Source organism: Salmo trutta, chromosome 19, assembly GCF_901001165.1.
Source record: "Salmo trutta chromosome 19, fSalTru1.1, whole genome shotgun sequence".
NCBI lineage: Eukaryota > Metazoa > Chordata > Actinopteri > Salmoniformes > Salmonidae > Salmo > Salmo trutta.
Genome location: NC_042975.1, coordinates 43922741 through 43983688, shown reverse-complemented (window position 1 = coordinate 43983688; position 60948 = coordinate 43922741). Strand labels below are relative to the sequence as shown.

General features: G+C 43.7%; 4 protein-coding genes across 10 annotated transcripts in view; 1 reads left to right on the top strand and 3 right to left on the bottom strand.

Moving 5' to 3' along the window:
• Positions 1 to 2345: 2345 nt before the first annotated feature.
• LOC115154675 (guanine nucleotide-binding protein G(I)/G(S)/G(O) subunit gamma-3-like) lies at positions 2346 to 11077 on the top strand. Of its 2 annotated transcripts, none has more exons than XM_029701148.1 (3): positions 2346 to 2369; positions 9567 to 9666; positions 9792 to 11077. In XM_029701148.1, the coding sequence occupies exons 2-3, from the start codon at positions 9568 to 9570 to the stop codon at positions 9918 to 9920; spliced, it is 228 nt and encodes a 75-aa protein (XP_029557008.1). In that variant the 5' UTR covers positions 2346 to 2369; position 9567; the 3' UTR covers positions 9921 to 11077. The 2 variants fall into 2 exon arrangements, with proteins under 2 accessions (XP_029557008.1, XP_029557006.1); XM_029701146.1 differs by lacking the exon at positions 2346 to 2369 and adding an exon at positions 5028 to 5261.
• Position 11078: 1 nt separating this feature from the next.
• On the bottom strand, positions 11079 to 13613 carry banf1 (barrier to autointegration nuclear assembly factor 1). Its single transcript, XM_029701145.1, has 3 exons — positions 13469 to 13613; positions 12545 to 12702; positions 11079 to 12219 (listed from the first exon to the last, which is right to left on the bottom strand). The coding sequence occupies exons 2-3, from the start codon at positions 12668 to 12670 to the stop codon at positions 12073 to 12075; spliced, it is 273 nt and encodes a 90-aa protein (XP_029557005.1). The 5' UTR covers positions 12671 to 12702; positions 13469 to 13613; the 3' UTR covers positions 11079 to 12072.
• An 886-nt stretch (positions 13614 to 14499) lies between these two features.
• On the bottom strand, positions 14500 to 32483 carry LOC115154673 (U4/U6.U5 tri-snRNP-associated protein 1). Its single transcript, XM_029701144.1, has 20 exons — positions 31924 to 32483; positions 31700 to 31754; positions 31566 to 31621; positions 30546 to 30672; positions 30308 to 30410; positions 30104 to 30181; positions 29788 to 29887; positions 29361 to 29503; positions 29051 to 29257; positions 28743 to 28849; positions 28525 to 28658; positions 28255 to 28412; positions 27900 to 28067; positions 27590 to 27700; positions 16532 to 16619; positions 16306 to 16396; positions 15939 to 16074; positions 15715 to 15804; positions 14968 to 15089; positions 14500 to 14740 (listed from the first exon to the last, which is right to left on the bottom strand). The coding sequence occupies exons 1-20, from the start codon at positions 32189 to 32191 to the stop codon at positions 14722 to 14724; spliced, it is 2361 nt and encodes a 786-aa protein (XP_029557004.1). The 5' UTR covers positions 32192 to 32483; the 3' UTR covers positions 14500 to 14721.
• A 15308-nt stretch (positions 32484 to 47791) lies between these two features.
• si:dkey-175m17.7 (uncharacterized) overlaps positions 47792 to 60948 on the bottom strand; it is a 14628-nt gene continuing 1471 nt past the window's right edge. For 2 of the 6 annotated variants that reach the window (XM_029701143.1, XM_029701141.1), the window contains 3 exons: positions 55054 to 57230; positions 53758 to 54063; positions 47792 to 49925 (listed from right to left, as the gene is read on the bottom strand). In XM_029701143.1, the coding sequence (XP_029557003.1) occupies positions 49660 to 49925; positions 53758 to 54063; positions 55054 to 57214 (2733 nt within the window). In that variant the 5' untranslated portion in view covers positions 57215 to 57230 and the 3' untranslated portion in view covers positions 47792 to 49659. The other 4 variants (XR_003867920.1, XM_029701142.1, XM_029701139.1 and 1 more) reach the window with 4 other exon arrangements.

Below are 60948 nucleotides of genomic sequence, written 5' to 3'. Positions count from 1 at the left end.
AACTAAGGGCCCTAGCCCGAACCATGAAAAACAGCCCCAGACCATTCTTCCTCCTCCACCAAACTTTACAATTGGCACTATACATTGGGGCAGGTGGCGTCCTCCTGGCATCTGCCAAACCCAGATTAGTCCGTCGGACTGGCAGATGGTGAAGTGTGATTCATAGTTCCAGAGAACGTGTTTCCACTGCATCCAGAGTCCAATGGCGGCAAGCTTTACACCCCTCTAGCCAATGCTTGGCATTGCGCATGGTGATCTTAGGCTTGTGTGCGGCTGCTCGGCCATGGAAACCCCTTTCATGAAGCACCTGACGAACAGTTATTGTGCTGACGCTGCTTCCAGAGGTAGTTTGGAAACAGGTAGTGAGTGTTGCAACCGAGATCATTTTTGCGCGGTACGTGCTTCAGCACTCAGCGTTCACGTTCTGTGAGCTTGTGTGGCCTACCACTTTGCTGCTGAGCCGTTGTTGCTCCTAGACGTTTCCACTTCACAATAACAGCACTTACAGTTGACCAGGGCAGTTCTAGCAGGGTAGAAATTTGATGAACTGACTTGTTGGAAAGGTGGAATCCGATGACGGTACCACGTTGAAAGTCACTTGACAGTGTTTGTCTATGGAGATTGCATGGCGGTGTGCCCGATTTTTATACACCAAATCCACTAATTTGAAGGGGTGTCCACTTACTTTCGTATGTACAGTGCATTCGGAAAGTATTGAGACCTCTTGACTTTTTCCACATTTTGTTACGTTACAGCCTAATTCTAAAATAGTTGAAATTGTATTCTTTTCCCTCATCAATCTTTAAAAAAAATGTATTTCATTTAACCTTTATTTAACTAGGCAAGTCAGTTGAGAACAAATTCTTGTTTACAATGATGGCCTACCCCGGCCAAACCTGGACGACGCTGGGCCAATTGTTTGCCGCCCTATGGGACTCCCAATCACGGCCAGATGTGATTCAGCCTGGATTCGAACCAGGGACTGTAGTGACGCCTCTTGCACTGAGATGCAGTTCGCCACTCGGGAGCCCTAATCTACACACAATAGCCCATAATGACCAAGATTTTTATTTTTATTTTTTTATGTTTAAAATGTATTAAAAAAAACAGAAATGCCTTATTTACAAAAGTATTCAGACACTTTGCAATGAGACTCAAAATTGAGCTCAGGTGCATCTTTTTTGACCATCCTCAAGATAATTCTACAACTTGATTGGATTCCATATGTGGTAAATTCAATTGATTGGACATGATTTGGAAAGGCACACCTGTCTATATAAGGTCCCACAGTTGACAGTGCATGTCAGAGCAAAAACCAAGCCATGAGGTCGAAGGAATTGTCCGTAGACCTAAGAGACAGGATTGTGTCGAGGTACAGACCTGGGGAAGGGTACAAAAAATATTCTGGGGCATTGAAGGTCCCCAAGAAAGCAGTGGACTCTTCCTAGAGCTGGCCGCCCAGCCAAACTGAGTAATCGGGGCAGAATGGCCTTGGTTATGGAGGTGACCAAGAACCCGATGGTCACTCTGACAGCTCCAGAGTTCCTCTGTGGAGATGGAAGAACCTTCTAGAAAGACAATCATCTCTGCAGTCCTTCACCAATCAAGTCTTTATGGTAGAGTGGCCAGACGGAAGCTACTCCTCAGTAAAAGGCACATGACAGCCCGCTTGGAGTTTGCCAAAAGGCACCTAAAGGACTCTCAGATTCTCTGGTCTGATGAAACTAAGATTGAACTCTTTGGCCTGAATCCCAATCGTCACTTCTGGAGGAAACCTGGCACCATCCGTACGGTGAAGCATGGTGGTGGCAGCATCATAATGTGGGGATGTTTTTCAGTGGCAGGGACTGGGAGATTAGTCAGGATTGAGTGAAAGATGATATAGATGTACTATTGTAAAGTGGTTATTCCACTGGATATCATAAAGTGAATGCACCAATTTGTAAGTCGCTCTGGATAAGAGCGTCTGCTAAATGACTTAAATGTTAAATGTTAAAATGTTAAATGAGGATGTTAAGCTTGAATGGGCTAGTGACTGTGACAGCATGGAATTCAAATGAGGAGATAGACAGATGGGTCAGGGGAGAAAGAGAGAATGTCCACTTGGGAGAGATGAGGATTCCAGTGCCACCACCCCGCTGACCAGATGCTCTCGGGGTATGCGAGAACACGTGGTCAGACGAGGAGAGAGCAGTAGGAGTAGCAGTGTTTTCTGTGGTAATCCATGTTTCCGTCAGCGCCAAGAAGTCGAGGGACTAGAGGGTAGCATAGGCTGAGATGAACTCTGCCTTGTTGGCCGCAGACCGACAGTTCCAGAGGCTGCCGGAGACCTGGAACTCCACGTGGGTCGTGCGTGCTGGGACCACCAGGTTAGAGTGGCAGCGGCCACGCGGTGTGAAGCGTTTGTGTGGCCTGTGCAGAGAGGAGAGAACAGGGATAGGCAGACACATGGTTGACAGGCTACAGGAGACGCTACGCTAATGCAAAGGAGATTGGAATGAACACTCAATGACACTCAATGACACTCAAATATAACTTTCCAACTTCCACTTTAGAAATTATAATTGATGTAAACTACAGTGGTTCAATGTTACCAGGAATAGGCTCAAATTTAGTTTATTCAGCTAGATAACTTGGTACAGTATTCTTCCAGCTTCTTCCAGTGCACTGTATCCTATGACGCCATAGCTAACTAGCATAATAGCATCCAATAACACACGGTTAGCACCAATACTTGGTTACAACAAACTACCAATGGATCATTCGTGTCCGTGTCTAGTACCTTTCATAACGCAGAAGTGATTAAACATAAATATATGGGTAGCTACCACTGTCATTCATGATCATTTTGAAATGTTGTTATATTTACAATAATGTTGAAGCTAGCTAGCCAGCAGCAGATGACTCTTCTATTATAGGGGCTCTGGCCAGCAGCAGCATAGTTACACTATGCACAGCTATTTTTAAGTCTCTCCAGAGATATTCGATCCGTTTCAAGTCCGGGCTCTAGCTGTGCCACTCAAGGACATTCAGAGACTTGCCCTGAAGCCACTTCTGCGTTGTCTTGGCTGTGTGCTTAGGGTCGTTTTCCTGTTGGAAGGTGAACCTTCACCCCAGTCTGAGGTCCTGAGTGCTCTGGAGCAGGTTTTCATCAAGAATCTCTCTGTCGTTCTCAGCTAACATCAAGGCGGTGACCCGATCCTGTAGGTTCATCCTCTACAACATTCGCAGAGTACGACCCTGCCTTACACAGGAAGCGGCGCAGGTCCTAATCCAGGCACTTGTCATCTCCCGTCTGGATTACCGCAACTCGCTGTTGGCAGGGCTCCCTGCCTGTTCCATTAAACCCTTACAACTCATCCAGAACGGCGCAGCCCGTCTGGTGTTCAACCTTCCCAAGTTCTCACACGTCACCCCGCTCCTCCGCACAGTCCACTGGCTTCTAGTTGAAGCTCGCATCTGCTACAAAACCATGGTGCTTGCCTATGGAGCTGTGAGGGGAATGGTACCTCCGTACCTTCAGGCTCTGATCAGTCCCTACACCCAAAGAAGGGCACTGCATTCATCCACCTCTGGCCTGCTGGCCCCCCTACCTCTGCGGAAGCACAGTTCCCGCTCAGCCCAGTCAAAACTGTTCACTGCTCTGCCACCCCAATGGTGGAACAAGCTCCCTCACGACGCCAGGACAGCGGAGTCAATCACCACCTTCCGGAGACACCTGAAACCCCACCTCTTTAAGGAATACCTGGGATAGGATAAAGTAATCCTTCTAACCCCCCCTCCCCCCAAAAAAGATATAGATGTACTATTGTAAAGTGGTTATTCCACTGGATATCATAAGGTGAATGCACCAATTTGTAAGTCGCTCTGGATAAGAGCGTCTGCTAAATGACGTAAATGTAAATGTAAAATTTAGACAGAATGTCATTTATTTTATATGATCTAGAATTCAGTTGACATATTAAAACCTTTATAGCAATACACCTATAAAGGTAGCAAGCTAACGTTATAGCCAGCTACATGCAAAAAAATGGCTAACTCGCGCAAGACAAGTGCAAGTGATCGGCAAGAATGCATCGAAATGTGCAACATCCTTAAAGTCACCTTTTCATCTATAGTACCTAAAGCACTATAGATAAATAATGTACATGCACATAATTGTCATTATTCAAAGTTAAACATTGTATAATATTTATGATACACACTTCTATTTATTGTAGCTAGCTAGCTACTTTCTAAAAATGCAAAAACTACAGCCAAACTGCAAATAAGATACGGAAGAGAGGACAAACTTCAAGAGCAAACCGACTCGTTCATGTGCAAAGGGTGCACAGAGGTTGAAGTTGATATCATTTCACACCATCAGTATCTAACCCATGAAAATTGTTATGTATGAGAATGGATGTAGACATTTCAAATGAGAAAGATAAGATAGATTCGATTAGGGAAGATAACGTGGTCAAAACCATAGCCTATGCTTAACAGCTCATAGAAATTCTTATTAATATGTTCATCATTAATAAAAAAATATTCAACTGAATTCAACATAAGAAATATTATCCATGCCATTGTCCTTGTTCACATCTTCTATTCTCTCCAATTGAATAGATTGAGATAGAGACTGTAACATGAGAGGCGTGATGGGAAAGGGAGGAAGGGTGGAGAAAAGAAGGGGCAAGTGATGGGCAGCGTTGGTAGGGGGGACTACAAATATCGCTTGCCAAGGTGGGAGAGACCATTGAGGGCAGTATGATGATAGAATGTAAAAGTCAAAGAGCCCAGAGACTGCAGCAGTTCCCATGGCAACAGAAGTGAGAGGTAGAGAGTAACTAATAAATAATATAAATTCTAACAGTGCATATCAATGATTGTGAATATTGCATTTGGCCTGGACACAACACCATGTTCATCTTTTGTTATGTCAACGATTTTGTCTGTGAGACTCCATATCCGCCTCATTCTCCTTTCTTTTCATGTAGAGATGGTATGATCCAGCTCGCAGAAGAAAATCGATTCCAATGGAGCCCTCCTCCCTTTGCCCGGAAGGTTCCACTCACTGCAGAGGGGGTTCTTATGCATGTACTTGGAATCTGATGTTCATTATAACAGAATTTCAGAGCACAGGACTGTTTACCAGAACGGTGTAGCATACATGAGGGGTGGGGTTCAGCTACACTAAAATCCCTAACACGGGCAGATAGAGGGAGAGAGAGAGGGAGAAGTGGAGGGAGAGAAAGCACCTAAAGAGGAATACAACAAGGGTAAGGGAGAGGATGACAAGGAGGTGATGAAGGAAAGGCATAATCAGAGGAGCGGGAGAGGCCCAGAATGGACTGGTGTTTTTGACTCTCTCTTTCTCCAGTTATCGATTTCTCCTCACACTTCTTGTCCATTCATTATTTGTTTCCTGTTGAACTTTCTCTGCGTATTGTCACTTCAACTTGATTTGTATTAACCAGGCAGTGGTGTGCTGTCACTTCAACTTGATTTGTATTAACCAGGCAGTGGTGTGCTGTCACTTCAACTTGATTTGTATTAACCAGGCAGTGGTGTGCTGTCACTTCAACTTGATTTGTATTAACCAGGCAGTGGTGTACTGTCACTTCAACTTGATTTGTATTAACCAGGCAGTGGTGTGCTGTCACTTCAACTTGATTTGTATTAACCAGGCAGTGGTGTGCTGTCACTTCAACTTGATTTGTATTAACCAGGCAGTGGTGTGCTGTCACTTCAACTTGATTTGTATTAACCAGGCAGTGGTGTACTGTCACTTCAACTTGATTTGTATTAACCAGGCAGTGGTGTGCTGTCACTTCAACTTGATTTGTATTAACCAGGCAGTGGTGTACTGTCACTTCAACTTGATTTGTATTAACCAGGCAGTGGTGTGCTGTCACTTCAACTTGATTTGTATTAACCAGGCAGTGGTGTACTGTCACTTCAACTTGATTTGTATTAACCAGGCAGTGGTGTGCTGTCACTTCAACTTGATTTGTATTAACCAGGCAGTGGTGTGCTGTCACTTCAACTTGATTTGTATTAACCAGGCAGTGGTGTGCTGTCACTTCAACTTGATTTGTATTAACCAGGCAGTGGTGTGCTGTCACTTCAACTTGATTTGTATTAACCAGGCAGTGGTGTACTGTCACTTCAACTTGATTTGTATTAACCAGGCAGTGGTGTGCTGTCACTTCAACTTGATTTGTATTAACCAGGCAGTGGTGTACTGTCACTTCAACTTGATTTGTATTAACCAGGCAGTGGTGTGCTGTCACTTCAACTTGATTTGTATTAACCAGGCAGTGGTGTGCTGTCACTTCAACTTGATTTGTATTAACCAGGCAGTGGTGTACTGTCACTTCAACTTGATATGTATTAACCAGGCAGTGGTGTGCTGTCACTTCAACTTGATTTGTATTAACCAGGCAGTGGTGTGCTGTCACTTCAACTTGATTTGTATTAACCAGGCAGTGGTGTGCTGTCACTTCAACTTGATTTGTATTAACCAGGCAGTGGTGTGCTGTCACTTCAACTTGATTTGTATTAACCAGGCAGTGGTGTGCTGTCACTTCAACTTGATTTGTATTAACCAGGCAGTGGTGTGCTGTCACTTCAACTTGATTTGTATTAACCAGGCAGTGGTGTGCTGTCACTTCAACTTGATTTGTATTAACCAGGCAGTGGTGTGCTGTCACTTCAACTTGATTTGTATTAACCAGGCAGTGGTGTACTGTCACTTCAACTTGATATGTATTAACCAGGCAGTGGTGTGCTGTCACTTCAACTTGATTTGTATTAACCAGGCAGTGGTGTACTGCCACTTCAACTTGATTTGTATTAACCAGGCAGTGGTGTGCTTATATCCTTCGCATATGTGATGTTGATGTGATTTGATCATATTCACATACATCTAGATCTTTGTGTTGAGGCATTTGTGCATTTGGCCCAGTTTTTTGGCTGCTTGAGACATTCAATTGGTGTGTTCCCGTCAAACGAGGTCGCATAAATAACTGTCCATATCAAATATATCTACAAAATCCCATTATCCTGACCTAAAACTATTTGTTTTCAACAAGAATAAGGGGCTGTTTCTATACTTTCTATAAGCTCTAGAGATTGTTCTGCCATTGGGATCATAGTGCTGTCTGCTTGAACCCATAATGACAGACAAGCTTATGATAGAATTAATAGAATATAACCTATTTTACATTATTCATAGATTACAGCTAGAGTGGTAATGGTAGAGAAAATCATACATGGTCTCTGAACATACGTGTATTGTACTCTTGGTGGTCCACATATTCTATAAAAAGCACGTATCTTTCAGCCAGTACATATACACATTTTAAAGATGCCCTCCGGGATCCAAATGTATAACATATTGCACGAATTGGATTCGTAACATATCCCACGAAATGCTAAATTCGTATGATATCATACAAATTGCAAAAATTGTAACATATCATACGAAATGGATGACATAGTACACAATTGGATGAAGTAGTACACAAAAAACGGGGACCACGTTTGGCTCGTGAACGCCACTTTCAAAACTACTGGCTGAAATTTTACAAAAGTTTGAGATAGTCATCTTAAGTCGGTTAAAGATGCAATCTGTATAGCAAATAAATTGTACACTGACAATTAAACCAATCATCCATGTACACATTATGAATTGTCCTACAGCTTGTGAAGATGCATGCAACAATTTAAACGATTTTACTGAGTTCAAATCAAATGAAATTTTATTTGTCACATGCGCCGAATACAACAGTATTTCCGTGAAATGCTTACTTACAAGCCCTTAACCAACAATGCAGTTCAAGAAATAGAGTTACGAAAATATTTACTAAATAAAATAAAGTAAAATGTAACACAATAAAATAACAATAAGGAGGTTATATACAGGGGGTACAGGTTAGTCCAGGTAATTTGTACATGTAGGTAGGGGTAACGTGACTAACGTGGTCAATGTAAATAGTCTGGGTGGCCATTTGATTAATTGTTCAGCAGTCTTATGGCTTGGGGGTAGAAGCTGTTAAGGAGCCTTTTGAACCTAGACTTGGCACTCTGGTACCGCTGGCCGTGTGGTAGCAAAGAGAACAGTCTATGACTTGGCTGACTGGAGACTTTGCAATTTTTTGGGCCTTCCTCTGACACCGCCTAGTATAAAGGTCCTGGATGTTACAGTTCATATAAGGAAATCAGTCAATTGAAATAAATTCATTAAGCCCTAATCTATGGATTTCACATGACTGGGCAGGGGCGCAGACATGGGTGGGCCTGGGAGGACATAGGCCCATCCACTGGATAGCCATGCCCAGGCAATCAGAATTAGTTTTTCCACAAAAAAGGGCTTTATTACAGACAGAAATACTCCTCAGTTTCATCAGCTGTCCGGGTGGCTGGTCTCAGACGATCCCGCAAGTGAAGAAGCCGGATGTGGAGGTCCTGGGATGGCGTGGTTACACGTGGTCTGCGGTTGTGAGGCCGGTTGGACGTACTGCCAAATTCTCTAAAATGACTTTGGAGGCGGCTTATGGTAGAGAAATTAACATTCAATTCTCTGGCAACAACTCTGGTGGACATTCCTGCAGTCAGCATGCCAACTGCACACTCCCTCAAAACTTGAGACATCTGTGGCATTGTGTTGTGTGACAAAACTGCACATTTTAGAGTAGCCTTTCATTGTCCCCAGCACAAGGTGCTGTTTAATCAGTTTCTTGATATGCCACAACTGTCAGGTGGATCAATTATCTTAGTAAAGGAGAAATGCTCACAAACTGAGATGCAAACAAATTTGTGCACAAAATCTGAGAGAAATAATATTTTTGTGCATATGGAAAATTTCTGGGATCTTTCATTTCAGCTCGGGAAACATGGGACCAACATGTTGCATTTATATTTTTGTTCAGTATAAAAACACCCCTGTATTATAGAGATTTTTATTATATCTAGATGAGATATTGTTTTTCTTGGGCAGAGAGCTTATTTTTATTTTTGAATTTAACCTTTATCTAGGCAAGTCAGTTAAGAACAAATTCTTATTTTACAATGACGGCCTACCTCGGCCAAACCTTCCCCTAACCCGACGCTGGGCAAATTGTGCGCTGCCCTATGGGACTCCCGATCACGTCCGGCTGTGATACAGCCTGGAATCGAACCAGGTTCTGTAGTGACACCTCTAGCAGTGAAATGCAGTGCCTTAGACTGCTGCACCACTCGGGAGCCCTGAGTGGCAAGGAAGTAGTAAATTACACCATTGGTCCCTGGAGATAGACAGAGAGGAGGAAGGAGAACAGAGGAAGATTGAAGTAAATGAGCTAAAAATGTGTGTCAAATTTAGCAGGGAGTGGAATTGGATGCAGTCAGTGATTCATATATGTTCACTGATAAGAATCCATAGAAATGTAAGCTACCTAGAATGAATACAGTGCCATGTTTTAATGTGACGCACCATGATGTACATCTGCCTTTCCAGCTGTCAGTGGTCTTTTTTCTGAAACAAATAATTGAATGCGTTTGTGTCAATCATATGCCATATTTATTCTTGGCTCTCTTGACAGGATGAAAGGAGACACCCCAGTTAACAGCACCATGAGTGTCGGCCAAGCCAGGAAGCTGGTGGAGCAATTGAAGATTGAAGCCAGTTTTTGCAGGATCAAGGTAAGCGTAGGCAGAGGCATCATGCCCATTGAAACTGAGGGGGCACATTGCACATGCCTTAATGCCTTTGGTGAATGCCCACACCTTTATTTCCAGTCTTGATTACCACTACTTGCCACCCTCAGGTATCAAAGGCGGCTGCAGACCTGATGGCATACTGTGATACCCACGCCATTGAGGACCCCCTCATCACACCTGTGCCCACCTCGGAGAACCCATTCAGGGAGAAGAAGCTCTTCTGTGCACTCCTTTGAGACAATCCACAGGATGGTTGAGAAAAACACTGTCCAGACAAAAATGTACATTTACATAAACGCAAACAATACGTAACCATTAACATATAAGGAGTCATGATGATAGCCTTTCAAAACAAACACACATCTAAAATACACCAACAAAGCTAACAGAATCTTGAACCGAAGAAAAACATACAAGTGGATATACTGTAAATACATTATGCAACATTAAATAGCTCATAGCCATAGCTCATTTCTCAAATCAACTCAATAGGCAAGATGGATGATGGAGAGGGGTGACTACACAAATTGGAACTATTTGGAACTTTTAATACACACTTCATGGTAAATATCCATTGCCTGCCCTAATCAGCCTTTGTTAAATAGTTTGTGTGCGATAGACAGTCCTGGATGTCACTTTTTTAGCTTTGTTGCAGTAATGTAGGTGACATTGGATTGGTAATTAAATCTTCATTTAACTAGGCAAGTCAGTTAAGTACAAATTCTTATTTACAATGGCGGCCTAGGAACAGTGGGTTAACTGCCTTGTTCAGGGGCAGAACAACAGATTTTTACCTTGGGGATTTGATCTAGCAACCTTTTGGTTACTGGCCCAACGCTCTAAGCACTAGGCTACCTGCCACCCAGTAAGAGGGTATTAAGAGGACAAGGCAATACACACTGACCCAAATAATTCCACTGCTGTGTACAAGTGGTAAGCTGCCTTAACACAGGATCAGTGATCTAATAAGAGAGGTTCCCATAAAATGATCAATGATGATTTAACTAGGCAAGTCAGTTAAGAACAAATTCTTATTTACAATGACGGCCTACAACGACCAACGCTGGGCCAATTGTGCGCCGCCCTATGGGACTCCCAATCACAGCCGGTTGGGATACAGCCTGGATAAATGATAAAAGCGGTTTCATTTGTCAAGTGGGTGCCTAATAATAAAGTTATGCCTTTATGACAATGCTATTAACTAAGAGGTACATTTCATAAATTGTTATTCATTTCCAGACCAGTCTTTAAGGTTGCTTAGGAATATTATCTCTCTTAAAATTAGTATTACAATGTAGACCTTCACTGTTTATATTTCTTAAAAATAAAGAGCTCAGAATAAAAGGAGCTGTTGCTAATCAAAGATTAAAATAAACACTGTCACCAAAAACAAGTTTGCATTTCATTTGTGATTTTATTTCCCCCCCAAAAATGGCAGAAACAAAACAAACCCAGAATTGTCCAGATCTTGCAGTTGGTTTTGTTCATTTCAAAAGAAAAATATAAAAACTAAATATGCTTTCACAGTCAAACACAAAAACATGAACCAGTGTTTCAGAAAAACCATAATTCAGCAATTAAAATGCTAGCAAGCAACACAAGCATGCTTAGAAATTACTTCCTGGAACAACCGTGCTCCTTTTCGTGGGTTTACTTTAGGCTTTCATTTGTGTGTGAAAATGGAAAATTAGGTGATTTGTGGTAGCTAACTTCTTAAGTAGATCTCGGACAAAACAAATTGTATTACAACATTGAGGCATCTTTTCAACTTTGACAAAAACAAACAAGATAACATTGAGCAATTACACCTTAGTGTTTCCTGTGAACTCTGTTTTGTAAAAATGAACAGTAACATCTTGACCTTTTAACTACAGATGTTAAAGCTATGTGGTATCTAAAATGGTTTAAAATCCTATTATAAGTTAATTTAAATAAATGCAAGGGCAAACAGTCAGTTGGAGATGAGTACAAACATTAGTTATACCTTTTATGTGAAGGGACCGTGTTGATAAAAGTTATTTCCTTTGACAGACAGAACAAATTGAAATAACACATGGCAGGAAAACCAAAATGAGCTCATTCCCAACATTTCTGTGCAGCCAAAGATTTTAATCATAGAAAAGGTCAGCATTACAGAGCTACACAGTTGGGTATAACAACCCCATGGATGACTGCAGCAAAGTATGTCTTACTGATTTAAAAGCATTCCTAAGTCCATAAGACTATAGTTCAAAATAACTGGGTGTTACGACGTCCGACTTTGCTTAACTTCCTCATGTGCAGTGAGAGTCCATATGAGGTGTAAGTTGATGTGAGACCACAGTAGAGGTAAATGGATGTTTGGGATTTAGAAATGGGGAAAAACTGAAACGGGAGAAAATAGCTTCTCTACAGGAAAGAATCGCACCACTCACGCAGGCAGCCGTAGCAATCGCCCTGCTGTTTGACATTGGCCCCGCATGTATCTTTCAGCCAGTCCCGGAATAGCTCCTCATCCTTCTTCAGCACTAGGAACTGACCCAGGACCACGTAAGCCTATGGGAGTTGGCGAGTGAGAATTGAGGGGGGAAAAAGAGAACATGAATGACACACTAACCACCAGGTAAAATGAATATACAAAACAAAGTTCCAGTATCTCTTATGTCCACCGGCACAGCCGGAAGAGGACTGGCCACCCCAGGTTCCTTTCTTTTAGAGAGTTTAACCCGAGCCACCATGCCCATCTGCATTGTTTGCTCTTTGGATTTTAGGCTGGGTTTCTGTATAAGCACTTTGTGACATCTGCTGATGTAAAAATGGGCTTTATAAATATATTCAATTGATTGATTAAAGTTCCAAAGTTAAGTAAACTCTGCATCACCTTGTCAAAGCCCTTCTCCTCCAGTCTCTTGCCAAGCACCTCTCCAATGCCAGCAAGTGCATTGACTAACTTCTCCCCCATGGGTTCTGCCACAAACTCTTTGTGTTTCTGGGATGTTGACGACATGGCTGCTTTCTGTCAGTGTTCACCTAGAGTACCTTCACACATCGAACAGAATAGAAAATTAAGTAATTCATTACAATTGGAGGAGGTTATTGCACCTTTAATCTACTACTCTTGATTTTAAACAGTTGAGGCACACACTTGATCTACACCAATATATGGTGTTGCTAGCTGTAACTAACGTATATTAAAACAGGACATACCGGGTGAACATGACAAACAGCAGTGCCACATTTTGCATAAAACATATTGGGAGTGCCCTATCATGACCTCAGTGTCTTACAAGTTCGAAACTGAAACCTTTCCATGTTCTTTGTGGGCAACAAATACTTCTTGTATGCTAACTTAACCAGGACCAGTGTAATGCACGCAAAGCTACATTGTGAGTTTGCTAATATACATAGCCACAGTAGGAGCACCATTTTTGGAGCTCTCAAACTCCGCGCCCAACAGCTTCACTTGAGCTAGCTAGTTAGCCATTTAGCAAGCAAAAGTGTAACCAGCTAACATAATAATTGGGTGTGATAAAAAGCTTGCTAAGTCAGAAATAACTAGCTTCTAGCTACGTAGCAAAGTGTTTGGATCAGACAATTGAACTGAAACTCACATGACTATTCAATGTTTGCTAATGGTGATTGTATGCTAGCTAGCTAACTAGCCTGAGCTAACGAATCTTACGTGTGCGGTCTGCTTCTATGGATATATTATAGCTAGTCTCCCGTGCCACCAATCAGATTTAAAGCAAGCGTAGAAGTTTAGAATATTACAACTATTCGAGTAGCGTAGTGGTGTATAAACTACCTTGTTTCTTGTCGTAAGCAGTTTCGTGACCCTTTCCAACCACGTAGAGTAAACGGTAGTTACCGCACTGGCTGTGTATGTGATAAATGGTTTTCATAAATTCCGATAACACTTCCTTATCCCGCCGTTATGTTATTTCCGCTTCCGTTATATCATTTTGCCACTCACATTTAATCAAAAACTCTTGTTTCAGTAAATGTGAACTTGCCACTTTCCCCATGTGTAATTTAGGTCTACTTCTAATAATCATCTTCCAAATTTATCTCAAGAGCATTTCGATGTTTAATATTCAGCTTTCAAAAGATAAAGACACATTGTTGATATCTTCTCTATATTTTATTGGTGTTGTCAAATTCTCATTGATCTCCACAAGTGCATAGACTACAGTGTAGGGTCTAGGAACAGTGGGTTAACTGCCTGTTCAGGGGCAGAACGACAGATTTGTACCACATCAGCTTGGGGATTCGAACTTGCAACCTTTCAGTTACTAGTCCAACGCAAGGGGCCCATTTGGGAATGCATGTGTATGTCTGTGTGACTTACATAAAGATTTTGGTTAATGGCATCTGTCAATAATGAAATCAATGCCTTGTTATTTCTACCAAAATCTTTGAAATAATTTATTCCGGGAACATGTGACATCAACTGGAGAGAGGTTTTAGATAATTGAGAAAGAGTCAGTGCATGTGTTGTGTGCTGTACAAGTGTGTTAAAGTGGCAGAGACAGAGAGGATACATATTAAACCTTAGCTTTTTTAACCTTTATTTAACTAGGCAAGTCAGTTAAGAACAAATTCTTATTTTCAATGACGGCTTAGGAACAGTGGGTTAACTGCCTGTCCAGGGGCAGAACGACAGATTTGTACCACGTCTTTCAGTTACTAGTCCAACGCTCTAACCACTAGGCTACCCTGCCGCCCCACATGAAATAGCCTACATACAATGCTGCCCTAACTTCAGTACCTTGCAATTTCAATGGCTTAATTTGCCCCGCAACAAATAAATTAGGTAAATAAAAAAGGAACGAGAAGTCATGTCAAATCTTTACTGTATGTAAATAACAATCATTGTTTACATAAATCCAGGGTCAAAAGCAAAAACTCTACTTTCTTTACACACACACAACAGCAATATGCAGCTACTTGATTTTATTCAACAAGGAAAATAAACTTAAAACATCTCAGTCTGTGTTTGTGTGTCTAATGGTGCACAGCCCGCATCCTCACTGGTCAGATCCCTCTTCTCAACCACATCTATTTGGTGATGTTGTTTCTGAGGAAAGAGGAGGATTACAGGCAAAACATATTGAGAGGGAAACAGACAGCAGTGTGAGTAATAATTAGGTACATACTCTATGCAGGTCACATTCTCCTTTAAATGAAATACTGAAATGAAATATTCTGAGCTGCTCTGTCATTCTCAAACAGCGCCACTGTAATTAGACTAGAACTACATACATCTAAGGCAGGGCGAAAGAAAGGGGTTTGTAAAATACTCACGCATTCATGCTCTTCCCACTCCCACTCAGAACAATGTAAGGTGTTTTTTGTGACTTCTGTTTCTCCTGAAGCAAAGCAACCGTTCCTAGAGGGGTATCACTACTGCTCATCTTCTTCAGCAGCTGATAAGAGAGACGGGTGGGGGGGATCAATTTAAATACACATTCGGTCAAACCACTGACTAGACTAAAGTAGAGCTGGGCCATATGGACAAAAATCCATAGGGCGATAAATTGCCTGAATTGATGCGTTAGGGATAAATAGAACTATAATCTTAGAACATTAATCTGCACCACAGATTTATTTATGATACTTTAAACTACTAGTTTGATGGTTGTAGCCATCAATTGTCCAATTAACAATCACCCATATTAGCAAACTGATTTCATTCCAAAACATCACATTTCTCTATTATAGGCTACATATTGTAATGAAATATCAGCAAAATGCCTGCGATAAGTGATCGGTAGGGATAATTTTCGGTTATCGTCCCAGGTCTAGACTAGAGGCTTGCTAGGTCAAGGAGTCAAACTGGGCAAGCCCTGCAACCTGAATGGTCTTGTAAGGCCTGGAAAATAAAGTGTGTTATTCAATTGAAAGCCATATGCAAGTTTAGATGAAAAGTTTCAGATAAACCAAGATTTTAACTTAAATGAGAGAAAAATCCTGATTTCAGTCCTACCAAGTAGGGCTTGCCACTACAAAAGTGTCCTAAAATAATCTTTGAGTGAGCAAGGTTAGACATACCGCTTCCTCTTCCAGCTTTTTCATCCTCCTCTCAGTCTTCATCTTGCCAGACCCCTTCCCATGGAACCGATGTGAGAGCTGCCGGAAAGCCTAGAAAAGGAATAGGATTAGTGTGCAATATTCTCGATGAGCACCCTTTACCTACATCAAAACAGCAGTTGACACATTTGACAAAAGCAACATTGTGTATGTCAATGATGTTTAGGGAAGATTAAATAATCTACCTCTTTGGGAGTGAGCTTCCGTCCAGATTCATCCACATACTCAATCTTGACGTCAGGCTTGTAGGCGTCCTTCTCCTTGAAGTCCTGGGTGAAGCCTCTATATTCCTCCCTCCGACTGTACTTGTCATCTATAGTCCTAGAGAATTGGAGAAACAAGGCCAGAGAGTTATCAAATGGAGAGGCTAAAGGGTTTTCATACATTATAGTTAGGACTCCATTTTACAGCCGCAATTTAACGAGGCACTGCGCTAAAAACATGTAACACACAAAACATGCCACTTTATTTATGATGTAACTTTTGCAATGTCTGTGAGCAAGCAGCAATTATTAAGGCAGCATATAAGCACACAAAGCACAGGGAACTCACATCTTGTCCTCAATGCTGTAGTTATCATTGGGCAGGGCACCGGTAGGAGCACGGACACGGGATATCTTCTGCATTTGAGTGTCCAAGAGACCTAAGGGAGAGAAGGAGAGTATGAAAGAAATGATGAAGATTGAAAAGGAGAGAGACGAGAGGAATAGACCAGAAACATTACATGACAGTCCTTTACGAAGCAAATACTGTCAGTGGGGCTACTCCAATCTCTTACCCTTATTCTTGCACAGCGCCAAGGCGGCAGCCAGCCCAGAGCTGACAATGGGTTCTTCATCCAGGATGGTGGTCGATGCTGTGGAGAACTATGAGATGGAAGCAAGAGGTGAGTAACGCACATACAGCTGAAACACATTTTCACCTCAGTAGTTCAGGTGGGAAAGCCTTGTGTATTTTTATGGGTCATCATGGTTAGGGCTGTTATGGTGACCATATTACCGCCACACCAGTGGTCACGAGCCAAGGCCGCAGTCAAATACCACATGACCATTTAAAGGTACTCTAGGCTTTTCCAAAACTGCACATTGATACCGCTAACGGCTAGTCGCTAATGGCCTGGTACTCAGCGCTCTATTGTCCCTCCATCAGGTCCTAACTGCCCGTTACTCAGCGCTCTATTGTCCCTCCATCAGGTCCTAACTGGCCGTTACTCAGCGCTCTATTGTCCCTCCATCAGGTCCTAACTGGCCGTTACTCAGCGCTCTATTGTCCCTCCATCAGGTCCTAACTGGCCGTTACTCAGCGCTCTATTGTCCCTCCATCAGGTCCTAACTGCCCGTTACTCAGCGCTCTATTGTCCCTCCATCAGGTCCTAACTGGCCGTTACTCGGCGCTCTATTGTCCCTCCATCAGGTCCTAACTGCCCGTTACTCGGCGCTCTATTGTCCCTCCATCAGGTCCTAACTGCCCGTTACTCGGCGCTCTATTGTCCCTCCATCAGGTCCTAACTGGCCGTTACTCGGCGCTCTATTGTCCCTCCATCAGGTCCTAACTGGCCGTTACTCGGCGCTCTATTGTCCCTCCATCAGGTCCTAACTGGCCGTTACTCGGCGCTCTATTGTCCCTCCATCAGGTCCTAACTGCCCGTTACTCGGCGCTCTATTGTCCCTCCATCAGGTCCTAACTGGCCGTTACTCGGCGCTCTATTGTCCCTCCATCAGGTCCTAACTGGCCGTTACTCGGCGCTCTATTGTCCCTCCATCAGGTCCTAACTGGCCGTTACTCAGCGCTCTATTGTCCCTCCATCAGGTCCTAACTGGCCGTTACTCAGCGCTCTATTGTCCCTCCATCAGGTCCTAACTGCCCGTTACTCAGCGCTCTATTGTCCCTCCATCAGGTCCTAACTGGCCGTTACTCAGCGCTCTATTGTCCCTCCATCAGGTCCTAACTGGCCGTTACTCAGCGCTCTATTGTCCCTCCATCAGGTCCTAACTGGCCTTTACTCAGCGCTCTATTGTCCCTCCATCAGGTCCTAACTGGCCGTTACTCAGCGCTCTATTGTCCCTCCATCAGGTCCTAACTGGCCGTTACTCAGCGCTCTATTGTCCCTCCATCAGGTCCTAACTGCCCGTTACTCAGCGCTCTATTGTCCCTCCATCAGGTCCTAACTGCCCGTTACTCAGCGCTCTATTGTCCCTCCATCAGGTCCTAACTGCCCGTTACTCAGCGCTCTATTGTCCCTCCATCAGGTCCTAACTGCCCGTTACTCAGCGCTCTATTGTCCCTCCATCAAGTCCTAACTGCCCGTTACTCAGCGCTCTATTGTCCCTCCATCAGGTCCTAACTGCCCGTTACTCAGCGCTCGATTGTCCCTCCATCAGGTCCTAACTGCCCGTTACTCAGCGCTCTATTGTCCCTCCATCAGGTCCTAACTGGCCGTTACTCAGCGCTCTATTGTCCCTCCATCAGGTCCTAACTGGCCGTTACTCAGCGCTCTATTGTCCCTCCATCAGGTCCTAACTGGCCGTTACTCAGCGCTCTATTGTCCCTCCATCAGGTCCTAACTGCCCGTTACTCAGCGCTCTATTGTCCCTCCATCAGGTCCTAACTGGCCGTTACTCAGCGCTCTATTGTCCCTCCATCAGGTCCTAACTGGCCGTTACTCGGCGCTCTATTGTCCCTCCATCAGGTCCTAACTGGCCGTTACTCAGCGCTCTATTGTCCCTCCATCAGGTCCTAACTGGCCGTTACTCAGCGCTCTATTGTCCCTCCATCAGGTCCTAACTGGCCGTTACTCAGCGCTCTATTGTCCCTCCATCAGGTCCTAACTGGCCGTTACTCAGCGCTCTATTGTCCCTCCATCAGGTCCTAACTGGCCGTTACTCAGCGCTCTATTGTCCCTCCATCAGGTCCTAACTGCCCGTTACGCAGCGCTCTATTGTCCCTCCATCAGGTCCTAACTGCCCGTTACTCAGCGCTCTATTGTCCCTCCATCAGGTCCTAACTGCCCGTTACTCAGCGCTCTATTGTCCCTCCATCAGGTCCTAACTGCCCGTTACTCAGCGCTCTATTGTCCCTCCATCAAGTCCTAACTGCCCGTTACTCAGCGCTCTATTGTCCCTCCATCAGGTCCTAACTGCCCGTTACTCAGCGCTCGATTGTCCCTCCATCAGGTCCTAACTGCCCGTTACTCAGCGCTCTATTGTCCCTCCATCAGGTCCTAACTGGCCGTTACTCAGCGCTCTATTGTCCCTCCATCAGGTCCTAACTGGCCGTTACTCAGCGCTCTATTGTCCCTCCATCAGGTCCTAACTGGCCGTTACTCAGCGCTCTATTGTCCCTCCATCAGGTCCTAACTGGCCGTTACTCAGCGCTCTATTGTCCCTCCATCAGGTCCTAACTGGCCGTTACTCAGCGCTCTATTGTCCCTCCATCAGGTCCTAACTGGCCGTTACTCGGCGCTCTATTGTCCCTCCATCAGGTCCTAACTGGCCGTTACTCGGCGCTCTATTGTCCCTCCATCAGGTCCTAACTGGCCGTTACTCAGCGCTCTATTGTCCCTCCATCAGGTCCTAACTGGCCGTTACTCAGCGCTCTATTGTCCCTCCATCAGGTCCTAACTGGCCGTTACTCGGCGCTCTATTGTCCCTCCATCAGGTCCTAACTGGCCGTTACTCAGCGCTCTATTGTCCCTCCATCAGGTCCTAACTGGCCGTTACTCAGCGCTCTATTGTCCCTCCATCAGGTCCTAACTGCCCGTTACTCAGCGCTCTATTGTCCCTCCATCAGGTCCTAACTGGCCGTTACTCAGCGCTCTATTGTCCCTCCATCAGGTCCTAACTGGCCGTTACTCAGCGCTCTATTGTCCCTCCATCAGGTCCTAACTGGCCGTTACTCAGCGCTCTATTGTCCCTCCATCAGGTCCTAACTGGCCGTTACTCAGCGCTCTATTGTCCCTCCATCAGGTCCTAACTGGCCGTTACTCAGCGCTCTATTGTCCCTCCATCAGGTCCTAACTGCCCGTTACTCAGCGCTCTATTGTCCCTCCATCAGGTCCTAACTGCCCGTTACTCAGCGCTCTATTGTCCCTCCATCAGGTCCTAACTGCCCGTTACTCAGCGCTCTATTGTCCCTCCATCAGGTCCTAACTGCCCGTTACTCAGCGCTCTATTGTCCCTCCATCAAGTCCTAACTGCACGTTACTCAGCGCTCTATTGTCCCTCCATCAGGTCCTAACTGCCCGTTACTCAGCGCTCGATTGTCCCTCCATCAGGTCCTAACTGCCCGTTACTCAGCGCTCTATTGTCCCTCCATCAGGTCCTAACTGGCCGTTACTCAGCGCTCTATTGTCCCTCCATCAGGTCCTAACTGGCCGTTACTCAGCGCTCTATTGTCCCTCCATCAGGTCCTAACTGGCCGTTACTCAGCGCTCTATTGTCCCTCCATCAGGTCCTAACTGGCCGTTACTCAGCGCTCTATTGTCCCTCCATCAGGTCCTAACTGGCCGTTACTCAGCGCTCTATTGTCCCTCCATCAGGTCCTAACTGGCCGTTACTCGGCGCTCTATTGTCCCTCCATCAGGTCCTAACTGGCCGTTACTCAGCGCTCTATTGTCCCTCCATCAGGTCCTAACTGGCCGTTACTCAGCGCTCTATTGTCCCTCCATCAGGTCCTAACTGGCCGTTACTCAGCGCTCTATTGTCCCTCCATCAGGTCCTAACTGGCCGTTACTCAGCGCTCTATTGTCCCTCCATCAGGTCCTAACTGGCCGTTACTCAGCGCTCTATTGTCCCTCCATCAGGTCCTAACTGCCCGTTACGCAGCGCTCTATTGTCCCTCCATCAGGTCCTAACTGCCCGTTACTCAGCGCTCTATTGTCCCTCCATCAGGTCCTAACTGCCCGTTACTCAGCGCTCTATTGTCCCTCCATCAGGTCCTAACTGCCCGTTACTCAGCGCTCTATTGTCCCTCCATCAAGTCCTAACTGCCCGTTACTCAGCGCTCTATTGTCCCTCCATCAGGTCCTAACTGCCCGTTACTCAGCGCTCGATTGTCCCTCCATCAGGTCCTAACTGGCCGTTACTCAGCGCTCTATTGTCCCTCCATCAGGTCCTAACTGGCCGTTACTCAGCGCTCTATTGTCCCTCCATCAGGTCCTAACTGGCCGTTACTCAGCGCTCTATTGTCCCTCCATCAGGTCCTAACTGCCCGTTACTCAGCGCTCTATTGTCCCTCCATCAGGTCCTAACTGGCCGTTACTCAGCGCTCTATTGTCCCTCCATCAGGTCCTAACTGGCCGTTACTCAGCGCTCTATTGTCCCTCCATCAGGTCCTAACTGGCCGTTACTCGGCGCTCTATTGTCCCTCCATCAGGTCCTAACTGGCCGTTACTCGGCGCTCTATTGTCCCTCCATCAGGTCCTAACTGGCCGTTACTCAGCGCTCTATTGTCCCTCCATCAGGTCCTAACTGGCCGTTACTCAGCGCTCTATTGTCCCTCCATCAGGTCCTAACTGCCCGTTACTCAGCGCTCTATTGTCCCTCCATCAGGTCCTAACTGGCCGTTACTCAGCGCTCTATTGTCCCTCCATCAGGTCCTAACTGGCCGTTACTCAGCGCTCTATTGTCCCTCCATCAGGTCCTAACTGGCCGTTACTCAGCGCTCTATTGTCCCTCCATCAGGTCCTAACTGGCCGTTACTCAGCGCTCTATTGTCCCTCCATCAGGTCCTAACTGCCCGTTACTCAGCGCTCTATTGTCCCTCCATCAGGTCCTAACTGCCCGTTACTCAGCGCTCTATTGTCCCTCCATCAGGTCCTAACTGCCCGTTACTCAGCGCTCTATTGTCCCTCCATCAGGTCCTAACTGCCCGTTACTCAGCGCTCTATTGTCCCTCCATCAAGTCCTAACTGCCCGTTACTCAGCGCTCTATTGTCCCTCCATCAGGTCCTAACTGCCCGTTACTCAGCGCTCGATTGTCCCTCCATCAGGTCCTAACTGCCCGTTACTCAGCGCTCTATTGTCCCTCCATCAGGTCCTAACTGGCCGTTACTCAGCGCTCTATTGTCCCTCCATCAGGTCCTAACTGGCCGTTACTCAGCGCTCTATTGTCCCTCCATCAGGTCCTAACTGGCCGTTACTCAGCGCTCTATTGTCCCTCCATCAGGTCCTAACTGCCCGTTACTCAGCGCTCGATTGTCCCTCCATCAGGTCCTAACTGCCCGTTACTCAGCGCTCTATTGTCCCTCCATCAGGTCCTAACTGGCCGTTACTCAGCGCTCTATTGTCCCTCCATCAGGTCCTAACTGGCCGTTACTCAGCGCTCTATTGTCCCTCCATCAGGTCCTAACTGGCCGTTACTCAGCGCTCTATTGTCCCTCCATCAGGTCCTAACTGCCCGTTACTCAGCGCTCTATTGTCCCTCCATCAGGTCCTAACTGGCCGTTACTCAGCGCTCTATTGTCCCTCCATCAGGTCCTAACTGGCCGTTACTCAGCGCTCTATTGTCCCTCCATCAGGTCCTAACTGGCCGTTACTCAGCGCTCTATTGTCCCTCCATCAGGTCCTAACTGGCCGTTACTCAGCGCTCTATTGTCCCGCCATCAGGTCCTAACTGGCCGTTACTCGGCGCTCTATTGTCCCTCCATCAGGTCCTAACTGGCCGTTACTCGGCGCTCTATTGTCCCTCCATCAGGTCCTAACTGGCCGTTACTCGGCGCTCTATTGTCCCTCCATCAGGTCCTAACTGCCCGTTACTCGGCGCTCTATTGTCCCTCCATCAGGTCCTAACTGCCCGTTACTCGGCGCTCTATTGTCCCTCCATCAGGTCCTAACTGGCCGTTACTCGGCGCTCTATTGTCCCTCCATCAGGTCCTAACTGGCCGTTACTCGGCGCTCTATTGTCCCTCCATCAGGTCCTAACTGCCCGTTACTCGGCGCTCTATTGTCCCTCCATCAGGTCCTAACTGGCCGTTACTCGGCGCTCTATTGTCCCTCCATCAGGTCCTAACTGGCCGTTACTCAGCGCTCTATTGTCCCTCCATCAGGTCCTAACTGGCCGTTACTCAGCGCTCTATTGTCCCTCCATCAGGTCCTAACTGGCCGTTACTCAGCGCTCTATTGTCCCTCCATCAGGTCCTAACTGCCCGTTACTCAGCGCTCTATTGTCCCTCCATCAGGTCCTAACTGCCCGTTACTCAGCGCTCTATTGTCCCTCCATCAGGTCCTAACTGGCCGTTACTCAGCGCTCTATTGTCCCTCCATCAGGTCCTAACTGGCCGTTACTCAGCGCTCTATTGTCCCTCCATCAGGTCCTAACTGGCCGTTACTCAGCGCTCTATTGTCCCTCCATCAGGTCCTAACTGCCCGTTACTCAGCGCTCTATTGTCCCTCCATCAGGTCCTAACTGCCCGTTACTCAGCGCTCTATTGTCCCTCCATCAGGTCCTAACTGGCCGTTACTCAGCGCTCTATTGTCCCTCCATCAGGTCCTAACTGGCCGTTACTCAGCGCTCTATTGTCCCTCCATCAGGTCCTAACTGGCCGTTACTCAGCGCTCTATTGTCCCTCCATCAGGTCCTAACTGGCCGTTACTCAGCGCTCTATTGTCCCTCCATCAGGTCCTAACTGGCCGTTACTCAGCGCTCTATTGTCCCTCTAATCACTCTGACATCAATGCAAATGCCATCTAAAATCTAATCAAACACTTCATGAGAGCCCATGAGCTCATGTTGCTCAACATTTCTATAGGCTACTCAACTTCGTGAGAAAACAGAGTTGATTGCTTCTTAAAAAGAGAATCCCATCATCTTCCTATAAACTAGGCCACCTATTTCACAACTGAGGAGTATTTGTCTGTAATAAAGCCCTTTTGTGGGGGGAAAACTCATTGTGATTGGCTGGACCTGGCTCCTCAGTGGGTGGGCCTGGCTGCACCCCTGCCCAGTCATGTCAAATCTATAGATTAGGGCATAATGAATTTATTTAAATTTGACAGATTTTCTTATATGAACTGTAACTCAGTAAAATCTTTGAAATTGCTGCATGTTGCGTGTATATTTTTGTTCAGTATAATTTCACACTTATTATTTAGTATTTGTGAAGACAAGATTAAATTGAGAATAGTCTGATGAGTGACAATATGATCACTTGTGAATGATCCCCAGCATACGCTGTTCTAAGGCAAGAAACAGCACGTCTTAGTTTTACTTTCCACGATCATAGTCGCCCACATGTAGCCTATATATATTATATATCACAACTGAAGTGGCCAAATAACTCCAAACGTAGCCTATGGGCCAAGGACCACTGGAATACGGTTGGGGAGCACATAGCCTACAGAGCCTCTTGTAAGCCCAGTCATTGCGTAATCGCGTGTGAAAACTTGTGTGATTGGCCACCATTAAAAAGAGGATCCTAGCTTTCTCGTACTGCTATATTTATTGCTCAACTCTTAAAATGAAGCACATTAATACACTTTACAACCGGTGTAGTCTACCTGGCATACATAGGCAGCGCTTGAGTTAAGTTTGGGGAAGATGCATTTTTATGGTGAAATATACCTTTATAATGAAGCATTTCATGCATCATCGCATTTGCGGAATTATGTAAGATAGACTTCGTAATGTGATGAGTAGATTTTTATATTATTAGCCTAAATGATGACTATCCAATCACTGTTCTCAAAAAGAACACTGTTCAATGCATGGTTGAGCGGATATAGAGTAGAGTAGGCCTGGGCTATATCAGAAGTCTTTCTTTGCATGGGAAAAATGTGGCCTTTTATAGACACATTTCATGCAATTCTACTACACTTCATACGACTGGAGACATTAGCAGAATCTTTTTTAATATGACAAATTACAGGGTAAACCTAATGTGCTGATACTGACGAACAGATGAATAAAAACGACATTGTTTATATAATAGGCCTACGAGAAGGGGAGACAAATAGGAAATGACGTCCATCTAAACTGGAGGAGGAAATTATTGTCCAGAAACAAACTTAAGTTGCACTGACAACAATGATGAGTAGTGAATATGTGCAGAGTGCCCTCTCCGGGGATATTGCAAGGCTCTCTGCTGGTGCCAATAAGATAATTGAGCGAAACGCAGTATAGCCAGAGTTGAGAAAACAAACAAGACATGAGTATTTTCATTGTCTTCTCTTTACAACAACCATTTTCCTGCGATTGCATTTTGAAATATTGCTATATGACTGGCTTGGCCTCTACTTCTCACAGACAGTCACAACTCAATCTGCCCATATTGCGTGCACTGTCTTTCTTTCCGACTGTAGGCAATGAGACTTAAAACAATCCACAACTTATTTTTTGGAAAGAAGCTAATGATCCTCTGTGGCCAAATCATGCTTTGGTAGCCTATTTTGAATGATTTTATTTATTTCTGTATAGACCAGTGGAGGCTCCTCAGAGGAAGACCATCCTCCTCAGTGAATTTCATAAAAATAGTGGAACATATATATATTTTTAAAGTAACCCTTTTTAGATAAAACTATATTAAATATATTCACGTCACCAAATAATTGATTAAAACACTATTTTGCTATGAAGGTCTATAGTATCCTCAACATCACTCTGTAGGGTAGCACCATGGTGTAGCCAGAGGACAGCTAGTTTCAGTCCTCCTCTGGGTACATCGACTTCAATCACAAAATCTAGAAGGCTCAAGGTTCTCACCCCCTTCCATAGATTTACAGTAATTATGACAACTTCCAGAGGACGTCCTTCAACCTATCAGAGCTCTTGCAGCATGAACTGACATGTTTTCCACCCAATCAAAGAATCTGAGAATGAATCTAGTACTGAAATCATAAGCTACAGCTAGCTAGCAGTGCATAAAAAGTTTTGAAGAAATTAATTAGTTCTATATTTCATTTTTCTTTTCACTAACAAGCGAATGAAGCTAGTTAGTTACCATCCCTCTCTAGTTGAGTAGGGTATGTCAGCAAGCTGGCTATGGCTATCCAACATTGGAATTCTTCCAAGTCAAGGTAAGCTTTTGGTTTTATTAATTTATTGCCACCGGGGCCTGCCTGTGTAACCGCTAAACTGCTTGCTGACTGTACACTACTGCATGATTGTAGCAGGTTTACTAATGCGTTAGTTCTAGCAGCTATGTTGACTATGACGTCAGCTATTATGGGGACAACGATGTAGCCTGTGTGTAGCGGTTATGATATGAAGGTTTGACTTGGAAAGTTTTTCGCCTGTTCACAGAGAGCTGATTTGTTGTGCACTGAAGTTCACAAGCAAAGGAAAAAGGTGAAAAGAGGAGAGCGTGTAGAATTAGGAATTATGTGATCATGCTGTGGCTGCTATGAAAGTGAACGGTGTTCGCGTGTGACTAGGGGTGTATTCATTCTGCCGATTCTGTTGAAAAACGTTTCGTAAAAACGGAAGCAAACGGGGAAAAACATAGCTGAATTTGTTCAATAGACACTCTCGTTTGCAACTGCTGGACTAATGATTACACCCTATATCAGCTAGATGCAGGCAAGAGTGTGCAAGGTGGTATTGAATGTGACACCGTCTGTCACCTTGATTTCTCTCTCGACCTGTGCACCTATGTTGTAAACTTTCCTTCATAGGCTAGCTTGTAGCAACCTCATGATGGGTAAAGGAAGAATTTGAGTACCATGTAGTAGCCTAAACCTATGGATGTTACATTGAGCTGGGTGAATGAAATCTGAATGAGTCATCCAATATGCTGTAAAAGAAATAAGGCCATGCTCAAAAAAATAAATAAAATTATCCCTCATCTTAAACAGAGAAGGTTAATTAGGCTATATCATTTTGGCAATTTAATTACATTTACTTTAAGGACAGTATAGCTTCCCCTAGCCTTATGGATGTGCTGCCTATGCTTGCATATAAAAAATATAAAGCATGTAACTTCCATTTGCTATTAGAGTGCAGGCTACAGATTGTTTTTTTAGGGGGCCATTCCAAATCTAAAATAATTCCACACATTTTATTAGTAGGCTATATGTAAAGATCACATTAAATGAAGAATAGTCTGATGGGTGAGAATATTATCAAGTGCTAGCCAAATTGGGAATTAGATTGAGGGTATGTGCAGCCTGCAGAAGAAACAGAGCATGCAATGTTTTTCAAGTCATTAGTCGCATCATGCAGACTTAGAATGTATAAAAAAATCTAAACATAAATCCTAATGTTTGTATCACAACTAAAGTTGCATAAATAACTGTAAATTAAGCATATAGGAGGACCTGTTTCTTTGTTAACCGCTCAACACTGAATAGCCGAATGTGCGCACTCCCTCGGAAATCGTTTGTAGAAAATATCCTCTCTATTCGATTGAGCTATGTTCAATTGTATTCCTCATACTATAAAAGAATGCCACGGAATTCTAAGCAAATCCTGTCTGCTCAATGAACTAGTGTAGCCCACCCATATGTCATAGCCAGATCAGGACCTAACATAAAGGACAATTCAGAGTAGGCTATTCTGTTATTCTGAAATACACTACATTTTCATCATGTTTCTTTAGACCGGTCTAAAATAAATAATGCATTTATTGTGATGTTGTAGGCTATATTACATGGATTTATTCGACTAAAATGTAGATGTTCCAAAAGTCTGCATTAGTGGATGCTAAACGTGCTTATGTCAATGGTCAATTAGTGACACCGGCAGTTCTTTGCATGACAATCACCAGCCGACAATATGAAATGACTGCCACAGCCCTAATCATAGTACGTTATTCTGTAAATGACCCAGCAGGGGACTCCAATCAGCACTGCTGGTAAATGCATGGGAAATGGAAGAGACAACAAGGCAGGAGGATGACACTCACATCAGGCTGCTTCTGTTCCTCATCCACGTTGACGATGCTCCAGCCAACGTTCTCATCCTCATCCGAGTCTGATCCTCCGGCCCCATCTCTCTCCGCCTCCTGTTCGAAATCCTATAAAACAGAAGGATACAATTGATACAGACAAACCGTAGAGTGTTCGAGTGCAAACACACAGAGCTCGTGGATATGTCAAGTCTCTCTACTGAGCATACAATTGTAATAGTTTCCTTGTTTATGAGCCAATTCTAATGATATATCTATTTGTTTTTTTAAACAATTAGCTATATCACACCTCTTACAATGTACCCACCATGATATCCTCCTGGTCCTCTCTGTTTCCTGACAGGCCGTAGGTGGGGATGTCACCCAGAGTTCTGCAGAACTCAGAGGTGGCGTTAAATACAATGTTCAGGTTGTTCTTGTTGTCTTCGTCGTCACTGCCGTCCACTCTTGCAAGCCATGGGACCTGCTCTGCCACCTGAAGCACAAGAGTGAGAACAATGTTTAACAATTTATTGGTGACTAAATAGCACAACAGATTTGATGGTAATATTATTGCAGTTTTCAGTCGTCAAATGAGGGATCAACGCACCGGATAGAATCTTTGGCCACAGTGATATTTTAAGTAAAGTAAAGAGGAACATTTCTGAACAGAATGCTCACACCTTTTCCCCAGAGTCTTGGAGCAGCTGCTTCTGTTTGAGCTTCCTCTGCTTCTCCAGCTGCTTCTGTTTGAGCTTCCTCTGCTTCTCCAGCTGCTTCTGCAGATCCTGCTCTGCCTCATCCTCCTCCAGCACAGTCGGCTCAGTGGGGGTGAAGTCCTCTGAAGGAAGAGTAATGCGTAAGTGTTGTCATAATATTAAACAAAACCAGGCATGAGTGAATCATACATTTGTTTAGCTCATCACTAAACCACTAACAGATGTCTCCCTCACCATCATCACTGATGTCCATGTCCGCCATCCTGATGTCATCAGACTGTTGGGGTACATCTAGTCCCGGTATGATGACACCCTCTTTTGACACCTCCTGGCCCTCATCCAACTGCCTGCGACCCCGACCCCGAACCCTGAAGGAGAGACAGAGAAAGAGTCAGACTGAAACTAAGATGGCTCATCTGTCATATTCCACTTGAAGCGGAGAGGAGCAGAACCTGGAGCCGAAGTCGGTGTTGCGCGTGTCGTCTAGCTGGAGCTCGTCAGGCAACGCCTTCTTCTTCCTGATCTTCCTGACGCGCTGCTTGGTCTTCTTAAAGCCCACCTTTAACAACAAAAGAAGTAAGAATCTGTGTGAACAACCATTAATGAGAGCTCATATTGTGTGTGAACAAATCTCCCCAAAAAACCCACACACACAGCATTCAAAAGTAGACACATGTACACATGAAATCTGAGAGAAAACATATCCAAAAGACAGCTTTCCCAGGCCCTCTCCAGAGCAGCACCTCCCCACAACCCTCACCATCTCCTGTGGTGTGTAGTACTCTGAGGCAATAGCGAGAGCAGGCATCTCCAGGGACTGGGCCTGGTTCCTCAGGGTCTCCCGGATGGCCTGGAGCTCCCGTTCCCGTTCCCCCTCAGCACAGCCCCCTTTGCTCAGCTGGAAACTCTTCTTCTTCTCTCCATCAATCTCCTCATCATACTTTCCCAGCACAGTGCGCGGCTTGAACTGCAGAGAATAAGTGCAGAGGTGGACATTGGTCAGTGAGATTGAGTTAAGCAGGATAGCGACATGACAGAATTTCCGAAATGAAGACGCTCTCTTTTCTTACCGTAACCATGTCATCGACACTCTCATCCTCTTCGTAAGCTTTGTAATCAGGCTTTTTCTTCTTCAACTCCACATTCTTTTCAGCCTTTTCTTTGTCCACTAGACCCACGTTTACAAGTACATCGTCCTCCTCTTCAAGGACACCTGAAAGAGACACACAAAGGCCAAATGTGTGGGTGTTTCAAATCAAAGTTTATTTGTCACGTGCGCTGAATACAACAGGTGTAGACCTTACAGTGAAATGCTTACTTACAGGCTCTAACCAATAGTGCAAAAAAAGGTATTAGGTGAACAATAGGTAACTAAAGAAATAAAATCAACACTAAAAAGACAGGCTATATACAGTAGTGTTTGATGAGGGTCTGGTGTAAGCACGGTCTTCATTGATATATTTCTGTATTAATGTTAACATTTCAACCTCCTCTCACCTTTGTCTTGCAGTGTGAGAATGACAGTCTCCCCTTCGTTAAATGACTCCATCCGATGCTGCACAGTGAGACCCTTTAGGTCCCGAGAACTGTAAGCAGCCTATGACAAAGATAAGCAACATAAGACCTAGAGGCATTCTCTAACGTCAGATAGCACGGCGACTCAGTCTGCACAGAACCAAGACATCAAGCATGGTGTCACAGGTCTCAAACTCCATAGGGGGGAAACTGGCAGATTCACTGCACTCATACACAAACCAGAAGACAATCATAAGTTGAGCAGGTGAGATATTCAACACAAGAGAGCAGATTTTACCTTCTTGGTCTGTCCAAACTCCTCCTCCACCAGATTGCTCACACCAAACTCCTCATCCATCTCCTGTAGAAGTTTGGCCTGATAGGGAAAGCAAGGAAATCAAAAGGAACCAGTCAAACACTGAGTACAAAATCATAACTAAGACAAGCATCTCACTTCATCTCTCAGCCCTCCTCCTCCCCACATGGTTCCCTCCCTACTCACTCTCTTCTCTGCCAGTTCTTTCTCTTTGGCCATCTTCCGGCTCCTCTCCACCCAGGCTACAGTGTCGTCCAGCCAGTCTCCCTCTGCTAAAGTCTTCACTTTCCTGAAGAAGGAAAAAAAAACAAAAAAAAAAACAGTGGAGGATGAGAAAATAAAAATAAATTATTAGATCACTTATCAATATAGTGCAAGTTGGTGGAGTATGTGCAGCCAAAACCTTCCTGCAGTTAGACCTTACCCCAGTTTCTTATTGAGAAGCCTCTTTTCCTTCATAGCCGCCAGTTTCTCCCTCATCTCGTTCTGCTGTTTGATGTACACAGGGTTGATAGTCTCCGCAACCATTGGCTGCTCCTTCGTACCGAGCTCTGGGGCAGCAGACGGGTGAGCCAGTCAAATCATGATCAGCCACACTTTCACACATGACCTCACTACTACAGGCATGGGCTGCATTTCAAACACAAAAGACACACCCTCCTCCCCTTACCCACACCTTATGCCCATGGGGGAATCCCCACAGCCATCTTTGCCGCCGGTCCAAACAATTAGCCAAGCAAGGGAAGTTGGCAACGTAAGCCCCTCAGCCCCCATTTTTTAATCAAGTTTGCAAGTGTACAATTCTTTTCACTCCGGGGCCTGAAACACCCCATAATTCAATTTGCTATGATTGCACATCCGCTAAGAAAAGTCATCCGAAACTTAACACCAACATGGAGAAGTCAACATGCAAGTGTAAGTAAAAACAAATGTAAATACGTTAGAAATTGTGTTACTAATGCACAAACATATATCGTAAAAGTAATTTTTTGTTTGGTTAGCTTTTGGAAACATTAGCTAGTGCATACAATTTTCCCTGACATCACACTTCTACATTGTAATTTTCAATTTACCTGATATCATCAGATGGCCAGCATTCAATGTGTGCTGATGTGTTGTCTTCTAGCCAAGATATGAAATGCAATCATAATGAACTGTAGCTCATAAAACACACACACACACACACACACACACACAAGCTACCGGTGGTTCCATGATGACTGAAAACACAACTGTGGGCCTAACGAGTGACACATTTCCAGGCAAGGGCGGTCCATTTAAAATGAATTCATTCTTCCCTCACCCTGCAGGTGTCCACTTATCATACATCATGATACATCAGGAGTATCCACTTCATTTGAGGGCTGAGGGGGAGTCTTTTACGCGTTTGCAGCCATGGCAATCTAGTTCTAACCAGAGACACCATATGGCTCAAGTTTCTCACCTTTAGTTGTGTCAGTCATTTCCAGAGGCTTCAGACCAAGCTTGGCCCTCAGCTTGCTGTTAAGAAAGAAAGAAAGCCAGATTAGAAAGTTATTCAGAATTTACTTACACCATCATTCAATGTCTGTCACTTACTTTGTCTCTTCAATGCTAAGTGAGGCATCTCCACTTGCAGACTGTGGTCCAACTCCTAAAAGGAAAATTACAATTGAAGTGAAAAACACAGGAGAAAAGATAGCATCTTTAATATCATACCTGCAGACCATATGAGTGTTTTGCGCACTGATTGGTTCTAATTATGTATGTGTGTATGTATGTAATTGTTTAAGCCTGGATATTTGCCTGCCATGTGCAATTACCTGGACTCTCTTCATATACGGCCTCCACTTTTTCTTTCTTTACGCGAGGCTCCCCAGTACTCCTTTCGCCTTTACTGCGACCTTCTCTCTCGGAACCCCGTCCGCTCCTTTCCTTCGATCTGGACCGTTTCCTCTTCTCCCTCTCTCGGGTAACATTTCGTTCCTTGTCCCTCTCCCGGTCCTTGTGACGGTGTTTTTTGTGTTCGCGGTGACGCTCTTCTGCATCCTTATCACGGCCTTTCTCCTTGTGTTTCTTCGACGACCCCATCTTCCTTGTTATGTGCTGTACAACTAAAAGTGCTGTCTAACGTCAACTAGTTTAAAAGAAGTAACACCAATTTACCGGTCTGTGCAACTAACGTGCCAGCGACAACGTTAGCTGGCTAGAGGGAAAACGTTTAACTATAACCAAAATGCTTGCTAGTCAACACCCATCTTGGTGCAATCTCCAACAAATGTTTTAAGCTAGTCTTTACGTATGAGTGAATAACAAGTAACAATCACACTGTAAATGAATGGACGACTTGTTGTTAAGACCTTTTGGGATTTATTTCCGGTGTCATATGAAACGTCATATCCTTGGTTTTATGCTGCGTTCAAAACAACTGGGAACTCGGAAAAATACGAGGTCAAAGCATAACGTCAGTGATCTTCAGGTCGGAAAGGTGGAGCTCTGGAAAGAGGCCCGAGTTCCGAGTTGGATGACTGTTCAATTCGATTTTTCCCAGTTGTTTGAACACACTGAAGTCGGAGATTCCCAGTTCCGAATTCCCATTTGTTTTGAATGCTGCATCGATATTCGAAAATAATTATTTTTTGGAAAAACACCGACTTCCGTGCGTTCAAGTAAACTGGGAACTGAAAAATAAATAACAAGCTCCTACTGCGAAAAATCGTTTTGAACTATCATCAAACTCGGAATTCCAAGTCGGGAATTCGGGCCTCTTTCTGACCTGAAGAGCACTGACGTCATGATTTTACCTCCTTTTTAAAAAAAATTTTTTAACCGATTTATCAGTTTCTTGAAAGCAAATACTTTCAGTGCGTTCAAGTAAACCGGGAACTCGGAAAAAAGAACAAGCTCCGACTGGAAAAAAACGTTTTGAAAGGTCATCGAACTTGGAATTCTAAGTCAGGAACTCGGGCCTCTTTCTTTTTTATTTCTTTACATTTTTATTAACAAATCAATACAGGAAGTACATGGGGGAACACAAGTATATATAAATAATATACAAAGGACAATTGGGCTAGGGGGTACAAAATCACATTACACAAGGACCTTAAGGGACATACATACACTTATAATTGTAACAGCTTTTTTGTTAGTAGAGTATTTAATTGTCTTGAAATACAGTTCAATGTATTTTTGTAAGGTAAGAAAATGTGGTGTTTTGTTTGTAAATTTAAATTTGTGAATATGAAATTTGGCCAAAAGAATAATGAAATTAATGACATAATTGTTTCAGCTTATTTCTATCATAGGTAAAGAATCGAAGCAGTATATCTTGAGCTCTGACCTGAAGAGCACTGAAGTCATGATTTGACCTCGTTCTTCTTCTTTACATTTTATTAATGAATCACAACCAATTGACTGGTGCATACATCGCCACCTACTGTACTGGAGTGTGAGGCCGACAACTACCTATCTATACCACTACATTCTCTTCTTAACGAACCCTGAATTTCTAATAAAATAAAAGAATTCCCTTCAAACCTCACGACTCCCATTACCCTCACCCAAAAGACCAACCACTCCCCATTCCCGTCCAACCTATCTGACCCTGTCAAACAACCTCTCCCTTTCTACATCATACATTTCACAAAATAATAATACATGTTCAACCGTTTCCTCTACCATACAGCCATTATACAATCCAGCATCATGTGTCCCTATCAATTTCAAAGATTAATTTAATGCCCTAATCTCATCCTACACAACATAACCTCCTCCCTTCTGTTCCCATTACCTGACAGCAATCAAACCCATTTTTCTGAATCAATGTTTTAATTTCCCCTCCACCCAACTGCACCTGTAAATCCACAATTTATTTTTCACTGATCTTTTTGCTATTATATCTACTATATATTTCAATACCATTTCTTTGTAACCCCAACAACAGCATCATTATTTCTAACCATAAATCCTCATGTTCTGACTTTCCAGAACTTTAACTACATAAAACTGATGCAGAGTCCCAACATATTACTACTCTTCTATGTTGCACCTCCTCTATCCACTCCATTCAACAATCATCGCAACCATTTCTGTTGAATATACAGAAAAATAATTTCTTAATCTCTTGCATAGATTAATGTCGAACTCAGGAATAAATACACCTGCTCCTGTCTTCCCATTCATGGGATCCTTTGAACAATCTGTATATACCGCAAGACAATAATAAAACGGATTACTAATATATTGGTCCACTATTGTTCCTACATTATCTTCTCCACACCACTGTTTCTTTACTTCTGTCAGGCTCAGATCAACATGTGGTTTTGTATAAAACCACGGTGGCACGTTTCCTATTGCCACAGATGGCCCTATAACTATTTCTCTGAGTGCATATTCCTATACACATCTAAATGTTGTACAAATTAGATGAAACTGTTGTGAAGATAGCAATGTGATTTTAGCCTTCAAAATGAGAATTGTGTTTCATGCAAACTTGTGCCCAGTCAGCAGCCATGCCCAAGTGAGCTCAGAGTTCATGTCAACATGACGAAACAACCTCCAAGGCCAGAGTGCTTAAGTTAAGAGGACTCGCTAACAAAATTTACATTAGACCAGAGAACTTGATGGCTAACAAGATGGCGCCGACAGAGATGGTCGCCTCGCTTCGAGTCCTTAGGAAACTATGCAGTATTTTGTTTTTTTATGTATTATTTCTTACATTGTTAGCCTAGAAAATCTTAAGTGTTATTACATACAGCCGGGAAGGACTATTGGATATAAGAGCGACGTCAACTTACAACATTACGACCAGGAATACGACTTTCCCGAAGCGGATCCTTTGTTCGGACCAACACCCAGGACAGTGGATCTAATCCCAGAAGCCAACCCAAAACAACGTCGCCGCAGAAGAGGCAGACAGTGCGACATCCTGGTCAGGCTCTGTAGGTGTGCACACCGCCCATCGCTTCCGACTATACTACTCGCCAATGTCCAGTCTCTTGACAAGGTAGACAAAATTAGAGCAAGGGTTGCCTTCCAGAGAGACATGAGAGATTGTAACATTCTCTGTTTCAAAGAAACAAGGCTCCCTCGGGATACATTGTCGTGGTCGGTTCAGCCACCGGGCTTCTTCATGCGTCACGCAGACAAACATAAACACCTCTCTGGGAAGAATAAGGGTGGGGATGTATGCTTCATGATTAATGTCTCATGGTGTAATGATAACAACATACAGGAACTCAAGTCCTCTGCTCACCCGACCTAGAATTCCTTACAATCAAATGCCGGCCATATTATATTATCTCCCAAGAGAATTCTCGTCAGTTATCGTCATAGCTGTGTACATACCCCCTCAAGCAGACACCACGACGGCCCTCAAGGAACTTCACTGGACTCTATGTAAACTGGAAACCATATATCCTGAGGCTGCATTTATTGTAGCTGGGGATTTTAACAAAGCAAATTTGAGAACAAGGCTACCTAAATTCTATCAGCATATTGATTGCAGCAATCACGCGGGCAATACACTTGATCACTGCTACTCTAACTTCTGTGATGCATACAAGGCCCTCCCTCGCCCTCCCTTCGGCAAATAAGACCATGACTCCATCTTGCTCCTACCGTCTTATAGGCAGAAACTCAAATAGGATGTATGTGTGACTAGAACCATTCAAGGCTGGTCTGACCAATCAGAATCCATGCTCCAAGATTGTTTTGATCACGCAGACTGGGAAATGTTCTGGACAGCCTCAAAGAATAACATCGATCTACAGTGGATTTAAAAAGTCTACACACCCCTGTTAAAATGCCAGGTTTTTGTGATGTAAACTAATGAGACAAAGATAAATCATGTCAGAACCTTTTTCCACCTTTAATGTGACCTATAACGTGAACAATTCAATTGAAAAACAAACTGAAATCTTTGAGGGGGAAAAATAAAAAACTAACCTGGTTGCATAAGTGTGCACACCCTTAAACTAATACTTTGTTGAAGCACCTTTTGATTTTATTACAGCACTCAGTCTTTTTGGGTAGGAGTCTATTAGCATGGTGCCCACTCTTCTTTGCAAAAGCACTCCAAATCTGTCAGATTGCGAGGACATCTCCTGTGCACAGCCCTCTTCAGATCACCCCAGAGATGTTCAATTGGATTCAGGTCTGGGCTCTGGCTGGGCCATTCCAAAACGTTAATCTTCTTCTGGTGAAGCCATGCTTTCGTGGATTTGGATGTGTGCTTTGGGTCGTTGTCGTGCTGAAAGGTGAACTTCCTCTTCATCTTCAGCTTTCTAACGGACGCCTGAAGGTTTTGTGCCAAAATTGCCTGGTATTTGGAACTGTTCATAATTCCCCCACCCTGACTAAGGCCCCGGGTTCCAGCTGAAGAAAAACAGCCCCAAAGCATGATGCTGCCACCCCCATGCTTCACTGTGGGTATGGTGTTCTTTGGGTGATGTGCAGTGTTGTTTTTGCGCCAAACATACCTTTTGGAATTATGGCCAAAAAGTTCAACCTTGGTTCCATCAGACCATAACACATTTTCCCACATGCTTTTGGGGGACTTGATGTTTGTTTTTTCAAACTTCAGCCGGGCTTGGATGTTTTTCATTGTAAGAAAAGGCTTCCGTCTTGCCACCCTACCCCATAGCCCATTCATATGAAGAATACGGGAGATTGTTGTCACATGTAGCACACAAGCCAGTACTTGCCAGAAATTCCTGCAGTTCTTTTAATGTTGCTGTAGGCCTCTTGGAAGCCTCCCTGACCAGTTTTCTTCTCGTCTTTTCATACATTTTGGAGGGACGTCCAGTTCTTGGTAATGTCTCTGTGGTGCCATATTTTCTCCACTTGATGATGACTGTCTTCACTGTGTTCCATGGTATAGGTAATGCTTTGGAAATTATTTTGTACCCTTCTCCTGACTGATATCTTTCAACAATGAGATCCCTCTGATGCTTTGGAAGCTCTCTGCGGACCATGGCTTTTGCTCTGAGATGCAACTAAGAAAATGTCAGGAAAATCCTACTAGAACAGCTGAACTTTATTTGTGATTAATCAGAGTCACTTTAAATGATGGCAGGTGTGTAATGACTTCTATTTAACATGAGTTTGAATGTGATTGGTTAATTCTGAACACAGCCACATCCCCAGTTATAAGAGGTTGTGCACACTTATGCAACCAGGTTATTGTAAGGTTTTTATTTTTCTGTTTGTTTTTCAATTGAATTGTTCACATTATAGGTCACATTAACAGAAGAAAAAGTTCTGACATTTATCTTTGTCTCATTCTTTTACATCACAAAAACCTGGCATTTTAACAGGGGTGTGTAGACTTTTTATATCCACTGTATACGCTGACTCTGAGTGAGTTTATAAGGATGTGCATTGGAGATGTTGGACCCACTGTGACTATTAAAACCTACCCTAACCAGAAACCGTGGATGGATGGCTGCATTCGCGCAAAACTGAAAGCGCGAACCACTGCATTTAACCATGGAAAAAGGACTGGGAATATGGACGAATATAAACAGTGTAGTTATTCCCTCCGCAAGGCAATCAAACAAGCGAAATGTCGGTATAGGGACAAAGTGAAGTCGCAATTCAACGGCTCAGACACGAGACGTATGTGGCAGGGTCTACAGGAAATCACGGACTACAAAAAGAAAACCAGCCACGTACGGACACCGACGTATCGCTTCCAGAAAAACTAAACACCTTCTTTTCCCGCTTTGAGGGCCACCGTCACGGCCCACTAACAAGGACTGCATCCCCCCCTTTTTCTCCGTGGCTGACATGAGTAAGACATTTAAATGTGCTAACCCTCGCAAGGCTGCTGGCCCAGACGGCATCCCTAGCCGCGTCCTCAGAGCATGTGCAGACCAGCTGGCTGGTGTGTTTACGGACATATTCAATCTCTCCCTATCCCAGTCTGCTGTCCCCACATGCTTCAAGATGGCCACCATTGTTCCTGTACCCAAGAAGGCAAAGATAACTGAACTAAATGACTACCGCCCTGTAGCACTCACTTCTGTCATCATGAAGTGCTTTGAGAGACTAGTCAAGGATCATATCACCTTACCTGCCACCCTAGACCCACTTCAGTTTGCATACCGCCCCAACAGGTCCACAGACGATGCAATCGCCATCACACTGCACACTGCCCTATCCCATCTGGACAAGAGGAATACCCATGTAAGAATGATGTTCATTGACTACAGCTCAGCATTCAACACCATAGTACCCTCCAAGCTCATCATTAAGCTGGAGGCCCTGGGTCTCAACCTTGCCCTGTGCAATTGGGTCCTGGACTTCCTGACAGGCCGCCTCCAGGTGGTGAAGGTAGGAAACAACATCTCCACTTTGCTGACCCTCAACACTGGGGCCCCACAAGGGTGCGTGCTCAGCCCTCTCCTGTACTCCCTGTCCACCCATGACTGAGTGGCCATGCACGCCTCCAACTCAATCATCAAGTTTGCAGACGACACAACAGTAGAGGGCTTGATTAAATCAAATCAAATTTATTTATATAGCCCTTCTTACATCAGCTGATATCTCAAAGTGCTGTACAGAAACCCAGCCTAAAACCCCAAACAGCAAGCAATGCAGGTGTAGAAGCACGGTGGCTAGGAAAAACCAACAACGACGAGACAGCCTACAGGGAGGAGGTGTGAGCACTTGGAGTGTGGTGTTAGGAAAACAATGTCGGGGTAGGTTCCTTGTTCCTTGTCAATCATTGGGTTATTGGTGAAATCAGCAATCAGATAATATCTTCTTTAAGTAAATCAATCAAACCTTTATAAATGCAATTGCAGACAGAAGTTGACAACGGGAACACAGCACGTATGTTTCAGAGTAAGTTCTGCAAAATAAAAAAGGTCAAAGTTGCTTTAATATACAGTCAACCCCTAGGGATGTAACTGCCTACGTCAACACCTTCTACTCATGAGACCAAGCCCATGCATATACAGTTATACAAACTTGCAGGAGAAAACAATAGTCCAGTGTTTTCTAAGGGCTCAGCAGTAATTTTCCATTCCCGTGTGGCTTACAGTGGTGTGTCTGACTTGTCTCTTCTCTATTTACTCCCCTGCAGGTGTCTGTGTCTTTGTATCTCTTTTAGCCTTGAGGCGCTTTCTCACAGACACCTTGTTTTAAATGCAATGGCTCACACATCTGCTCAGAACATTTCTTATAGGAGGCAGAGACTAGAAAAGAACTGTGGAACAGTATTAAACCTTATAATGCATATATATATTGCTAATCTGTGGTTCAGGACCCTATAAATGTAGTGGGGGAGGGTCTTATAGCCCTTCCCCTTCTATTAATACAACATAAGCATAATAAATTATTATAATACATCAATCATTTGGTGCAGCCCCTATCATGACCCCCAAGGTGACCCCCATCAACAACCTCTCACTCAACATCAACAAACAAAGGAGATGATCGTGGACTTCAGGAAACAGCAGAGGGAGCACCCGCCTAGTTCCTTGGCGTACACATTACAGACAAACTGAAATGGTCCACCCACACAGACAGTGTGGTGAAGAAAGCGCAACAGCACCTCTTCAACCTCAGGAGGCTGAAGAAATTTGGCTTTTCACCTAAAACCGTGACAAACTTTTACAGATGCACAATCGAGAGCATTCTGTTGAGCTGTATCCCCGCCTGGTACAGCAACTACACCACCCTCAACCGCAAGGCTCTCCAGAGGGTGGTGCGGTCTGCACAACGCATCACCGGGGGCAAACTACCTGCCCTCCAAGACACCTACAGCACCCAATGTCACAGGAAGACCAAAAAGATCATCAAGGACAGCAACCACCCGAGCCACTGCCTGTTCACGCCGCTACCATCAAGAAGGCGAGGTCAGTACAGGTGCATCATCAAAGCTGGGACCGAGAGACTGAAAAACAGCTTCTATCTCAAGGCCATCAGACTGCTAAACAGCAATCACTAACTCAGAGAGGCTGCTGCCTACATAGAGACTCATCACTGGCCACGTTAATAAAAGCATCACTAGTCACTTTAAACAATGCTACTTAATAATGTTAACATATCTTACATTACTCATCTCATATGTATATATATACTGTACCTTATACCATCTATTGCACCATGCCTATGCCGTTCATCCATATATTTATACGTACGTATTCTTATTCCTCTCTTTAGATTTGTGTGTATTAGGTAGTTGTTGGGGATTGTTAGATTACTTGTTAGATATTACTGCACTGTCGGAACTAGAAGCACAAGCATTGCGCTACACTTACATTAACATCTGCTAACCATGTGTATGTAACCAATACAATTTGATTTGATTTGTGAGGCCGTGGCCGACACGTTGAAATGGTTAAAACTACAACACCAGACAGTGTGGAGGGGAGGCTGAAAATGGTAAGACCCTCTGAAACTCTCAACGAGTGAAGAAGGTAAAGACTAGAACTGTGTATGTAAAGTAGTCTAGGACATTTGACCAAAGACGAGAGGGAAGAACAGATCCCTCTCACCACCACGTGGTACACCTGAGGTATCTATCCTAACGAACACTCCAAGACAGAAGAAGCTAACTAAGAAGGACATTGTGACCTCTGGTGGACAACCAGAGACTTACATCCAACCACTTCCCAAAGAACCATCGAGTTCAACAGAGAGACGACAAAGATATCTATGTGTAAATATATACATTGCATTTATTTTCCGATTGAGCGATCGTTCATGTACAAAGTATTCATATTCCCATGAGTGTAGCTTCCAAATGTATGTACAATAAGTTGACTCTCTGTAATGATGTACGCTGAATGTCGGGAAGCAAGTTCAGGGAGTGAATACATTTAATAAATAAACGAACACAACAAGAAACACAAACAGCGCACCAACATGACACGGATACAGAAACATTAACGACTGGGGAAGAAACCTAAGGGAGTGACATATAAAGGGTCTGAGGACCCATGCCACATTTTTTAGTCTTAAGAGGGGGAAAGGCTTTGACGTGCCCTCTTCACGACTGTCTTGGTGTGTTTGGACCATGATAGTTTGTTGGTGATGTGGACACCAAGGAACTTGAAACTCTGGACCCACTCCGCTACAGCCCTGTCGACGAGAAGGAGGCGTGCTCGGTCCTCCTTTTCCTGTCGTCCACAATCATCTACTTTGTCTTGATCACGTTGAGGGAGAGGTTGTTGTCCTGGCACCACACGGCCAGGTCTCTGACCTCCTCCCTATAGGCTGACTCATCGTTGTCGGTGATCAGGCCTACCACTGTTGTGTTATCGGGAAACTTAATGATGGTGTTGGAGTCGTGCCTGGCAATGCAGTGATGAGTTGACAGGGAGTACAGAAGGGGACTGAGCATGCACCCCTGAGGGGCACCCGTGTTGAGGATCAGCGTGGCGAATGTGTTGTTACCTACCCTTACCACCTGGGGGGGGCGGCCCGTCAGGAAGTACAGGATCCAGTTGCAGTGGGAGGTGTTTAGTCCCAGGGTCCTTAGCTTAGTGATGAGCTTTGAGGGAACTATGGAGTTGAACGCTGAGCTGTAGTCAATGAATAGCATTCTCACATAGGTGTTCCTTTTGTCCAGGTGTGAAAGGGTGCAATAGAGATTGCATCATCTGTTGATCTGTTGGGGTGGTATGCAAATTGGAGTGGGTCCAGGGTTTCTGAGATAATGGTGTTGATGTGAGCCATGATATATAATTCCCATGTAATACGTATTTCAAGGTTATTAGCCACATAGTTTTACGTCTACATTCTGTCATTGTGAACTTATGCCTTCCACCATGAATCAAAACATTATCAACAATCACAAATAAAATATAGGTTATATTGAATACATTTGGAAGTAATTTACTGTAGGCTGAGGCGGAGACAACATGATGCTGAGTAGAGAGCATACATCAGTATATGTCTTCTAGTAGTTCGAAAACCTAATGATACATAGCCTAATCTAAATTATTTATTGAGAAAATTAACTCCATCAAACTACAATAATCGGCTAGTCAACAAATCAATATCCCAAGATTCAAAAAGATTATGGCGCCTTCATCCATTTGGTAGGAAAAGGAAAAACAAAATTGTGCATATTCTTTCCTATAGCTTTGAATCAAAATAATGATGTTAGTTATTAGCTTTGGTCGGCATTGTGTTCAATAAATAGATATACACTATCACTCATCGAACTTGAAGAAAACCGATTTGCATGCAAGGGTGCCGCTGCATGTGAGTTCTCCACAGGTGCACATTTGCATGCAAGTTATTGATTGACGCAAACAATGTAGAAGGCAAACCACACCCATAGGCCTAAGATATCTAAATACACTGTACCAACAGGTGAATGCACATCTGTCATGAGGTTTTGAAATATGGGGCCACTGCCCACCACATACGCAAACAGTCAAACTCCTCAAAACAGGAGGGTTATTGTAAAAAAAGATCTCACTGTATTTACAAATCACAGACAACCTTTGTTTAGCTTAGTTGTTGAACATCTACGTTCGGATTTACTTTGTTCTTATTGCAGAATTGTACTTGACTATATGATTTGAATGATGGATTTAGACATAATAAGCGCAACTTCATAATAATATATTGTACTTTTTGAGGACATTAGCTATAACACATCAGTACAGTAGCCTACAGATGAAAAAAATGTTGCAGCTGAAGGTCATAGGTTACATGAAACACACATTGTGCAAACCTGAATAAAACTCCCTCCCTCTAAGGCTTTAGTTGTAACACTTTCATGATAACTGCATTGAGGAGCACCAGTATCAGTATCATTTCTCTACCCATTGATTCCTTGCTGGTCTGTGGCACTCCATCCCTCCCCCTTTCCCTGTCCCTTTCGCTCGCTGAAACCTGTTGCAGCCCCTTTCCTCTCGTCCCTGAAAATCATCAGTTTGTATGCAGTGATGGGACCAAAGTTTCATCAAGGACAGAGGTCCAGGGCAAGGCAACATCAAGTGTTTGGCAGTTTCACTATGCCTGTACCTGTCTAGTATTGTTGGCTGGAGAGGCTGTTGTCACACAGACCACATGCAGTGGATGAGTCCTAGAGTGGAGCTGCTGATTGATCTGCCCCCAGGGAGCCTAATCACACCACCCTGCCTCCCAACCAACACTTATGTAATGATGGACAGGGTGCATCCGGGTTGGGTGAAAATCAGAATCATCAATGGCAATCTGACAGTCCCATTGGCTGTATAATGTAACTGTTCGATAATTTCCAAACTGGCATTCCTGGCTTGAAAGTCCAACAGTCGATGGGGAGAGAGCGGCAGCCTCTGCTTCAGAGTATCACTCACTAATGTGCCGTTATATTGGTCGCTTTTTTTGTTGGTTCATGGCACCTTCCTGCACACACATATCACTTGTGCATGTTTCCAGTCAACAAAGTCTACAACGGATGAATAGATATGGACTTTTCAAGTCTGTGCCATTCATCCATTAAACGTCAGACTAGAAAGTCTTGTCACAACATAATAAAAACAAAAGATTCACATGGTTTTGTATGTAAAAATATTTATTCCAATAAACGGTTCTGTTTTTTTATATTTACCAGAAATGTTGCACAGTGGTTGGTTTTATATTCCAGCCGTCTGTTTTGGTCCTGCACATGTTTAGGGGAGTAATCATGGGTAAAGAATCATTATCCTCTCCCTTCCACTCATCCGTCCTTTATGTACAATGGGTAAAACACACATACAGTATAACATACAGTATTGTAATCATGTAATCAACTGTTAATTAATACTGTTGGTATTAATATCACTGAATATTATTGCCGTTGAACAGCAATATTACAGTTTCTTTATCAAAGTAAGGTGTAGGACAGAAGAGGTTGGAATGTTTAGAATGTTCTCAAACAGAAAGATCCTCCCTCTGCATCGTCAACGAGGAACTTGATGAAAACCACACAGTTTGTATGCATGTGCACATGGCCATACTGATATAAATCAACACATCCAGCCTCATGCACCGTGGCATTGAGCAGGTACACCGCAATCTGAATTAATCAGAGGAAATATAAGCAGGATTGAGAACATGCATGTCCAGTTCGTATCAGTCGTCCTTAGTGAAATTTACCACCTTCCATCAACTGAATGTGACACTCTGATCATGCCTGTCTAACATACACTATGTATACAAAGGTATGTGGACACCCCCTCAAATGAGTGGATTCGGCTATTTTAGCCACACTCGTGGCTGACAGGTGTGTAAAATCGAGCACACAGCCATGCAATCTCCATAGACAAACATTGACAGTAGAATGGCCTTACTGAAGAGCTCAGTGACTTTCAACATGACTTCCAACAAGTCAGTTAGTCCAAGTTCCAACCTGCCTCTGGAAGCAACGTCAGCACAGGAATTGTTTGGGAGCTTTATGAAATGGGTTTCCATGACCGAGAAGCCGCACACAAGCCTAAGATCACCATGCGCAATGCCAAACGTCGGCTGGAGTAGTGTAAAGCTTGCCACCATTGGACTCTGGAGCAGTGGAAACCCATTCTCTTGAGTGATGAATCACGCTTCACCATCTGGCCGTCCTACGGACGAATCTGGGTTTGGCGGATGCCAGGAGAATGCTACCTGCCCCAATGCATAGTGCCAACTGTAAAGTTTGTTGGAGGAGGAATAATGGTCTGAGGCTGTTTTTCATGGTTCGGGCTAGGCCCCTTAGTTACAATCTTAACGCTACAGCATACAATGACATTCTAGGCGATTCTGTGCTTCCAACTTTGTGGCAACCGTTTGGGGAAGGCCCTTTCTGGTTTCAGAATAACAATGCCCTGTGCACAAAGCAAGGTCCATACATAAATGTTTGTCGAGATCGGTGTGGAAGAACTTAACAGAGCCCTGACCTCAATCCCATCGAACACCTTTGGGATGAATTGGAACGCCAACTGCGAGTCAGGCCTAATCGCCCAACATCAGTGCCCGACCTCACTAATGCTGTTGTGGTTGAATGGGAGCAAGTCCCCGCAGCAATGTTCCAACATCTAGTGGAAAGCCTTCCCAGAAGTGTGGAGGCTGTTATAGCAGCAAAAAAGGGGACAAACTCCATATTAATGCCAATGATTTTGGAATGAGATGTTCGGCAAGCAGGTGTCCACATACTTTTGGCCATGTAGTGTAGCAGCATCTTATTAATCACAGTGCACTCCATACAAAGAATCACTGATAAAAGTTACAAGTAAATAAAACTGTACATCCATGGAAGGGGACCCAATTATTACAAAATGAAAATAGTATTATCTGCTCAGTTGTTCAACGGATTGGAAAACTGAGAGGGTTACAGCAGTGTCATTAGAGGCCGGCGGAACTGACCTGTTGATGTCCAAGGAAGCAGAGCAACAGGATAAAAACACTGCAGATCTAATGATAGGTTTTCCACATCTTATAGACATTTATTACCCTCATCATTTATAAAGGAGGATGTCTCTAATTAGAGAACAATAGAAAACAAGCCTTAAACACACACACGAATAAATGTAAATTCACACAACTCATCAATTAACAGATTTACAAGGAAGTCATACAACAAAGCAATAATTGTTTCAATTGTTTGCGTTTCTTTTCATGTGCAAACTACAAATGGAAGATTCTTTACTCATCACGAGTCCTATATATTGAGACTGTTTCCCTTTGTCTTGCGTGAACTAAAGGGAGAATGTTCAAGAAGCCATCAAAGATTAAAGTGAAGCCTATACAGTTCTTTTTTCTTCTCTTGATCTAATGTACAATCTAATAATTGTTCCTCAGAGAAGCATCTGAGGTCAGCTTGAGGGCTGGGTAAACCCAACTTTTTTTTTTAAAGTAAAAGTTGAATGCAATATAATTGTGTGGACACCCGCTTTGCATCACTTTGACAAGGTTCATTCACAATAGATCCTATTGGAATGATGTCATTCAGATCAAATTGAAAAGAACAGCAGGAAAATAAACTAATTGTGGAGGTCACAGTGGAATATGGTGTGTTGACACACAGCACACCTTCAGTGAGGTCTGATGAGTGATTGAATTATACAGAGCAAGACTGAGGGCAGCTGGAGGTCATTATTTCGGAAATACCTGGTAGAGATGACTGGAAGAAGCACTGATGAACCATTTACTCATACAAAACTGAGATCCACAGTCAAAAACTCACTCAGATGCAGGTACACACAAATGTGTGTACGTCATGAACAAATGGAAATGTAGAAAAATATAGATCAACACATAATTACGAAGTAGGCAGGAGAAAAATCCCAGAATCAATTAAGTATTTAGAAACTATTCAACTGCAAATTTAATATGAATTGATGCTACATTGCTTTGTATAACCAAACTATACACATCTTAACCAAAGGCATTCTTGGTTTTCAGATTTCTTGCATTTTATACCAAATGTGTTTATAAATCTGGAAAAGGGGCTACTGGCAGTTTTCAATCAAAATGTGTTGGGGGAAATTATGCCTTCACAGCAAAACACTTATGGAATAGGATGATTAAGAGTGAACCTCTTAATCCTTTGGGAACACTTATATGAAAGCCATAATCTCAAGTACAAAAGTTCAAGTTTTAAATACACATATATTCTGTTATTTTTTACAGCAGCAACACCCACCCACGAGTTAGGTTTTGTCTAGCCAATCCCAGAGCTCCCTCATCAAACTGAACCCTTTGGTATGAGGTTGGGGACAAACTAGGCCTTAAAGCACCTAAATCAAATGAAACAACCATCTATAGGGGTCATCATCAATAATCAGAAAATAGTGTGTGGGAACAACTAGAGATCATTGATATAATCTACACCGAACAAAAATATAAATGCAAAATGTAAAGTGTTGGTCCCACGTTTCATGAGCTGAAATAAAAGATGCCAGAAATATTCCATATGCACAAAAACCTTATTTCTCAAAAATGTTGTGCCGAATTTTTTTTACAGCCCTGTTAGTGAGCATTTCTTCTTTGCCAAGATAACCTGACAGGTGTGGCATATCAAGAATCTGATCAAACAGCATGATAATTACACAGGTGCACCTTGTGCTGGGGACAATAAAAGGCCACTCTAAAATGTGCAGTTTTGTCACACAACACAATGCCATAGTCGTCTCACGTTTTGAAGGAGCGTGCAGTTGGCATGCTGACTGCAGGAATGTCCACCAGAGCTGTTGCCAGATAACTGAATGTTAATTTCTCTACCATAAGCTGTTTTAGAGAATTTGGCAGTACGTCCAACTGGCCTCACAACCGCAGACCACGTGTATAGCGTTGTGTTGGCGAGTGGTTTGCTGATGTCAACATTGTGAACAGAGTGCCCCATGCATATCGGTATTCCCAGTCATGTGAAATCCATAGATTAGTGCCTAATGAATTTATTTAAATTGACTGATTTTCTCATATGAACTGTAACTCCATAAAATCTAATGGAATTGTTGCATGTTGCGTTTATATTTTTGTTCAGTTTATATCAAAATTTGATACATAGCAGGACTGTAATAGATCAAACTTGGCTGGGCATCACAGAATAAATTGTGCGATAAGGATCAGTAAATGTAAAACTAGTGAGCAGGAGCCACAGTCTGACAGACAGGAGCTCAAGGGGCGACTGACAACTCACCATATTAAATACAAGTTGGATGGGTTTAACCTTAAGGACCAAGGCTGAGAACTAAACAATATGCAGGAAGAGTGTGATTCACAGTGAACTCAATGATAAAGCTTTGTTATTGTTTTCGCGGATCAAATCCATATTTTTAACAAGAACAATGCATAGTATTGTAGTAAAAGAGATTCAAACTCCACAGAGGCAGATGGGAGCACAACACAGACACTGGAGGGCAAAAGAAGGGATAGAACATCACATCAGAAGATAAGAGTAAGAGAGGTATCATTCTGTCTGCTACAAAGGATTGTTCCTTTCTGTTATCCTGAGCATGGTATACACACAGTAACATGGTATACACACAATAACATGGTATAGCTGAATACAGCTTGAGGGAATAAACGGATCAGGAAGAACTAATTAACTCAAGACTAGGATGGGTGGAGGATAAAGATAGATGAGCAGACAAACAGGCAGACAGACAAGGCAGATAAAGGCCTGGATACTATCTAAAGACTAGGATAGTTAAACATCGCATTATATTTTCATTCCCAACCTAATAGTTTGGCTAAGGACCTCAAAGTCCTCAGTTTGGCAATCAAAGGATTTCATTGAATAAGTCTAATATAAATCAACTGCTTTGAAAACGTATTGTTTAAACAAACAATTTTTAAAATAATTATCTAGGCCATAAACGAAAGGAAGACAAGTTGACAAGTATTGTCTCTCTGCTGCCTTTATCTTATCTTTCAAGTCTGATTTTCATTACTACTGTATGTTTCCCAATTACAAGAAATGATCAAGGGTATTTTCTATATTCCCTCTTTTTCCTCTTTTTCCTTCTCAGTAATGATACATTTTAATACATACATGTATAGAATGTATATTCTTTGAGTTAAAATATAAGCAGTGACATAAAGAACACAAAATATATGACAAAACACATCAATAAAAATAAATACTCTGTACTTGTATATATGCAATAGTAAACATGTTCAGAAGAAATATTCCACAAACAAGGAGGGCACTCAAAGAACAACATCTTGGTGCAGTTGTGTGTCTTAATTAAAGCACACACTTTGCAGTGTTCATCTTTTTCTATCTTTTCAACCATTGTCTGTTGGAAAGACAACATAGATAGATCCATGACTAAGTCCTGTTCAATAACAGTCTGCTGAATCTGTTCAGTGTTGTCTGTGTATTGTTGCTCTTGACCATCCCTCTATTGGCACCAGATCTGGTTTCATTCACTGAGTTGTAGGTTTCTGGTTTCACCCCATTTTCCTAAGAATTGGCACGATTAAACCTCGGTCACTCCTCCACCAGCCACAAGCTGCTCTATTGCACAACTCCCAAGATACAGTATATATATATATATTTAATGTAATTTAGACATTTTCGACCCAGTGGGGACTGGGCCACTTCAGTTGAAACGACCAAACATATTGATAAATTGATAAAGTGCATTGGAATGCCCTCTGGGGCTATGGATAGTGTTCGTTGTCATAGCTGAATGGTGGGGTGTCACTATAGTTGTTTCTATTCTGGTTCTGCATGCATTATGGATTTTGTAAATGACAGCCTTGAGTCAGACCAGGACTCATTGCACTTCCTTAACTTCTGTAATGCTCTATACCACAAGCATCAAATGAGCCATCTGATTACAGTGGATCATGGTAAATAATGATATCTAAGCATTATATAAAAACTTGGCACATAATTACAAATGGTATTGGATGAGGATTAGGTTGACCAAAAATGGGACTATTTATGAGTTAACCAATCAAATTATTTATCCTATAATCTATAGAAAGTGCACTATTTCAATATTTTATTCATAATCTATGCCAATAGGGACACTCTGTCAATCAGAATTCCCCTCTTTATCGCTCTACCTTTCATTTCCCCTTCACAAAACTATGGCTGGCCCAATGCTGGTTTCCTCCTCCCCTCCATTCCTCGTATCCTGCTGTCAGACCTGGGTCTCCAGGCCGCTGAGTTTGGGGGTCAGGATGCGAGGAGTGACCCCAGAGTTGAGGTCCCTCTCAAACTCCAGTAGCTGACCCATGAAGTTGAGGTTGGGAGACACCACAGGACGACGGCCACGCACATACTTGTAGGCATCAGTCATGGTCATAAGGGTGTGCTTCATCAGGTAGGCGATGACGATGGTTGCCGAACGGGACACGCCCGCTTGACAGTGAATCAACACTCCTCGCCCACTCTGGTGAGCCTCCTCTGTGGATGAAAATAGGTGGCTATCAGATTCCTGTCAAGGATGATCACTGGAATTCATCTATTCCACAGCTTTTTCTGGATCTGACTCTCCAGTTCTCCCATCTTCCCTTTTGATCCATTTATAGCTCCCTAAATGTCTCTCCAGTCAAAAACTTCGGAGAACGAGATCAGAGGAAAGACTTCACATACAAATCATCATGATCCTCTCCTTATCTCAGTGCTAAAATACTTCTAAGCTCAGACAGATAAAGACTGAAAGACAGGAATGGGGAGAGTGGGTGCGATAGAAAATGAAGGTAGATCAGGAGTGTCAAACATATGGCCCGCGGGCCGGATCCGGTCCAGCAAAGGGGTCCAATACGGCCAGCAGGTGTTTTGAGTTTTAAAAAAAATCTACAGTTTATACATGTACAGTGCCTTCAGAAAGTATTCACACCCCTTGACTTATTGCACATTTTGTTGTGTTGCAGACAGAATTCAAAATGGATTAAATAAATAAAAATGTTCACCCATCTACACACAATACCCTACAATGACAAAGTGAAAACATGTTTTTAGATATTTTTGCAAATTTATTGAAAAATTAATACAGAAATATCTCATTTACATAAGTATTCACACCCCTGAGTCAATACTTTGCAGAAGCACCTTTGGCAGCGATTACAGCTGTGAGTCTTTTTGGATAAGTCTCTAAGAGCTTTCCACACCTGGATTGTGCAACATTTGCCCATTGTTCTTTTAAAAATGATTCAAGTTCTGACAAATTGGTTGTTGATCATTGCTAGACAACCATTTTCAGGTCTTGCCATAGATTTTCAAGTAGATTTAAGTGAAAACTGTAACTCGGCCACTCAGGAACATTCACTCTCTTCTTGGTAAGCAACTCCAGTGTAGATTTCTTTTTAGGTTAATATCCTGCTGAAATGTGAATTCATCGATGACAAGCATACCCATAACATGATGCAGCCACTATGCTTGAAAATATGGAAAGTGGTACCCAGCAATGTGCTGTATTGGATTTGCCCCAAACATAACACCTTATATTCAGGACAAAAAGTGAATTGCTTTGCCACATTTTTTTTATTGCCTTGTTGCAAACAGGATGCATGTTTTGGGATATTTTTTATTCTGTACAGGCTTCTTTCTTTTCACTCTGTCACTTAGGTTAGTATTGTGGAGTAACTACAATGCTGTTGATCCATCCTCAGTTTTCTTCTATCACAACCATTAAACTCTGTAATTGTTTTAAAGTCACCATTGACCTCATGGTGAAATCCCTGAGCGATTTCCTTCCTCTACGGCAACTTCGAAGGACGCCTGTATCTTTGTAGTGACTGGGTGTATTGATACACCACCTAAAGTGTAATTAATAACTTCATCATGCTCAAAGGGATATTCAATGTCTGCTTTTTTAAATTTTTTTACCCATCTACCAATAGGTGCCCTTCTTTGCGTGGCATTGGTAAACCTCCCTGGTCTGAGGTAGTCATAAAAAAACATTTTTAAACACTATTATTGCACACAGAGGGAGTCCATGAAACTTATTATGTGACTTGTTAAGCAACTTTTACTCCTGAACTTTAGGGTTGCCATAACAAAGGTGTTGAATACTTATTGACCCTATAGATTTACATTTTTTATTCATTTAAAAAAATGTAGAAAAACATAACTCTACTTTGACATTATCGGGTATTGTGCATTGGCCGGTGATAAAAAAAAGTTTCAATTTAATAAATGTTTAATTTTGGCTGTAGCACAACAAAATGGGTGTGTGTTGGGGGGGCGAACTCAATATACTTTAAAATGACTAAAACCAAATCGAAACTTTGGAGAAATTATAATGGACCCTACAATACAAATCAAATCAAATTTTATTTGTCACATACACATGGTTAGCAGATGTTAATGCGAGTGTAGCGAAATGCTTGTGCTTCTAGTTCTGACAGTGCAGTAATATCTAACAAGTAATCTAACAATTCCCCAACAACTACCTAATACACACAAATCTAAAGGGGTGAACGAGAATATGAACATGTAAGTACAGTTGAAGTCGGAAGTTTACATACACCTTAGCCCAATACATTTAAACTCAGTTTTTCACAATTCCTGACATTTAATCCCAGTAAAAATTCATTCTTAGGTCAGTTAGGATCACCACTTTATTTTAAGAATGTGAAATGTCAGAATAATAGTAGAGAGAATTATTTATTTCAACTTTTATTTCTTTCATCACATTCCCAGTGGGTCAGAAGTTTACATACACTCAATTAGTATTTGGTAGCATTGCCTTTAAATTGTTTAACTTGGGTCAAACATTTCGGGTCGCCTTCCACAAGCTTCCCACAATAAGTTGGGTGAATTTTGGCCCATTCCTCCTGACAGAGCTGGTGTAAGTGAGTCAGGTTTGTAGGCCTCCTTGCTCGCACACGCTTATTCAGTTCTGCCCACAAATTTTCTATTGGATGTAGGTCAGGGCTTTGAGATGGCCACTCCAATACCTTGACTTTGTTGTTCTTAAGTTATTTTGCCACAACTTTGGAAGTATGCTTGGGGTCATTGTCCACTTGGAAGACCCATTTGCGACCAAGCTTTAACTTCCTGATGTCTTGAGATGTTGCTTCAATATACCCACATAATTTTACTTCTTCATGATGCCATCTATTTTGTGAAGTGCACCAGTCCCTCCTGCAGCAAAGCACCCCCACAACATGATGCTGCCACCCCCGTGCTTCACGGTTGGGATGGTGTTCTTCGGCTTGCAAGTCTCCCCCTTTTTCCTCCCAACATAACGATGGTCATAATGGCCAAACAGTTCTATTTTTGTTTCATCAGACCAGAGGACATTTCTCTTTGTCCCCATGTGCAGTTGCAAACCGTAGTCTGGCTTTTTTATGTCGGTTTTGGAGCAGTGGCTTCTCCTTGCTGAGCGGCCTTTCAGGCTATGTCGATATCGGACCCGTTTTACTGTGGATATAGATACTTTTGTACCTGTTTTCTCCAGCATCTTCACAAGACCCCTGCTGTTGTTCTGGGATTGATTTGCACTTTTTGCTCCAAAGTACGTTCATCTCTCGGAGACAGAATGCGTCTCCTTCCTGAGCGGTATGACGGCTGCGTGGTCCCATGGTGTTTATACTTGCGTACTATTGTTTGTACAGATGAACGTGGTTCCTTCAGGTGTTTGGATATTGCTCCCAAGAATGAACCAGACTTGTGGACGTTTACAATTTGTTTTCTGAGGACTTGGTTGATTTCTTTAGATTTTCCCATGATGTCAAGCAAAGAGGCACTGAGTTTGAAGGTTGGCCTTGAAATATATCCACAGGTACACCACCAATTGACTCAAATTATGTCAATTAGCCTATCAGAAACTTCTAAAGCCATGACATCATTTTCTGGAATTTTCCAAGCTGTTTAAAGGCACAGTCAATTAAGTGTATGTAAACTTCTGACCAACTGGAATTGTGATACAGTGAATAATAAGTGAAATAATCTGTCTGTAAACAATTGTTGGAAAAATGACTTGTGTCATGCACAAAGTAGATGTCCTAAACGACTTGCCAAAACTATAGTTTCTTAACAAGAAACGTGTGGAGTGATTGAAAAACAAGTTTTAATGACTCAACCTAAGTGTATGTAAACTTCCGACTTCAACTGTATATGGATGAGTGATGGCGACACAGTTTCTTGATTGTGTCAGGCTTGCTAATAATCACCGAAATGAAAGGTAGACAGTCAGGGAGCATAGAATATTCCCCAAACTACAGATAGAAGACCAGTCCCTGGGGCAAAATGAGTTTGACACCCCTTAGGTAGATACTGCTCAACTCACCGATGAACTCAAACACCTCCTCAAAGTACTGTCGTAGGTTCTGCTTGCTGTTGTCGGTAGCCGGCAGCCGTTTGTAGCGTACCAGGCCGGAGCCGAGGTGGTAGAGGGGCAGGTGAGTGGTGACGTTGACCACGTAGCCGATGTTGAGACGCAGCAGCAGGTCCAGGTCCTGGGCGTCCCTCTCGTTGCCCAGGAAGAGGAAGGGTAGGATGGGGCTGACCACCGCATTCTCCACATCAGGGGTCATCCCATTCTCATCTGACAAGGAAGCCGGTAGCGAGGAGGAGAGCGGCAGAGTGAGGTGCACTGGGAGAGGACAACACAACACAGTGAGAGATTGCTGTTAGAAAGGACAATTGAATTTGATTTGGATCACTGACAGGCATTCACCCTGAAGTATACCAGAGTTAGACACAGAGAAAATAAATCAAGCATCAGAGATAGAAAGAGTTATGAAGAGATGTGTGAATGACGGAGAGACAATGAAAGTGTACAATATATCTCATTTATGGTTCTTGTTGAGTAGGAGTATCATTGCCATTCACTTTACTCCTGCAGAGCAAAGAAGTTTGCAGCTCTGAGGAACTGCTAATGCTTTCATCATTTCATACATGTTCTCCTAACAGGAGGGAAACGTACAGACATGAAAAAGCTTCTGAAACTTGTGATTCTTTATACTATACTGTATGTCATCAACAGATCCTGCAGTCACTTAACAGAGTGGAGGAGGCTACAGTTATGTAACTATTAAGAAAAGAGAATAAATCTTAGCTTTTTGGGCTTTGTCATTTAAATGAGAACAGCTTAATCTCCCACCGACAGGGTTCAGTGTCAGCGACTCAATTTCCCCGGGAATTGTTTTAATTAATTCAGCTATTCTAATCTCCCGCTCTTATCAGCTCTCTTTGCGTTCCAATCACCATCCCTCCATTTCGCTCCTCTCTGTCCCTTTTTACGCTGGAGCCCAGACTATAATTAAGTCATTATCCTCGGGTTCCTTTTAAACAACCAACATGTTAGAATAACATATAAAATGAGATTGGCAGGAAAGGAAGTAGATTTAAAAGGTAGGCGAGGGAAGCATGGAGAAAGAGAGACAGTCAAGAAAATAAGAATAGGATGAAAGAGATTTTCTCCCAAAAATTGTAATTTATGCAGTCAGACAGTAAAGCTGGTCTCTCAATTGGGGATTTTTTTTCTGTAACTATCTGTGTCAAAAAAGTCCCCCACCAAAAATCTGCAGAAGTATAGCCTAAGAGACTGAAACAAAAAACAGTGTATAATGTTTGGCCTTACCTCTGCCGCTATCTTCGTCCTGCTCTCTGTTGAGCGAGTTTAGGACCAGGTGGAGGGACTGGGCGGAGGGGAGGGAATGGCGTCCGTCTGCATCTCTCTGTCTGGGTTTGGGTTTGAGGAGAGTGCTGGGAGCTGACGGTGGGGGTGAGAAGGAGGGAGGGGATTGGGGAGAGGGGGTGCGGGGGGAAGGGGTGCGAGGGTATGTAATATTGCCTTCCTGCCCCATGCCATCCACCTTTCCTGACTCCCCACCTTTGTTCCAGAGCCTCTTTAGGGAGTCCTGGTCTGGATCTCGCCCAGGCCCAGACCCAATAAAATCTAGGACGGCCATCTTGCCCTGCTGAAGACGGCGTCGGCCAGCGTGGTCTGTTATCTGATTCCGGGTGAACTCCAATAGGTTCCTACAGTCCAGGGTGACAGGGCTGGTTCCGTTGCTGCTGTTTTGGTTCTGACCCACACTTGTCTTCCCCACTCCCATACCCATCCCTGCACAGCTCTGCTGGTTCTGTTGGGTTTTAGACCTGGTCATCTTTTTCGCCAGGTCCTCGGGCCAGATTGTGCGCACTCTGTAATCATCATCATCAGCGGGGAATACTCCCATGGGGGGCCCTGCCCCTACACCCCTGCCCATCCCAGGGGGCTTGCCGCCCCGACGGGGGTTGAAGGTGACAACTATAGGGTCGCTGCTACAATAGCTGCAGGTAGAGCTGCCGGCCTGACTGGCTTTGGGGTTGCAGCCACTCACACAACTCTGTAAGGCTCGCAGTGGGGCTGAGGAGGATAGTGGGGTACAGGGCAGACATCCCCCCACCAGTTTTTTGCGGAATGCAGCAGGACTCTCAAAGGCGCCAGCCTCCCCGGAGCAGGAGGCACATCTCAGGGGTCTGAGCAAGCCCGTGCGGCAGTCCGACACAGTGCTGTTGGAGGATGAGGTGTTGGTGGTGGAGGCTGTGGACAAACATCCCCCAAGAGTTCTTAATCCCATTGCTGCGCCCCCTCTGTGGTTCACACCTACAACCCCGTGGCCGTGGCCACAGGAGAAAGAGGAAGACGGACTCCCCCTACCCCTCTGGCAGCCAGCAGAACGTCCCCTGCCCCCCCTGCAGCGGACCAGCTTCCAGCAGCCACAGCTGAAGGGATGTGAGAAGTCGATGGTACAGGTGTGGTCTGGGCTGGGGAAACCCCCACGGGAGGAACAGGGAGAGAGGGGTAGGCCGTGGAGGATCTGAGGAAGATGGTCCCTGCCGCGGGATGGACAAGGCTGGTTGAGGGGTTGCTGAAACGAGGTAGGAGCACGGGGGTGGTGGGAGGGAGGGGGGACAGGGTAGTGGGAGTTTAGAACTGCGGCATGGGGCACAGGGACAGAGTTGTGGTGGCCGGGCAGGCTGTGGGGGTTGGGGTTTTGATGGACAGGTCCCAGTTTGGAATTCTCTTTGTTACCCACGTAGGGCACTTCCCGGGCACCTCTGGGGGGGAAGCTGGCAGAGCAGACTTTGGAGGACACGTTCTGCACCTTCTCTCTTCTGGACTTGGACTGCTGTCTCTGAGATGGGACAAACTCTAAGACTCCTCCCGGGGATACAGCCAGATGATTCTGATGGTGACTGCCTGGTGAGGCCTGTCTCTGGTTCTGTGGATGGTTTTGGAGTTGCTGCGCTGCTCCTCCAGGCTTCCCTGATGTTCCTCCAGTGTTTTTCTCCCCGTATCCTGGATCCAAGCGCAACGAAACCCTTTTTTTGCTCCCTTTCACACTCCCACTGCGAACTAAAGAGCTGCTCTGCCCCCCTCCTTTTGTTCCTTTGTTCACAGATAACTTGATGTCGATGGTATGTGTGTGTTGGTGTGGTCTAGGGCCAAGAGTCACTGTCCCGTTGCTGTGACAGTGGCTAGGGGTGTGTCTGGTACCCTCTGAGACAATGGCCTTGTCGACCTTGGTTTTCTGCAGATGGGATGATGATCTGCGCTTGCATTCCAAAGACAGTGAGTTCGAGGAGGGAGGATTGGGGTAAGACTGAGGAGGGTGGGGATGAGAAGGGCGGGAGAGAAGTTTGTTGCTATGGGCCGTTATATGGGAGTGGGGCTGTGGGGAGGACCCAGGTAGGGCCAAGTTTTTAGGGCGCTGAATAACCACTATGCGCTCGTCAAGAGGGAGTGGAGGCATCTGGGTCTACGCAAAGCTGTGTGTGTGTGTAAGAGATAGGGGAGAAATAAACAGAGAAACAATGTCAAGATTGTATTCAGAAAACATTTTCAAATTACTGTTGGCATCAACATCATCACATTTTTTGAATTTGAAGCCACATTTACATCACATCTGTCCTACGCCAGAGTAATGACCAGTGGAACAACCAAGCTATGTAACTACCTTGCAACAGGTATGGAGTATGGAGTTATGGACAATTCCCACGTTTGCTCTTGCTTTTATCTTGAACAAAACGCTCTTTGGGCAATACTATGAAACAGTCTCTATACATACCTAGTACACAAGGTATTTACATGTGTTATTCCCTTATAGATAACACATAATAAAGCCATTTAATGTAAATTGTTGCAGAGTTCGAATTCAAGAAGAAGACATCCCCGTGACTATTACTTGACTACTGCTGCCGACCACCGTAGTGAGCGATCAGAAGAATATGCAAAGCATATTTAATATACATATATAATCCATTGGATTTGGAAAGAAAATACAGCAAACAGACAGTAATGAAATCAAAACCAAAAGACCAAAATACAGCCTTTATGGTTTTGCCAAAACAGGGCAGAGACCACTGTTTTAAGAACACTTTGTTGAAATTGAAGTTAGCTCAATCGAATGGTTGAAGAAATGAGGTAGAACCAAATAAATAAGACAAATATATCTCCCTGTTAGAGAAGGCCCTTTACCATAGCAAAACAGACTAGAGAGCTGGCTGTTACTGCCACAGGCACTGAATGACCATCGATGTACGTGTCGTAACCTATAAATAAGCACTTCGTCATGAAATACTTGAATACAGACTGGAGGAGAGAGGACATTTTGGGCAAAGCTTTAGATATTGTATTATTATTATCATGTTATTCTACCCTTTAAATAAAGACAGTAAAATTGATGCCTAATTCTCATTGGTACTAAAGACTTTTGTCATCTACTAAGCGCTACTTACGATGACAAAACCCATTAATGAGCTTTTTTTGTTGCATTAAAGAAGATTCTCTGGGACAGGGCAGTACAGAGAGATAACAAGAGAGAGAGAAAGGTTGGGAGAGAAATAGAGAGATGGGACGACAGCGATATAAAGACAGAATATGACGTGACAGGGTAGACCACAGACTAGACAGGAGGAAGATACATGGCAAAAGGCACTGATGATTATTCACTCCCAAGCAACACACATAGTGACCCATAGACAAAGCACACCATGCTTGCGTTTTCCACATGCATACGTCCACGCACAGAGCTTGGTGATGGCATCCTCATCCTTTTCCCTTTTTCAGCCTTGCCTTCGTAGCCTGTGGTGGAGGGGGGTGGGGTTACATTGACCCAGTTTTGTCATGGTGGAAGTCAACATCACTCTGATCACTTTTCACTCACACATTGTAAACACCTCATCAGCACATACATCAACACAGTGTAGCGGTGTATTGGTCCTTTTTAATCATACTGTCAAAAGAACAGTCAGACCAAAAACACAGTGCAAATCACAAAAAACATACTTAAGCAAATGCTTGCAGCAAGCGATGCCTCTAGAGATCATTGTCATCATCATCATTGTTCATGAGTGCCATTCTGACCATTACTGTCACCATATCTACAATTGCAGCCAGTAGTCCTACATACATTGTGTGAAAAGATGTTCTGAATGTGGAGGCTTGATAAAGGGTGTAAAAGTAATGTTTTTGCTACAGAATAAGAACATAGGCTTACCTCTAATAGATACAACGCTTCGGATGTGCAGAAGACAGACTTCCACCCGCTATACCATTATGTGATCATTTTTAAGGGCGATAGAATGGCTAGAACATTTTTGAAATTCTGTCCCTGAATGTCACAAAGGTGAATGTAGAGAGGTGACCTGATGATTAGTCTCACTCTGAAGTAGAGGACCATGTTGGATTCACAAGGCACTGTCTGTCTTTTTAGGATCTTTCACCACATACGGTGCATTCAGAAAGTATTCAGACCCCTTCCTTTTTTTCCACATGTTGTTACGTTACAGCCTTATTATAAAATGGATTAAATAAATATTTTCCTCATCAATCTACACACAATACCCCATAACGACAAAGCGAAAACCGATTTTTAGATTTTTTTGCAAAAACAAAAAAACAGAAATGCCTTATTTACATTAGTATTCCGGACCTTTGCTATGAGACTCGAAATTGAGCTCAGATGCATCCTGTTTCCATTGATCATTCTTGAGATGTTTCTACAACTTGAATGGAGTCCACCTGTGGAAAAATTCTATTGACTGGACATGATTTGGAAAGGCACACACCTGTCCTTATAAGGTTGACAGTGCATGTCAGAGCAAAAACCAAGCCATGAGGTTGAAGGAATTGTCCGTAGAGCTCCGAGACAGGATAGTGTCGAGGCACTGATCTGGGGAAGGGTACCAAAACATTTCTGCAGCATTGAAGGTCCCCAAGAACACAGTGGCCTCCATCAATCTTAAATGGAAGAAGTTTGGAACCAACAAGACTCTTCCTAGGGCTGGCCGCCCGGTCAAACAGAGCAATCGTGGGAGAAGGGCCTTGGTCAGGGAAGTGACCAATAACTCAATGGTCACTATAACAGAGTTCCAGAAGGACAACCATCTCTGCAGCACTCCACCAATCAGGCCTTTATGGTAGAGTGGCCAGACCATTGGTCATCCTTGAGATGTTTCTACAACTTAATTGGAGGCCACCTGTGGTAAATTCAATTGATTGGATATGATTTGGAAAGGCACACACCTGTCATATATAGGGTCCCACAGTTGACAGTTGTCCGTAGAGCTCAGAAAAAGGATTGTGTAGAGGCACAGATCTGGGGAAGGGTACTAAAACATTTTTCTTCATTGAAGGTCCCCATGAACACAGTGACCTCCATCATTCTTAAATGGAAGAAGTTTGGAACCACCCGGCCAAACTGCGCAATTGGGGGAGAAGGGCTTTGGTCAGAGAGTTGACCAAGAACCAGATGGTTACTCTGACAAAGCTCCAGAGTTCCTCTGTGGAGATGGGGGAAACTTCCAGAAGAACAACCATCTCTGCAGCACTCCACCAATCAGGCCTGTATGGTAGAGTGGCCAGATGGAAGCCACTCCTCAGTAAAAGGCACATGACAGCCCGCTTAGAGTTTGCCAAAAGGCACCTAAAGGACTCTCAGACCATGAGAAACAAGATTCTCTGGTCTGATGAAACCAAGATTGAACTCTTTGGCCTGAATGCCAATCGTCACGCCTGGAGGAAACCTAGCACCATCTCTACGGTGAAGCATGGTGGTGGCAGCATCATGCTGTGGGGATGTTTTTCAGCAGCAAGGACTGGGAGACTAATCAGGATTGAGGGAAAGATGAACGGAGCAAAGTACAGAGAGATCCTTGATGAAAACCTGTTCCAGAGCACTCAGGACCTCAGACTGGGGCGAAGGTTCACCTTCCAATAGGACAACGACTCTAAGCACACAGCCAAGACAACACAGGAATGGTTTCGTGATAAGTGCCTGAATGTCCTTGAGTGGCCAGGCAGAGCCCGGACTCTAACCATTTCTAACATCTCTGGAGAGACCTAAAACTATCTGTGCATCAAGGGCTGTAATCGCTGCCCAAGGTGCTTCAACAAAGTACTGAGTAAAGGGTCTGAATATTTATGGAAATGTGATATTTCTGGGAGTTTTTTGTAATACATTTTAATCTAAAAACGAGTTTTTGC

Bases quoted from the DNA above. Each gene is read 5' to 3' on its own strand.
- LOC115154675 (XM_029701148.1), top strand. From the start codon at position 9,568: ATGAAAGGAGACACCCCAGTTAACAGCACCATGAGTGTCGGCCAAGCC. The intron at 9,667-9,791 runs GTAAGCGTAGGC...TGCCACCCTCAG, and splicing joins CCAGTTTTTGCAGGATCAAG to GTATCAAAGGCGGCTGCAGA.
- banf1 (XM_029701145.1), bottom strand. From the start codon at position 12,670: ATGTCGTCAACATCCCAGAAACACAAAGAGTTTGTGGCAGAACCCATG. The intron at 12,220-12,544 runs GTGATGCAGAGT...CAACTCCCATAG, and splicing joins AGGAGAAGGGCTTTGACAAG to GCTTACGTGGTCCTGGGTCA.
- LOC115154673 (XM_029701144.1), bottom strand. From the start codon at position 32,191: ATGGGGTCGTCGAAGAAACACAAGGAGAAAGGCCGTGATAAGGATGCA. The intron at 29,888-30,103 runs GTAAAATCTGCT...TCTTTGTCATAG, and splicing joins AGTTTGGACAGACCAAGAAG to GCTGCTTACAGTTCTCGGGA. The intron at 28,850-29,050 runs GTGAGGGTTGTG...TTGTTGTTAAAG, and splicing joins ACTACACACCACAGGAGATG to GTGGGCTTTAAGAAGACCAA.